This window comes from Mya arenaria, chromosome 5 (assembly GCF_026914265.1).
Source record: "Mya arenaria isolate MELC-2E11 chromosome 5, ASM2691426v1".
NCBI lineage: Eukaryota > Metazoa > Mollusca > Bivalvia > Myida > Myidae > Mya > Mya arenaria.
In genome coordinates this window covers 59,549,096-59,621,184 of record NC_069126.1, presented here as the reverse complement: position 1 = coordinate 59,621,184, position 72,089 = coordinate 59,549,096, and the positions used below count along the sequence as shown (strand labels likewise).

The 72,089-nt window shown below is 34.7% G+C and overlaps 3 protein-coding genes across 7 annotated transcripts in view; 1 reads left to right on the top strand and 2 right to left on the bottom strand.

Annotated features, from left to right (window-relative positions):
• Positions 1-19,267, bottom strand: part of LOC128235835 (coadhesin-like) — a 20,078-nt gene extending 811 nt beyond the window's left edge. The window contains exons 1-12 of the mRNA XM_052950629.1: positions 19,204-19,267; positions 16,816-17,040; positions 14,273-14,470; positions 8,118-8,294; positions 7,465-7,641; positions 6,812-6,988; positions 5,203-5,382; positions 4,241-4,420; positions 3,442-3,621; positions 2,472-2,677; positions 1,758-1,911; positions 1-116 (exon numbers count right to left, since the gene is read on the bottom strand). The exon at positions 1-116 is cut by the window's left edge and continues 811 nt beyond it. Of these exons, the coding sequence (XP_052806589.1) occupies positions 52-116; positions 1,758-1,911; positions 2,472-2,677; positions 3,442-3,621; positions 4,241-4,420; positions 5,203-5,382; positions 6,812-6,988; positions 7,465-7,641; positions 8,118-8,294; positions 14,273-14,470; positions 16,816-17,040; positions 19,204-19,267 (1,983 nt within the window). The 3' untranslated portion in view covers positions 1-51. The remainder of the gene's footprint in view (positions 117-1,757; positions 1,912-2,471; positions 2,678-3,441; positions 3,622-4,240; positions 4,421-5,202; positions 5,383-6,811; positions 6,989-7,464; positions 7,642-8,117; positions 8,295-14,272; positions 14,471-16,815; positions 17,041-19,203) is intronic.
• Positions 19,268-26,254: 6,987 nt separating this feature from the next.
• Positions 26,255-54,758, bottom strand: LOC128236012 (uncharacterized). 5 transcript variants are annotated; one of them, XM_052950798.1, is made up of 8 exons: positions 54,620-54,758; positions 49,362-49,829; positions 48,383-48,796; positions 47,704-47,748; positions 46,076-46,192; positions 41,242-41,263; positions 39,158-39,212; positions 26,255-32,015 (listed from the first exon to the last, which is right to left on the bottom strand). In XM_052950798.1, exons 1-8 carry the CDS (start codon positions 54,681-54,683, stop codon positions 31,794-31,796), a joined length of 1,407 nt encoding a protein of 468 aa, XP_052806758.1. In that variant the 5' UTR covers positions 54,684-54,758; the 3' UTR covers positions 26,255-31,793. The 5 variants fall into 5 exon arrangements, with proteins under 5 accessions (XP_052806758.1, XP_052806757.1, XP_052806761.1 ...); XM_052950797.1 differs by lacking the exon at positions 46,076-46,192 and adding an exon at positions 45,598-45,729; XM_052950800.1 differs by lacking the exon at positions 26,255-32,015 and adding an exon at positions 32,451-36,150.
• A 9,390-nt stretch (positions 54,759-64,148) lies between these two features.
• On the top strand, positions 64,149-71,405 carry LOC128233545 (uncharacterized). The gene is made up of 3 exons (XM_052947265.1): positions 64,149-64,344; positions 65,309-65,776; positions 70,963-71,405. The coding sequence occupies exons 1-3, from the start codon at positions 64,272-64,274 to the stop codon at positions 71,070-71,072; spliced, it is 651 nt and encodes a 216-aa protein (XP_052803225.1). The 5' UTR covers positions 64,149-64,271; the 3' UTR covers positions 71,073-71,405.
• Positions 71,406-72,089: the final 684 nt, after the last annotated feature.

Genomic DNA, 72,089 nt, shown 5'->3' with positions numbered 1-72,089 from the left:
CCCATACATCTCAAACATGTTCCAATCGGGTCATCTGAAAGCATCTTGTCCTCATATCCAACGCACCACCAGGATCACAAGTGTCAGGACTGCCACATGTACGGAGCTTGCAAAACCTATACAATCAAAAATATTATTACTAACACGAATAACGTTTAATTTGGTTCCTACCTAGTCTTAAAACAGTTTAAGCAAAGTTTTCTTTAAACTCGAGTCATCATTTTTTACAGACTTATAAAGAATATACACTAATAGAATTATTGAAATAAAAACGAATTAATTTATTGTTAACGTATCAACATGTTTCTTATTAGCAAGCTATCATCATAAAAACAGGGTTATAATGAACGTTTCTGGTCGAACAATTAAAAGACACAATATTACAGATAAACAAAACCCCATCATCGCCACTGGGGACTGCAAAATACCGTCAAGTTGAAATTTTGGTAAAAGGATTGCATCTTTAAAATACAAGCACATAAAATAGTTTGCACGTGAAGATGCAGATAACAGCATGATCTTTTAAAGGCTACGAAATATTTTCATACCTTTATTAAAAACTAAACGTTATTTACTTGTATGTTTACATCGGTTTTGACCCATGGGGAGGTATGTGAGAACCCCGTTGAAGTCACGTGATTCACCCTGTCACCCTGACTCAACTCTTTTAAAAATAGGAGGTACTGTGGTTCAACCGAAAAAAAGGTCCGGTCGATATCAGTAAAATACCGATTTCCTCGCACATTTCATAGATAGGTCTTTTGCCAGTATCCCGATAAGGCCCAAACAAAAAATGGTTTGATAAGGGTTACATCCTTTAAAAAAAAACAGGAAGGGTTTTTACTCTCTTTTCATATTAGGCTTTATATTAGAACGTTATATTAATCAGTCGGGAATGGTGTTTAAGTAATCTTCTGTATAAAGCTTTAAAGGTTTAAACTTCATATTATAAAAAATATAGTAATAATTGTTTTTCGTGTTTTGTGTTGTTGTTTTTTTACAAAAGACTATAAAAACGTTTGGGACGGCGCCTATTTCGTAGGTAACCCGAACCAAATATCTATATTTTTAAGCCTAATGACCGATAAAAGGCGGTTAACTTTTCTTAGCCTTTTACCAATCTAGATAATAATTATGTATTTATTCTATTTAAATTTCTTTCATTTATAAGCGAAGAAATCAACATCAATGATGATTGCTCACTATTATTGAATAGGGAACAAAACTAACTCTATTTTCTCTCTGAAGCGATCGTTATCGCAGATAAGTACCAGTTTTACTCGCCCGGAACTGTTTCGATGGGACAATTTTACCAGGCATTTAGATAATAAGAATGTATTTATTGTATTTAAATTTCTTTAATAAGAAGGTTGTCCGGTAAGCGCAGTGGTTAGCGCCATCGCTTCTCACCAAGGCGACCCGGGTTCGATTCCCGGCCTTGGCGCATGTGAGTTTGGTTAGTAGTCACCAAGCCGGACAAGTGGGTTTTTCTCCGGGTACTCCGGTTTCCCCTACATCACAAGACCACGCTCTCGCGCAACATCGTGCCAACGAGAGTAACTTAGTGTAAGTTATCAAAGCTTTCTTCACAATCGTTGTAAAATGTATAACGTTTAAACTAAATTTCTTTCATTTATAAGCTAAGAAATTAACTTCAATGACTATTGCTCACTATTATATGAAATAGAAGACAAAACTGGCAGGTAGACACATATCGTCTCCCTATCATATATCTAACTATTATAAATATTGAGAACCTGGAGCCGAGTTCCTACATGCCGTCCGACAGAGAGCCCACAAACCGTCTTCGTCACTTCCGTCCCAGCAATCCTCATCACAGTCACACCGGAAGCTCTCCTCGATACACGAGATTCCACCAGCCTGACACGTGAAAAATCCAGTTGGACAGGTCTGAAAGAAAATGACACAACATAATTTGATCATAATATGTAACATTCTTTAGTAGTAGTGGTAATAGAAGTAGTAGTAGTAGAAGTGGTAGTGGTAGTGGTAGTGGTAGTGGTGGTAGTGGTAGTGGTAGTGGTAGTAGTAGTAGTTGTAGAAGTAGTAGTTGTAGTAGTGGTAGTAGTGGTAGTGGTAGAAGTAGTAGTAGTAGTAGTAGTAGTAGTAGTAGTAGTAGTAGTAGTGGTAGTGGTAGTAGTAGTAGTAGTAGTAGTAGTAGTAGTAGTAGTAGTAGAAGTAGTAGGTAGTAGTAGTAGTAGTAGTAGTAGTAGTAGTAGTAGTAGTAGTAGTAGTAGGTAGTAGTAGTAGTAGTAGTAGTAGTAGTAGTAGTAGTAGTAGTAGTAGTAGTAGTAGCAGCGGCAGCAGCAGTAGATCAGAACGAAAAACATGTAAAAAGGCTGCGTCTGCATGCTATTCAAATATCCACGCAATAATCACATTTATGACTACTGACATTTTTGTATAATATTTAAACGCAATCCGAATTAACAGAAGCAATTTTAGCATACATTCATTGTGAAGCCGTTTATGAGTGAATCAACGTCGTAGCATGAGTCCTCGTTACATTGGTCAGTTATCATGGCGTCGCCAAAGCATTTGCTGCCTCCACTTTGAGGTGCGGGGCTGTCACAGTACCGCACACGGTAGTTGGTGCCACCACCGCATGTAACAGGGCAGTCGGACCAAGCTTGCCATTCACCCCAGTTTCCGTCAACTTAAATACAAGATAAATGTTTTCGTCATAATTCCATTTCCCTGAGGCGTTATTAAAAATTAGTCTTAATTGAATTTAAGGACGATGTAGCTAATCGGAGTACGTTGCATAAATCATTGCAATATACAGTTTATGAAGTCAATGATGTATGACTTTAAGATGGACTTAGATTGCATATTGAAAAACACCCTGACTAACCGTCGTTTAGATGGGATTCTACGAAAACACGACCACTAAACGACAGCTCCACCACTTATCGTTGTAGCAAAACGAAACGAGCTGTCGACACTTCCATGGTGCAGCTGTGGCTTCTGTTTACTTTCTACACACTTGAGTATGACCTATATTTTACACAGTACCACATTCTCCGATTTTCGAAATATGTCCATTTAATAAAAATATCAAATAAAATATGGCGCTGGCGTTTAGTGGATAACAGCCATGGTATTACTGGGATCTGTCCGCAAAATGTTTATTTCAGTTCATCAATACCATTCGCTGACATGAGAAAAAGGACGATAATCACCAAATATTACAATTATATCAAAGAAACTTCGATTGGCCGTTTGCGTTTAGGTTCAATGCTATACCCAACTCATTCAAAGTCCAGAATGGATAGTGCAAAGTGTAAATTTCAGATTAAAGAAAATAAACCATATGTCAGCTATAAAAACAGAAGGGATCAGCGCAAGACAACTGCAATTTCATATGAAACTAGCAGGGGTTGTGATTGTCTTAAATGAGCCCTCGATTTATATTATTACCTATACAAGATGCGTTGGCGGAACACGTCGTCGTATCAGAACTGCTTCCTATGACGTCACAGTTGGCGCCGTTGTACTGCGGACTTGGATTGGTGCAATCGCGGGTCCTGGTGACGGTTCCTTCACCACATGTCACTGCGCACGTGCTCCATTGAGCCCATGAGGTGTAACCGCCCGCGACTTAATTTTAAAAAAAGCATGCCACGGCAATTATATAAAAGCTTGTCAGTATGCCAGAAAGTCAGCGCAAACACCCAAACAGGGCCTTCAGGAACTACTGTTTTCAAATAATAAACACATTCGTCATATATGCATAGAAGAAAATTAGAAAGTTATAGAAAACAGTGTGTATGCCACGTGATAAATTGCATCATAAATGCTATGTCGGAAGGCAATATTTTTCTTCGGAAAAATACTTCAAACAAAGATAACTTCACTATTTCTTCACCATTTTAAATGAAACATAGCGCAGTCTACGCTGCTTACGCACTTTCAAAACATTATTTTGGAAACAGATTTGTCGAAGTGTTTGATGAAACTAATCACCTTTTCAAACTTCGTTAATAAAAAGAAGGCGGGGCTCTTTAAGCGCATAGACTGCCCTTTGTTTCATTCAAAATGGTGTAGTTAAAGAAAAGTCGCCTTTGATTTGAGTCTTTATTTTAAGCAAATTGTTGCCTTCCGACGTAGCATATATGTGAAGTAATTTATCACGTGGTATACACACACTGGAAAATATGCTTCCTGGATAATAAAAATAACGCGTTTAATCTTAATAATTTGGTTGTCGTTCTCTTACTCGGGCACATTGTGTCGACGGTGCATGATTCTGTCTGGGACCCAGCACCAAGACCCGAGCAGTCGGCGCCATTATACTGCGGTTCCGGGTTGGTGCAGGTGCGTAGTCGTGTCCTACTTCCGGTCTCACACGTCACGGAACACTCTGCCCATTCCGCCCAGGTACTGTAGCCACCGTCGACTGTAATATTTGAATAATGTTAACTATATAAAGAAACATAACCAATCGCAGTGTCCACTAGGTCGATACTAACATCATCGTATTGGTATTGCATTACTTTATAATTTGTTTGTAAAATTGAAAATTAGTCGCTTACATGTAAATGATTATCAAAATCTAATCATACCAAATATCTGTCATCAACCTGTATTTTTTGCATAAATTTAACTTACGGTTAATCAATTTCGTAGGCACAATGTTGTACGAAAGTATTGTCTTTGATCATGTGCTTTGTGGGAAACCGGAGTACCCGGTGAAAACCCACTTGTCTGGCTTCGTGACAACCAACCAAAGTCACATTCGGAACACCTCGGCCATTTTCCATCGAAAACAACCTCGGATGTATACGGACGGTTTACAATGACAGAAATCTTTGCATTTAACTACACTGCAAGTAAATTCAATTCAGAAGTAAAACTTAATGGCTTTGGGAATCTTAATTGTTAATGCAATAATTTACTTCACATGCAATTAATTTAAACCTTGTAATACAAACGACACGGCAAATCAATTCAACTAATTACCAATACTATTATTTCAAAATTAACGAACTACTTCTACTGATGTACCGACATCCATCCGTGTGTTTTTTCGATGGAAAATGGCCGAGGTGTTCCGAATGCCAAACTCATATACACAAGACCTGGATTCAAACTCGGCCAGCTTGATGAGAAGTTAACTTCAAAAGCACTTTGTACGCCGGGTAACAATTCTGTATCTAAAAGAAATCATGTACAACTAACTTGGACACATTGTATCCACCGTGCAGGACGTTGTCGCCGTGCTATTCCCTAACTGGCTGCAGTCATTTCCGCCATGTTGCGGTTCTGGTGAGTCACAGGCGCGCGTCCTTGTCTTAGTTCCGGCCTCACATGTGACACTACAGCCACCCCAATTCGCCCAGTTACCAAAAGCACCGTCGACTGTTAACATTCAGAAGAAAGTATTTTCATTAGTGACAATAATGCCAACTGGTATAATGTTTGTATCCAACACAAGAATGGTCACTGAATTCAACTTTATCGAATGTCTAAATGAAATTATACAAACTTCCCCTACAGAAGTGTTTCTCTCTTAACAGTACTGTTATCACTGCCACCATGTAAATCGCGTGATCATAGTAACTTAAAATATCACATCGGTAAAGATTGTAAAGATTTAATTTTAATATTTTATTTTTAATTTGTAACCTAAATGTACATCTAATAATTGTAATTTGCTAGCAGCTATCTAAAATGGGAGAAGAAAAATCTTTCTTTTGATAGCTGAAATCCAGCTATTCTTGCTCAATGAAACAGGAGATCTATTCTGCTTGTTAGAGGGAATCAAAATCTTTTTTTACTTGCACAGTGACTTCAATAGCGATATTGTTGAAACATGAACATGATTATACAACTGGTTCAAGTATATCGCTAAACTAAAAACGTCATAAATAAACTCAAATTTGTACCAAAATTTTTGTCTTAAAATCGCTGATTTTTTTTGCATTATATCGGTTGCAAATAATGTTAAATACCATGTTCTTACAATTGTTTTCAGTTACGATCTTAAAGAGACTTGCTCATGTTTTGGCACCAACAATTATTTTCCCGGTAATATATCTGAAATCACTAACAAAGTGATTAATTTACTCTTTAATACCGAAATTGCAGGATACATTACAATTAAATTATAAACAACCTGTTTGTAGTGGGGAGCGAATCCACGCTGGTAAAGTCAGGCAAAAATTAGAAAAACGATACTTTATCCACTCGCCCACAGGGACTTATACTAATATGATGGATATTTAAACCTTTATTTAAAACATTGGTAGCACCACGTATAATTCTTAATCAACCAATCACGCAACAGCCTTTTGTTGGATGGCATGCATTTGTAACGCATTTTAAAATTGTGGACTTCAAAGAAAATATTTTAGCATAAATCAATATGTATTGAAGGGTTCCAGCCGCCAGTATCTTAGTTTTATCATTCCTAATCCTTTGCCACACTTTCTTTTGTAATTAAAGGGGCATTTTACAAACCAAAAACGAGTCCCTTTAAACTGCTAAGTCATCTTATATGCTAAATATGGACAATTGCCAAGCACTTTTTTCGTTGTCAATTGTTTAAAAGCAAAGCCTTGTTGATTCCAGTCTGTTGCTAGTATTTTAATCTGTTACGTTGGACTAGTAATACCATTCATGGCTAAGCTTTTTTAAATGTCGGAACAGTTGACCCCGTCCGTGTTTTCGAAATAAGATGACTGCCTTGAAATGATAATCAATAAATGCGCAATATGGAACAAACAATATAACAATCCACGAACATTATGGAATCGTAACATACACGGATGTCAAATGAAAAACGTACTTGGGCAAGCCTGAGTATTACAATCCGCCGTTTCGGACGCAGCTCCTAAGGCCGAACAGTCAGCGCCACCGTTCTCAGGCTGCGGATTGGTACAAGTTCTCGTGCGTGTCTTTGTGCCGCCTCCACAGTCCTCCGTGCAGACCGAATATGAACCCCAGTCACTGTAGCCGCCATCGACTTTGGTCAAGATTATAGTTTAATATAGCAGTGGGTTCATAATCCCTCGGGTAGATATAAGACCACTTACTTATTTTTAATGTAACCACGATCGACTAGAATGTTGTTGCTTAAGAAAACAAACAAATGTTAGCATTAGTAAGAGGCTTTCGTTTCCGACAAGTAAGATGTTAGGTTGTCATAAATAAGGATTGAATGTTTAAGTATTGGTCGCAATTTTACAAGTATTATGTTAATTGTTTACATTTAATACTTTCATTTTTACACATTTTCTAGAGGTATAATTGTTGGATTAGTAATACCATGCATGGCTAAGCTTTTTTAAATGTCGAAACAGTTGACCCCGTCCGTGTTTTCGAAATAGGAGGACTGCCTTGAAATGATAATCAATAAATGCGCAATATGGAACAAACAATATAACAATCCACGAACATTATGAAATCGTAACAAATACGGATGTCAAATGAAAAACGTACTTGGGCAAGCCTGAGTATTACAATCCGCCGTTTCGGACGCAGCTCCTAAGGCCGAACAGTCAGCGCCACCGTTCTCAGGCTGCGGATTGGTACAAGTTCTCGTGCGTGTCTTTGTGCCGCCTCCACAGTCCTCCGTGCAGACCGAATATGAACCCCAGTCACTGTAGCCGCCATCGACTTTGGTCAAGATTATAGTTTAATATAGCATTGGGTTCATAATCCCTCGGGTAGATATAAGACCACTTACTTATTTTTAATGTAACCACGATCGACTAGAATGTTGTTGCTTAAGAAAACAAACAAATATTAGCATTAGTAAGAGGCTTTCGTTTCCGACAAGTAAGATGTTAGGTTGTCATAAATACGGATTGAATGTTTAAGTATTGGTCGCAATTTTACAAGTATTATGTTCATTGTTTACATTTAATACTTTCATTTTTACACATTTTCTAGAGGTATAATTGTTGGACTAGTAATACCATGCATGGCTAAGCTTTTTTAGATGTCGAAATAGTTGACCCCGTCCGTGTTTTCGAAATAAGATGACTGCCTTGAAATGATAATCAATAAATGCGCAATATGGAACAAACAATATAACAATCCACGAACATTATAGAATCGTAACATACACGGATGTCAAATGAAAAACGTACTTGGGCAAGCCTGAGTATTACAATCCGCCGTTTCGGACGCAGCTCCTAAGGCTGAGCAGTCAGCGCCACCGTTCTCAGGCTGCGGATTGGTACAAGTTCTCGTGCGTGTCTTTGTGCCGCCTCCACAGTCCTCCGTGCAGACCGAATATGAACCCCAGTCACTGTAGCCGCCATCGACTTTGGTCAAGATTATAGTTTAATATAGAAGTGGGTTCATAATCCCTCGGGTAGATATAAGACCACTTACTTATTTTTAATGTAACCACGATCGACTAGAATGTTGTTGCTTAAGAAAACAAACAAATGTAAGCATTAGTACAAGGCTTTCGTTTCCGACAAGTGAGATGTTCGGTTGTCATAAATAAGGATTGGATGTTTAAGTATTGGTCGCAATTTTACAAGTATTATGTTCATTGTTTACATTTAATACTTTCTTTTTTACACATTTTCTAGAGGTATAATTGTTCATCTAAATTTGCAATAGAAGTTTACTAGCTTAAATCTCATCCAACAACCTGAATATTCTTATTCCAAGTGTAGCCTGTCTGTGTTTGTACCTGGTGTGTCTCTAAATTCTATGTAAGGCTTAAGCCCTCGGCCTTAAAGCACGGTGTACACGTTAATAATTTGGCAAATTGTATTTTCCCTAAAATTTCCATAGGCCACACCAAATTGATATTTCTTTCCTCGGATTTACCGCTCCTATTTTTTTGAAAATGTAAAAAAAAAAAAAAAAATTTTTTGTGCGCCCGCACCTCCATTTTGATCGCCAAACATATTTTTTCAAGTAATAATTTATTAAAAGGCTAAATCTAATCAAGTATAATTTTTCTACGCTAGTTTTCGTGTTTTTTTAAGGGAAGTTACCGATGCGTAGTGTTTTTATACTGTATCTCGATCGGTTTAGCATGGGTTTCAATAAATTCAATCAAAATGGCGGCTTCCGGTATAAACAATGTGGCTAGAAGTTTGGAAATTAAATCTTATTTTTGACAATAAATATGTTTTGAGCATGCTTTAAGTCATTGTTGATCGTCTCATGCACTAAAGGATCATTATTTAAAGCAATCATTATGCAATAAAGCATGTGTATCTGAGTCAGGTAGCGATTATATTGCGTAATTAGTGACTCGTTTTGAATGGAAATCGGAATGATCAACTTAGTACTATTTTATTCAAGTCATAATACAAGGGACCAAAATTTTACCTCGTTACGAAGATGCTGAAGATGAAGCTCATTTTTGATCAAATTCTGACAAAACAACAGTTTTGAACAAATATCTTTTCACAAATAGCGATATAAACACTGGTCTGGATATACCTCAACATAAGTAAGCCTAAGTTTAGCACCTTATATTTTGTTTTTATTTGCAGCATAATCCGGGATTGTAATGCACTTGTCAATTGTAACCACTGCCCCGCCCACCCCTCGCCCTTGCTCCAGGGGTATACCGGGGACAGCAGAGGCAATGGGTTGTGTTTTTACCTTTCAGATGGCCCCGCAGTGAATGTGGTTTTGTCTTCATATTGAAAATAGTCGGGAATGGGCCTTACCTAGGTATTCGGGGTTGCGGGGCCATTTGGCAGGGTTTACCAGCAGTGTGTCCCTGCAGGTCGGGTATTTTACCCGGGTTTTGAGAGACCGGAAGTCAAAGTCCCCGCTATTCCGGACTTAGGGGGAGGGCATATACAATTGGCTGGTGCATAAAAACATCTAAATAACCAAAAAATGTACTCTGAAAAATACCCTTGTTCTTTTTGGTTTTAATAAGCACATGTCATTGCATTTCCTGTGATAATAAGAACAAAATTTAGTCTATGTTATATGGAGTCTGATGTTTGATGATGCCTGTGTAAGTGATTATTTTTTACAAATCCAAAATCAATCCTAAGTTATGTCTAAATACAGTTGCATATGATGTTAAACTGATTCAGGTAGATTTATTTAAGTCGTTTCAAAAAATTTACGAAAAGCAGGGTTATTTATTATTATGAATGATCGTAATATTAAAGTACGTTTTAATTATATAAGAAATTAGATTTATCCATATAATGTTTGTACTAAACACGGATGAATAAATAGTATGTATTCCGATATTTTCCCAATTTCCATTAGAGGTTCAGTTCAAGATGGCATTAAAATGGGTTTAAAGGCAATTATTTTGAACAATATTTCTTATTTATATTGAATATAAGGAAAAATATATTTTTTATGAAAACTGACAATATTTTTTTTTTTTTCGCTCGCTCGCTCCATTTTTTTTTGGCAAAAATCCGAGGAACTAAACATTAATTTGGTGTGGCCATAGTATTGTTTGAAATAATCAAATGATTAATCTCAGAGTACTTTGGTACTTTGGCTTATATTTCATTACTAATTTAGTGGAGCCAACGTGAGCGTTTATCCGACAAGGCGTTGAAGTTTTCATCCAAGGCCTTAATAGTTACTGTATAAAACGTCTCTTATATATATATATATATATATATATATATATATATATATATATATATATATATATATATATATATATATATATAATCTGCGCTTATGTTAAAGAATGATGTTAATCAATGTACCATAATCTTTGATTGAAGCACATAGATTATTGTGAAACAATCCGTGGTGAAGACCAATTATCTGTAAGTAAAAAAGTATTTTCTGTATATATTTGTATTGGTATATTCGATAGGAGGATCTGTTTTTATACACATGTTTATATCTATGATGAGATGTTTTAAATTCATGTATTTGTAATGGCATGATTCAAATATTTATGTCTGTGGTTTGATGGTTCAAACCATTGTGTTTGTTCTTTGATGATTCAAAATCATGTTTCTGTGATTTGATGATTTAAATAATTGAATCTGTGATTGGATGATTTAAATAAGTATTGTATCTGTGATTGGATTATTTAAACAAGTATTGTATGTGTGATTGGATGATTTAAACTAGTATTGTATCTGTAATTAGATGATTCAAATTAGTATTGTATCTGTGATTGGATGATTTAATAAGTAGTGTATCTGTGCTTGGATTATTTAAATATTTAAATAAGTATTGTATCAGTGATTGGATCATTAAAATTCACGGATCTATGATTGAATGATTCAAAATGATGTATTTGTTATGAGATTATTCAAATTCACGTATCTGTGATTGTATGACTCAAATTCATATTTCTGTGAGTTTAATCTTTAAATCGTTGTGTTTGTGATTGAATGGTTAAAGCTATCGTTTTTTGGGATTTGATGATTCATATTTACGGATCTTTGATTGATTGGATGATTCAAATTTATGTATCTGTGATTGGATGTTTTAAATTTGTGTATCTTTGATTGGATGATTCAATTTTAAACATAGTAAACTAACAGGAATGAATGTTAATGTTTTATTTACACTGCCCTGTGTTGTGTCGGTCTTTTCCCGTAGTGTCCGTTGCCCTCTACTTTCCCTTACGTTATGTTTCAACCATGATGAATAACGCCATGGCTCGCAGGTGAGTGTCCAACGATGCCTTACCAGATGTTAGAGTGTTTTCTATTTTCATATATTCTATATATATCATTGTCTAAATAGCATTTATGAATGTTGATTAACTTTGGTATATAGGTGAATATCTCTCGGTACGCAAATTATTTACCTTACTTTACAATTCAAAATGTGTCCATGTGTAACATGTTCTCATTCAAGGCTTTATTCGGCCAATATAGATTAATTGCTAGATTCTCATTCAATTTATTTTATAGTTCGGGGCGGGGGTTGACATTTCATTGATTTATTTTCAATAGATGACTGTTTAACCGTTAAATATGTGTTCATACTATTTTTAATTGCATTGGGAACCATATACATGTGTTTCTAGACGAACCACAAACACGATCGAAACATTTCTCCTTTTCACATGTGAATAATTACAACATTGAGCAGGTGCGGGTAAATGCTTAAATCCTATTGGATAAGACAACCCACGTGACATTCATTCATTTCTCCATGAAGCATTCGTGTATGCATATCAGCTTATTAATACTCATAACCGGGCTACTTTCTATTTACAACCTATGACGTCACGTCATAGTAGGAAGTTGTTTACATGTGTATTTCTTTCTTTAAAAATATTTGGGGTTAAAATAAAGCAACAATGAACAATAAACCTTTTAAAAATATTGATCTTGTATTATTTTTTATTATAAATGACAATAAATTGATTGCGGAGAACTGGAAGTTGAAAGTTAGTCTGCATAGGAAACATGGCAGATGATCTGTCAGATCTCGACTTGTTTAAAGATTTTTTTGGCATTTTTGAGTTGTTTGTGCCGGAATTGAGTGAGGAAACTGCTGCTGCTTCTGTGATTTCTTCAGAAATTGAAGAACTGATGAACATTTCATTTGATGATTTGCCTGAAGTTACAAATAAAGATGAAAGTGAAAATGAATGTTAAGATCCAGGTCAACAGCTTAATGAAAGTAATGACATGTCGACAATTCATGAATATAAACAACAGGGCAGTAGGTTTAATGGTAAAAATATTGTCTTAGGCAAGAATAATGGAAGATACATTTCAGAGTTTAAACAAGTCGCCTTTAAGTAAATATCTTACCTGAAAAGTGATGTTAATCCGCTTCGAAATGGGAAAAAATGAGGAGTCGGCAGCCATTACTGGTCTCATTGTTACTAAACTTAGCTCCACGTGTCTCTAAGACGATGATGTATTCATACGCCTGGGAAGGCTACAAACTACTTGGAATTATCGCGTGATGAATTGCGGTTCTTGGATAATAGCAAAATAAAAATGATCTTTTATTTTTTATAGTTGTAATTATAAGTATTGAACATTTTTTTTCTGCGTTTCATTGATGTATGATGTGTCGGGAAAATTACACCTAATTTGCATTAATACACGTGTGTAAATATTATACATCGACACCATAGGCATGAATAAACGCGGTTCCGGGACAGTTCCGGACCGATACACAAATACAGACCCTAGTTTTATTTATTTTATTTAAGTCAATAAAATTTTAGGGTCGGCGTAAAAAAGAGGGGTCGGGCTAGTTTGAAAATCTAGCAATTAATTTGTATTCACCTTAATATACTTAAACGTCGCTAATGCTGAGTTCGTCCGTTGAACGGTAGGCTCCAGTAATATTGAATATAATAAGGTGGAAAAAAAGCTGATGTTTGTTCAACTTCTTCTTATGAAGGATACCGTGTTGAATTTATGAGAAAGGTGCATCAAACACAGTATTTCTAACCCACGAGACCACAATTTATCACTGTTAATCTTTTAGCATTTACCAGTCATGAAATATTTGTTTATTTTCAGCTATTAAATACACGGATACAATTTTGTTATCAGTAATTACTATTTTCCATCAATGCATTATTTTGTAAGTAATTAAAGGTTTATTACTCAAAATTTATGTTTGTCATAAATGTGTATGCATTGATTTTAAATACGAGTGACACTTTCATGTTTTGATTTTATAAAAATGGGATATACTTTAACTTTCCATACAAGGCTATTGCATTACATGTAAAACTAGTAGTTTAACAGCAATTGCACGGACATATTAAAAGCTACAATAACTAGGGGTTTTTCCCGCAATATGCAAAAGTATATCATAACAGTGTGTGTATACCACGTGATAAATTACGTCATAAATGCAACGTCGGAAGGCACTATTTTGCTTAAAATGAAGAATTAAATCAAAGATAAATTTTCTTTTACTGCACCATTTTAAATAAAACAAAGGACAGTTTACGCTGTTTAAGAAGTCCCGTCTTCGTTTTATTCCCGAAGTTTGATAAGGTGATTAGTTTCATCAAACACTTCGACAAACCTGTTTCCATAATAATGTTTTGACAGTGCTCCATCAGACGGCCGTATTGTGAAAAGGTTTGTCGAAGTGTTTTAAGAAACTAAACTATTTTCAAACTGTGGTAAAATACCGAAGGCGAGGCTTCGAAAGCGGCGTAGACTGCGCTATGTTTCATTCAAAATGGTGAAGAAATGGTGAAGTTATCTTTGTTTAAAGTCTTCATTTGAAGCAAAATATTGCCTTTCGACGTCGCATTTATGAAGCAATTTATCACGTGGTATACACACACTGCATATTATGGGGACAATATAATATAATAAAACTATATAATCACCATAAGGGTTCACTTCTACTTCGCACAAATGGAACATCTCCGAAATCCCAATCAGCTGCAGTTGCAAGTAGCGTCCTACCATTGGCGGGTCAACGGTGAATGTGTGAGTGCTCCCAAAACCGCCATCTAGATATCCCGCCTCGTTCATAGACTGCATGGTTCTACCGATTGTTAGTCTAATATTCCTTGCCCGGCTAGCTACAAATATAATAGATAAGTTCGTAAAACAAACTATAAGACGCCGGGTAATCATTGGAGCAATAACATTTGGTTATGTGTTTAAAATACTCCAACGCGTCTTCCGTTATAGTGCCAATAAGTGGAATATGGATGTAAACAGTGAGTATGGTTTCTTATTTTTCATTTTTAGAGGTTTATACGAGTACATTAAAAAAAAATGGAGAACGTAGTTCCACATAGGAATAGCCATGAGTTGTTCTAAACGTAAAAGTTCTGAATAAAATTTAATATCTGATCGTCTAGAACTCGAATAACTTGCTAGACGTTAGTGTTGACAACGTAAAAATCTGGATTTTCATGAGAATTGTTCTCGTACCTTAGGTTTAAGCATTTTCTTTACATGTGTGTGGCTATTTATTGACAAAAGGTTGCCGCGTTACAAATCTTAGAACTTTATTTGTTACTCTTGCTGCACTACGCTCGATTTTCTGAACGCTGTGGTGCCAGTGAATAGGTTGTGGTGTTCATGAATAGTAACTTAGTAGGAAACGAATTTTGAAAAAAACTGTAGCAATTTCATTACATGAAAATTAACAATTAACTGATTTTTTTGATTTTTTTTAAACTTACTCGTATAAACCTCTAAAAAGGAAAAATAAGAAACCATACTCACTGTTAACATCCATATTTCACTCATTGGCACTATAACGGAAGACGCGTTGGAGTATTTTAAACACATAACCAAATGTTATGGCTCACATGATTACCCGGCGTGTATAATGTCGAGCCAGTAATTGTAAAACAGTTGTGTGAGGGGTTTCTTTGACATTGAATGTTATTCTTTGTACGTTGATGGCTTTATTTCACAGCGAAGTCAAGTCAAAGCTAACCAATATCTGACCTATGAGCGTGGCCTTGACATTAGACCTACAGACATACGTGTGAAACGCTATCTTCTTATTTTGACCATCACAACAAAGGTATTTTAACCCCTCAAATAGTTGGCCTAGTAACAGTTCCAATAAATCAAAATGATAGTAATTGTGCCAGTGACCCTTGGGTGTGGCCTTGACCTTTGCCCTACAAACATGGGTGATGCACGTAGCACACCGTAGTCTGATGTTGAACAGTTGTATAGATTATTTTGAAATCCCAAATACATGTCCAAGATACAGCCCAGACAAGATAAAAAGCAAATGAATTTTAACCACCGAACCTTAGTTTAAACACATGGAAATTAGGAAGAAGTACAATTGTCAAAATAAATTAAATACAAATACGAATTTGATCGGACCTTTAAGTGTGACTACACCAATCCCAGGATATAAGTTTGTCTTGTCTCAATAATATTCCTGTAATTAATATACAAATACGTATACACATATCATAGCATGTCATATGTATTCATATATCACGCCTCCAACATAAATAATGCAACGCCATTGGTCCTGGACTGGTCACGCGGTGACCTCATATTTCTCAATATTCGGTCACCAATTTTATATCGTACCAAAATAGCGTCTATTTTCCGATTCCGATGAATATTTCGATGAATAAATAAAACATTTAAACATGTTTACAGGTTGTCGAAGTGCTATATACGTTGCGGTGTAGTAGGTGACCCGATATGGGATATACGGAACGCAGGAAACCATATTCGTGTTGGAGCTATGGTTTCCTTTGCCCTGTATATCCCCATATCGGGTCACCCACTAACCCCGTAACTTATAGTATTCATGTACCATGGCTGGAGAGTGTTTCCTTAGTGATCGTCTACAAAATCACTCCCATGTAGTAACGATACCATGGAGACAAATTCTAACAGTTCAAAAAGGCAGCGTTGGGGTAAGTTTACGGAGCCATTCTCTTATACACACCCGAGTTATGCACGGAACATACAAAAAATACATCGATACCAAACCTCATGATTAAAATTCTACAACTGGCGCATTGCTGCTCTCTTATTGCAATAACTCGAATAGTAAGTACATGGCTGGTATTCAATATTCAACTTAAGTTAAATTATGGTCATACATGATTCACTTTATTCATAATAACAAGTAATCCGACTAGCTACATCGTTCTAAGATCCATTTAAAATCAATATTGAAAACAAGCCGATAACTATTACATTTAATATTTTCTCAATGGCTGCGCTCTTAGTAGGTGACTATGGCTAATTTCTCTAAACAAATTATTGATACAAGGGGTTTAAATTTGTTTAACATTGTAAATGAACAATTATTTGAACCCCTTTTAACAAAACAAATTTAGGTTGTTAAAATGATGTTTTAGTAGTTAAAATCACAACCCGAAACACTCTAATGCCATTATAAAAGTTATACTGGTCCCAAATTACTCACTACAGCAATCCAGCCTGTTATACAAAACAACAGTGTTGATGGTAAAGTCTGCCTGAAGGTCCACCCTCCACCACGGTTGGTAGTTCTTTAAGGTGTGAAAACACGTATCCGATCTAATTGATTGTGTCCCGGCAGTCCCATCAACTCCAACTGGAGCGAACCATTTGTCTTTCTCATAGTTGCTGCTTTGAGAGGCAGGTTTGCCGATAGCAATGTGTGATGCACCTGCGGACAAAAGAAACGGTTTTTTACTTACATTATGTACCTGCTTTTTGCTCAAAAATAGGCACGCAGCATTAAATGTGAAATTAGACATACATAACCGTCTCTGAAGCCCAGTGTCGTCCGCCCAATGAGCTAGAGTTTCGAGTCTCATACTGGGTGTTTTCTAACATGGCCGATTGCTGACCCAGCAGCTAGTTAAATAAATGGGTACCGATTGCCTGACAGCTTTGCGCCCGGCAAATAGGAGTGGAATCGAAAGTAAAACAAACATAAAGTCGTCTCATAATTCCAGGGGTGATGTGATTTCAACGCATTTACCTACGGGGGTAAATTTCGTCTCGGGTGCAAATTTGCCCAACATCTAGAGGTTGGGTATATTTGCCCTAGGTCTAGGGGTTTGGTAATTTTGCCCCAGGTCTGGAGATTTGGTATATTTGCCCCAGGTCTAGAGGTTGGGTACGGTATATTTGCTCCAGGTCTGAAGGTTTGGTTTTACTGCCCCAGGTGTGGAGGTCGAGTTAATTTGCCCCATGTGTGGAGGTCGAGTTAATTTGCCCCAGGTCTGGAGGTTTGGTGTATTTGCCCCAGGTCTGGAGGTTTGGTATATTTGCCCCAGGTCTACAGCTTTGTTATATTTGCCAAAGGTCTGGAGGTTGGGTATAGTTGCCCCAGGTCTGGAGGTTTGGTATATTTGCCCAAGGTCTGGAAGTTGCTTATATTTGCCCCAGGTCGGGAAGTTTTGTATATTTGCCCTAGGTCTGGAAGTTGGTCATATTTGCCCCGGGTGTGGAGGTCTGGTATACTAGTATTTGCCCCCGGTCTGGAGGTTTGGTATATTTGCCCCAGGTCTAGAGGTTGGGTAAATTTGCTCCAGGACTAGAGTTTGGGTAAACATTGCCCCGGTCTGGAGGTTTGGTATATTTGCCCCAGGTCTGGAGGTTGGTTATATTTGCCCTAGATCTGGATGTTTGATATATTTTCCCCAGGTATAGAAGTTCGGTAAATTTTCCCCAATTCTGGAGGTTCTGTATATTTTCCCCAGGACTGGAGGTTCGGTATATTTGCCCAAAGTCTGGAGGTTTGGTTACATTTTCCCCAGGTTTGGAATATTTGTCTCATGTATGGAGGTTGGTTATCTTTACCCCAGGTCAGAAGGTTGATTATATTTGCCCCAGGTCTGGAGGTTTGGTATAGTTGCCCAAAGTCTAGAGGTTGGATATATTTGCCTCAGGTCTGGAGGTTTGGTATATTTGCCTCAGGTCTGGAGGTTGGTTATATTTGCCCAAGATCTGGAGGTTGGGTATATTTGCCCCAGGTCTGGAGGTTGGTTATATTTGCCTCAGGTCTGGAGGTTGGGTATATTTGCCCCAGGTCTGGAGGTTGGTTATATTTGCCCAAGATCTGGAGGTTGGGTATATTTGCCCCAGGTCTGGAGGTTGGTTATATTTGCCCAAGATCTGGAGGTTGGGTATATTTGCCCCAGGTCTGGAGGTTGGTTATATTTGCCCCAGGTCTTGAGGTTGGATATATTTGCCTCAGGTCTGGAGGTTTGGTATATTTGCCCCAGGTCTGGAGGTTGGTTATATTTGCCCAAGATCTGGAGGTTGGGTATATTTGCCCCAGATCTGGAGGTTGGGTATATTTGCCCCAGATCTGGAGGTTTGGTTAATTTGCCCCAGGTCTGGAGGTTTGGTATATTTGCCCATGGTGTGAAGGTTTAGTATATTTGCCCCAGGTCTGGAAATTGGTTATATTTACCCCAGGTCTGGAGGTTTGGTATATTTGCCCAATGACTGGAGGTTGGGTATATTTGCCCCAGGCCTGGAGGTTGGGTATATTTGCTCCGGGTCTGGAGGTTGTGTATATTTGCCCCGGGTCTGGAGGTTGTGTATATTTGCCCCAGGTCTGAAGGTTGAGTATATTTTCCCCAGACCTGCTAATAATGATTTTCTAAATGATGGCAAATTTTGATACCGAAACTGTTCACATTTATTTACAAATGATAACTTAGTAGCCTTATGAAGTTCGTAAACAATTCAAGAAATCTCAATTGGTATTTACACATCTGGGGCCGGTTGCTCAAAACCTCAGCTAAATTTAACTTTTAGTATAGGTTTGTTATAAAAAATAATATCGTAACTACATACACACAAGAAACCCAACCTTTTACTGCAGGACTTAGAAGAGCTGCCAGCACGGCGACAAGAACGGTAACTGCTGTCCGCATCCTTGGTTACTTGGATGGCGACAACCTGTTCAAAACATGACGGTTATTAACGTTTGGATTATGATAAGATTGCTATGCCACAAACAATGTGATGTTTTGTTCGTTGTAATTTGGTAGATTTTTTTAACCGATTGGATTTTTTTTTAATTCAGTTCCGTTTAAAACAGGAGCGGGCGAATTTGAAACTGTTGATTTTTTTACGTAATGATTTGATTGTTTTAAAAGCATTTTCTCCATAAAATAGGTGCGGTCAATCTGACAAACAACATATAATCGCTGATGAATGAAACACGAGAACAAAAACCGCTATAAATATGTGAATTAGTCAACTTTTACCAAATATAAAACGGCCAATATGAACCTGTATACTAGGACAAACTATGGAAGCAAGTAATTGCCAAAAAGTTTTAAACAAGTCATTTGGTTACTTAGACAAAAAGCGGTTGCTATGGAAAATAGTAGTAGCTAAGAAATATGATGGTTCATGGGACAGCAATCCATTGTCGAGGTAATTATTGGTTTCTAAAAAAGATTATGGTTTCTAATGAAGCTGATGGTTGCTAAGGAGCTCCATAGTTGTTCAGGGAAGAAAGTTAGGGTAAAAAAGGCATAGGTCACTTAGAAAAAAGGAGGTTGCAGTATGCAGTTGCTATGTATGTCGATTGTTGCTAAGGAAAGTCATGGTTGATATGTAAATAATTATAAGGTAATTTGATGAAAGTCATTGTCCTTATGTAGTCTATGTTCATAGTATCTCCCAGGGCAGAGCCATCATCGACCATAGGATTATGATTTTAACAGATTTAAAAGAGAACCACTTTGCATGCTACATGCCAAATAATTCAACTTTAATCCTTGCAGTTTTGAGGAAAACTATTTTTAAATAACTATCTTATTAAAATCTACATAAACTAGCCCCGCCTCATGGCAGCCATGTTATTAACAAGGGAAATTGAAGGAATTTGGTAAAGTGTCGCACAAGGATTTTTTCTGTGTTTTTTTAGTATCATGTCCGCGGTGTCTGATTATAAGTTTTCCATTTCCATATTTGCTCTCTTTTGACTTATTCACAATTGATTCTAAGGTAAGCGATATAAAACGATCGTCTTCAAATTGTCTTCGTTAAATATACCGTCTAATGCCACATTGAATATTTGATTCATTCACCGGATTGACCGCACCTATCTTATTAAGAAAATATTATTTTTAAAGGTTTCGCTATTTTTAATCCATCGCTTATATTTTCTTTCAAAAATTGAAACATATTTAAACATCGCATTTTTGTCAACTTATGTTAAATTAAATTAAATTAAAATATATCATTAGTTTGTTTTGTCAGATGGACGACGACGGAGAGTGATCCATGACAATAGCTCACCCTTCAGCACGAAGTGCTTAGGTGAGCTAAAAAAGGACAAAATTGGAAATTGATGTCCACATGCTGTGGACATCGGCAACCGATCAAAAATATACCTAATTTTTAGATATGCATTATTTATAAAAAAAATCGTATTATACAGTACATTTAAAAAGAAAAAACGGCAACAAATACATATGAACAAAGAAATTGTATTCATAATCTTATTGAAATCGTTTTAGTAACACAATGATAAAATAGCGAAAAAAAATTGTCGAAAACTGACATAAACTTGGCATCAATGTGTACAATGCATTGAAACTTACTAACTGAAGTACCACAGTTTTTTACAATTTATTTAAGTTTAGCAGTTTTTTCGTATTTGTCCATAAATAAAAGATTACTGGGTAAGTCTACCAGGTAGAATTCATTCCTTATGCGTGATTGGCTAGTCGGTGTTATCACGTGATATTACCGAGGTAGGTGTATAGCTTAATTATGTCACCCAATTAGAGTAAGCCGTCGTAGCTCAGTGGATACGACGCTGGACTGCAATTTTGGCGACACGGGTTCGAACCCAGTCTCCGACACATTTTTTGTTTACATTTTGGTACCTTTTTTTACAATTATGATATCAAAGCGTAACACATTCTATTAGATAATTGTCCTGAGATTCGTTACCAAAAAAAAAACTTTTTTTGATGCCAATCTGGTGTACAGTCCCTTTAACCACCATCCAAACATACAAGAACACATTAATTTCATCTGCCATTTGAATTGTGTTAATTTCTAAGTTTCAAAATATGAAAATTTATAACGAAAACGAGATATTTAACACAATATTGATGTAACTGTAGTATGACTCAAAGAATTGCTTTGATTATTGTTTTGGTGCTGGCATTTGTTTTTAAATTGAACGTTGAATGAATAAATAAAGAAATAAAACAAATACTAATAAAAGAAATGAATACATGAAGAAATAAATCAAGCAAAACTGAATAAAAAATAAAAAAATATGAATAAATAAATAATAAATAGATAGATAAATAAATAAATAAATAAATAAATAAATAAATAAATATAAATGAATGAATGAATTAATGAAAGAACGAACGAACGAACGAACGAACGAACGGACGGACGGACAGACGAATGCTTGAATGAATAAATGAATGAATGAATGAATGAATGAATGAATGAATGAATGAATGAATGAATGAATGAATGAATGAATGAATGAATGAATGAATGAATGAATGAATTAATTAATTAATGAATGAATGAATGAATAGATGGATGGATGGATGGATGGATGGATGGATGGATGGATGGATGGATGGATGGATGAATGAATGAATGAATGAATGAATGAATGAAAATAAAAAATACATGGAAAATTGGTCGAAAATATTCACCTACCTTACTCCCTTTCTAAATCAAAATTAATGGCTTACCCTGTCTTACATACAAAAGCAGGTTTTGAATTCTCGTTGGCGCATAACCAGGTTTTCTTATGTAAGATTGTTAAATTAGTTCATAGTTCATAATACTTAAAGATTAAAGCTTACTATTATTTATACATAATTACTAATAATACCGCCTTTGTCGTTGACCTTATTAGAACAATTAAAATACATGGTTCACACCTTGGGTGGACGTTCATTTGATCCAGTGAGAGTAGCTGCCCTGAGGGTAGCTAAGGCTAACTAAAGCCGTTTGAGGGTTACGTTTGCGTATTTGTTTCCGCTGGCAGTGCATACGCAGCGATGGAACAGGGATATAGCACACAAAGGGTTAGCTAATGAGAGATTGAAAGCGTTTACTCTCGACAGATTGATAGGCAAAGTGCACAGACAGAATGTTACCATGGTAAGAGCTAACCTAGTTCTTCAACGTGCGCCATATTATTTGACTGCAAATACAATCACCAAGTGTAAAGACTGATTCTATTAAAGAATAACTCTGCTGTGATACTGCCATAGTCCATTGTTCATATGTAAGCTAGATTTTCATTGTTTTGGCTGTTATGCGGTTTTGGTGTTTGCATTTTTGTGTGGGCCAAATACAATCGAAGACTTTTCAAATGTTGTGTTTATTAGTTATACGTAGATCGCTATTGACGAATACACCAACATAAAGTTCCAGTCAGTCTATTTTTTCACCAAGGCGTTCTTGTTAAACTAATGTCAGTAGTAAACGGTAGCATATACTTTGTGTTTACGTTTTGTGGGAGCAAATGACCGTCGGGGCTGTTTCAATTTTCCTTTTCGTTACTTTTGTCTGCACATATTTGTGGGCCAATGACACTCGAAGATTTACAATATTTTTTGTAGCTCCATATCATGTAAAGCAGTTCTGACGGTGAATACAATTTTCTTTCGTAAAGAGTATTTTCTTGTTCATGATTTGGTACAGACGTATATCACGCATCCAACATAAATGACGCAACGCCATTGGTCTAGAGCTGGTCACGCGGTGACACAATATTTTTCGGGTCACTAATCTTTAAATCGTACCAAAATGGCGTTTTTTTTCCTATTCCGGTGAAAAAAATGAAAAAAACCCATAATTGTACTAGAACGTGGTAGTTTAAAAAGGAAATGTAATCTTTACAACGATCATGTTTTATAAATTTACTTTGCTGTGACCTATTTTGAGATTTGACGTCTCTTGTTTAATGTTAACATCCTCTTGTCGTCGGCAGTTAGAGTGCCATTAACATTATTTGGTTAGTAGAAAATATTGTGATAGTATTGGCTTCTTGATCAATGTAAACAGGTTGTCGACGTGATATATTCGTTACGGGCTTAGTAGGTGACCCGATATGGGATGTACAGAGCGCAGGAAACCATATTCGGGTCCGAACTTCCCTCTCACCCGATATGCGTTCCTTTGCCCCGTATATCCCATATCGAGTCACCTACCAACCCCGTTACTTATATTTGTTTTCCATAGTTCACTGTTCCCTCTTCGCATGCGCGAGGTAACTATGATTGACAAGAAAGGGAGCCGATGTCTGAAGGAAGTTGAAGCTTACGTCATGAAACGTATGAAATCAGCTATCGGATCGTATTGACCACTACTAAGTACACATTTAAATTGTTCATCTACCTGACACTATTCAAATAAAATTTAATTATTTACGTTAGATTTTCCACTTCTTTTATTATTTTCTTTCTAAAATGCAACCAAGAAATCCATCACACGACACCATATATAACGCCTGGGCGATTTAACGTTCACGCTAAAATTTCACGTGACTACATGCACATAGAGGGTGGAGCTAGTGAGCATATATGCGTATAGCGATTCTGAGGAATGCACCATCAAAAAAACCCAAATAAGTTAGTGTCCAATTTTAACGATCTACTTATACATAAAAGTTCATTTTTGCGATCTACAAAAAAAAGAGGCGAACGCAGCGTGGCCTTAGGCCATTGAGGATAACATTCAATATAAACACATACATGTATTTATGATACGGAGAAGTCACAATATGTTTGTTAAAAATTGCTCATAAAAGAAATAGTAAGTTGTGATACATTAGAAATACATGATATTTCAATCGAATTCATTGCAAGTCTAAGCGAGCGATTTCATAATAAAATAATATATCATGCCGTCTAGCTTCGGTTGATTACATGCTTAGAATTAGAGACGTGATAGTCGTGTAAGTGCCTTGTAAAACACATACGTATCCGTCGAACGTATGAAGAATAATCTCGGTGCTTTCTTATTTCCTAATATAAATTATTTGTGCGTACTAAGTCACTCCTTGTTAGCGTTATAATATAATACATAGTTTAAGCTAAACGTCTGACCTAAACTAATTAGGTTAATCGGTAACACAAATCGAATTATATAGCATTAGCTTAGTCTAATTTTATTATCTAATTCGTTTATTTGTATATATTTTAACACGGAGGATTATGACGCTTAATTTGCTTTCACGAGCTTAACCCGTTCAAGTAAAATAAAACAAAAACTTATCAATGACAAAGAAAAAATGCTGTCGTTAAGTGTAAACATTGATTAAAAAAATGTATCTAAACGTTGGTATGTGATATGTTAATGGGGCGCACAATTTTCATGAAAAATACAACTGTTTCCTTCTTTCAGAGTTTTTTTGTGTATTTATTTATTGTAAATACAATTTAAAGCTATTCTTTCTCAATCGGCGTTTGATGTGCCTAAAAAAATAAGATAATGAAAGTGTTTTTATCCCTGAACTAATACTGGATTATAAGCCTTGGTGGTTGTCGGCATGCATGTTTTGCATAGGCCATAACTCAAAAACATTTCAAGATATTAAGACTTTTTTCATGTTTCTAAAGACAAAACGTAAATGTATAGCTAACACAAGTCTCTCTCCAATAACGTATCCTTATCCAAGGTGTATGGAAATCTTAGACAATCTTAAACACAACAACTAACAGTCTCCACTTAAAAGCGTTTGGAATTAATTTTGTTTCAACAAAATCCCTTACATACTTATATCTATAGAGAAGTCGGTCAAACCCCTTGAACTCAATCAAGTTCAAATAATGCCCCTGGCGTCAAAACTGGCCCCGCCTAGGGGTTACAATTTTCCTACAGACTTATAAAAGAATCATTTTGAAAACCTTCTTGTCTGAAACCGCTAGACCAAGACCCTCGATATTTTGTATGTATCATCATACAGTGGCTCTCCACCAGGCTTGTTCATTTTTTTCCACTGGGAACAAAACTTGTCAAACCCTTGGGTTCACAATATTCCTATGGATTTCTTTTCTGAGATGGCTAGGTCCTCTATCAAGTTTGTTCAAGTCGTGCCCCTGTGGTCAAAACTTGGCCCAATCCCGGGGCCGCAATTTTTTCTAAAGACTTATATAAGAACATCTTTAAAAATATTTTTGTCTGAAACCGCTAGGCCAAAACCCGTGAATTTGTATGTAGCATCATACAATGTTTGTCCGCCAAATGTGTCTAATAACAGCTACAAAATTGACAACGCGCTGGTGTTCACAAGTTTCCTTTATACTTATATAGGGAGATCTTTGAAAATCTTTGTCCGAGTCCGCTAGGCACAGACCCTTGGTTCTATGTATGTAGCAACATATAGTAGTCCTCTATCAAGTTTGTTTAATTCTTGCCCCTTGGGTCAAACCTGGCCCCGCCAGGGATCACATGTTTTCTACAGACGTTTATAAGAAATCTTCACGCCTGAAACCGCTAGGCCAAGCCCGTGAAATTTTGTATGTAGCATCATACTGTAGTCCTACACCAAGTTTGGTCAAATTATGCCCATGGCGACGTCCTGTGGACCACAAGTTTCCTATAAACTTATAAAGTGAATATCTTCTTTTCTTAAATCACATGGCGCAGACCTTTGATATGTGTTATGCATCACTTTTCTTTTAGTCAATTCTTACCGAACGCAAACCTACATTTAAAAAGGTCAGTTTTTAAGGAACGCAAACTCCAGTTAAAAAGTATGTTGTTGACCTCTGAATAATTCTATGAAATCTACTATGAGCGGATGTTTTCCATTAAAAAAGTTGTTGGATCAATTATGGAAAACAATGATATGATTCAGAAATCACAAGTCTCAATTTTGAAAAAAAAAAACCGGATATAAACACAAGTCATAGTGTCTAAAATAGATTTATTGTTGCTATATACAGTCATTGACAATGTGTAGATATTTTGATCTAGAAACTTTAATAACACAAATATGGGAATATATGGACATGGCCACACCAAATTGATGTTTCGTTTTACGGATTTATCGCACATACTTTCCTGAAAATGCAAAAACAGTATGCATACCCCTGCGTTTAAACAAGATGGGTTTTTGTTTTGTTTTTTATGACTGGCTCGAATTTTTCTGGGCCAAATCCATAGAACAAATGCAAAACAATGCTGTGGCCTAGATATGAAAAACAATGTAGCTGATATGCAATGTTCATTAAGTTTGTATATAAGTTTATGCCATTTGAATAGAATCATCACTTCCAAACATTTGAAATACATAAAAGTTCATTATCTGACAATCCTTAGAATTGGATAAACAATTGAAACAAAGCTTGAGCACTGGCACCAGTTACTGAAAATATACACAGTGTGAAAATATATGTTTATATGTGAATATAAAGGTCATATAGAGACATTTACATGTTGCATGTCAATAATACATAATTATGTTACAAAAGAAATATGGCTATGATAAGACATTAACGAATATGTGTATATACATGGGCGGAAAAAATACTATGGCAATGATTATTCTGTTTCTTAAATAGAATGGGCTGATTGTTCAGAACTTTGTTAAAACTAACATTTTCGACGTCATCGTTGTTACCTTTCAAATTATTTCTTTTTGGATTTTTCACAGATATAATTATGATTTACAGTAATTCTAACAAGATTTGAGACAACTGTTTCAGCTGAACTTCTTTTATCTTATAGATGTACTAGCACAGCATTAAAAACATCCCCATTGAAAGTTAACAACAATGTTCTCAACCATGTTGTTAACTTTAACAAAGTTCTGAGCAAATAGACCAATTATGTAATATTTCTCTCGTAATTTACAAGTTCTCCATTTATCAATATAAAACATTTTAATAGAAGACTACCTATCATCTTTTTATTTGAATTTTTAAAAATGCATGTATCTTTTCAGTGTCACATCTAATATAAAACCTATATCAACTAATTCTGAATATACAAGATATTGCTATTATCTCTAATCAATTGTCTACAGAACTACTTTTATCACAAAAGGTAGATAATAAAACTATATAAACCAAAACACCAATTAACATTAATCTGTCCTCTAAAACAGGCAGATTCAAATTTCTAGCACTTGAAATAAGCTTCAACAACAATTATCCCCCCAATGAGATTTAGTGTTAAGTCTAATGCCTGTTCCATTGGGATTGCTGGACAGATTCACATTTAATAACTTAGATTAGCTTTGGCAACCCAATATACATTAAGCAGATAACAGTTGCGACATTTCCATACAGTATCGAAAACTGCCATATTTACCATTTAGTCTATCAAGTCCGCTATTTTGAAGCACAATATAAACATGTGCACTACCTAATATAAAGGGTTTCACAAAGGATTTCCTGCCGAACACTAAGAAAGTAAGCGTTTATTTTGGGGCTTCTAAACGGTAAGATGGCGATGAACTTTGCAAACCAAGCCAACAGACTTAATCGCTTAGAAGATCAAAATGAAAAGCTTACTATACCTTAGTTTCATATGAGATTGTTCCCAATTTATGAATGTTTTATAAAACAAAACCAGACTGTTGCAAAATATCCCAGGTTATGTATCTTTGCAAGCATGGCGTAGTAATCATAGTGGTAATGTCCAAATTGATCAGTATCGGTATGTTTTGAATATCAACAGGTTTAAATCCCATATATTTCCTTTAAGAACAATGTCTCATACCTGTGCATTCAAATTGTTGCAAGATAAAAGACCAAAAAAAAGATAAAAAAGATTTTAAAAAATCAAACCCATATGGGTTTCAAACCATTGAAATGCCAAACTACAGATCTTACAAATACAAACAGTACTCCACTCTTCTGAGGATAACTAGTACTGCGTATTTTTGCAATAATATCATTTCGGAATATACAATATTTTGTATATAAACTTAAAAAAGTGCCCATATGAGACTTAATTACATTGGGGAATAATAGAACCATATATATATATATATACATACTATTACTTTAAAGACAAACATAAATTCATCCCAAGGCTAAGAGTGACACTGACAATCTTGTATCAACACTTCAGATACTGATATTAACCATGTCATTGTTGTAGATTAATAAAGGTCTGCCCATGTACTATTTGCTTTTTAGTCTTTGCTTTCAGACTTGTCTACATAATGGATTTCTATAGTGTTTTCTAGATCAAATTTGTACAATAAATATCTGAATGATAACAAATGCAAATATGACTTGAACCTATTCAAAGATGGACAATTATTCAATATGAAAACAAAACTCTAAACACAGTTTTTTCCCTTTGCCAGGCTTGCATTGCACATTTTGTACGCGAAGGCCTAAATAAAATACATTTGGTTCAGGTTATTCCCCTACAAAATAGGTGCCAACCCTTTTGCTTTTATAGTCAGTTATAAGAAAAATATATGCAGAATGTTTTAATATGTAGTTTAAAACCTTTAAAGCTGCACTCTCACAGATATACCATTTTTACAACTTTATTTTTTGTCTTGGAAAGAGCAAATTTTTGCGTTAATATCTGTAAACCAATGATATATGATTGCTGACAAAAAAACAGATCATAGATTTTCATATTTCCGTTTGAAAACTCATGTTTTATGGCTTAAACTGTTCAAACGTTCAATCGGTGAGAGTGCAGCTTTAAAGCTTCATACAGAAGACTGATTTAATTCCATTCTCCAAAGCTGTCAATAACATTCTAATATAAGGCCTAATAAAAACACACACCAAAAAAACACCTTCTTAACCCTACCTGTTTTTGAAATGGATGTTACCCTAACCAAACAAGTTTATGGGCCTAAGTAAATATTTTGATCACACAAATCTGTTTGAACAAACGATTATGAACAATAAAACCTTCAACATAACTGAACAATGTATTGGATAATTTTGCTCTAAGGTCACAAGTGAAAGTATCTCTTTAAATATTTAGACATTGGATTTGTTATATGGATACATTTATTGACTTAAGTGCACACTGCTTGATTACAAAACAAACACAATAATTTAGTGTAAACATAAAGATGACAAACATACAAACTGTTGAACAGTAAAATGAATTGTTTTTCTTTTTTTCCTTTTAGTGAAAAGTGCTCAGAGCCTTCATATAATAGTGTTATTTATAGATCCCAGTCAAGTCTTTTTCATTGTGTCAACAGATTAAGTATAGTTGTTGAAAACTGAGTCATGACATTTTATACACTCAACAAGAGAATAGCATGACTTGAGTAGCTGAAATCTTTCTGCTTTATTCCAAGAGTACTTGAAATAGCTGAGATGGACTATTTATGGCAAGTTGTATAAGCAACTGCAAACAGATGATCCTATAAATTGCATCTTTAAGCTGCACTCTCATAGATATACTGTTTTTACAACTTTTTTTTTTGTCTTGGAAAAAGCAACTCTTTTTGTAAATATCTGCAAACCAATGATAAAAGATTGCTGACGAAAGATCAGATCGCAGATTTCATATTTCCGATTGAAAATAAATGTTTTATGGGTTAAAACATTAGTAAAGGTTTAAGAAAAATGCATAAAACATCAATTTTTGAACTTAAATATAAAAATATGCCATTTATTTTTTGTCAGCAGTCTAGCAGTCTTGTAATACTGCATTTTCAAATAAAAAAGTTGTCAAAACATTCAATCTGTGAGAGTGCAGCTTTAAGTCAAAGATGAAGATAAAAAGCTTATTTCCAAACAACAAAATATCACTGTTATTAGCTTATATCTGCTGGATTGAAATTAATTGTATAATTAACAATAAACAGTAACAGAACTTCACTCAAATATGAACAAATCAAAAACTACTAATTTTAAAAAACATCGTATACAGGTACAGATCATCAACAAAGATATAAAATTAATGTGGAAAGCAGTATAAAAAGTGGTAAAATACATAAAAGAGCTGCTATATACAGATAAAACACATTTCACAACCTTTGAAATACAGGCCCTTAATTGCAACAGATAGAGACAGGCGCTATAATACTATCTTGTACCATGTGCAAGTGTTTTCTTTCTTTTCCATACACATTAAAGGGACTTAGACACCAGATGATACAATTGCAAGAAAAAAAATCAAATTGTCAAAACCTTACATTTAATTGATATCATAGTGAACAATGCATTGAATCTTAGCAATAAACTGGGAAACCATTATGTGCTATTTTAAAACAGGTAAACTCATCCATTACAGCGACAAAATATTCTTTTAATCATGTAAAGTGATACTAGCTCGAATTGAAAATCCTGGGCTTAATTTGAGGAAATACTGTATTTGCCGATTTTGGGACCATCTGGTGTCTAGTCCCTTTAACGCCCATATTGAAACGGTAACAAGTAGAAAAGGTGTAACTGTTACATAATTTCCCCTTCAGAAAAATTACAAAGCTTTTCACTTATACTGTTGGGCTACTAATTCAACATTTTCCTTGACAACATAGTACAAAACAGTAACATGACCCACAGTCCTCGTATTTGGTTGTTAGTGCTGTGACAATTATGTGACAATTATGTAATCATTTATGGATTTTCTTAGCTTATAAGATTTGATTTTATTACACTGGTCAATGTCTTCGTTAGCAACCAGTTAAAGTGTCCCTTTTCTACGCCAAAGAGTACATGTCATTTGCAGGGCTCAACCTGAGCACTTCTTAAACAGGTGGACATTATACCACCTGAACCATAACGTAAACTCTAAGTTATCTTAATAAGCCCTAAACTGTTGTATTACAGAAAAAGGAACTACTTCTTACAGATCTTATGTTCAAAATTCTCGTTAACATTACCGTAATATCTCACAGACAATGTCGCAAACGTCAAGAAACCTGAACTTCAAATTAAAAAACCTCTATCACAGGGACTCTTTCCATGGCCTTACAGGCTAAACACAGTCTATCAACAATAATTATATACATCGGCATGTTTTATATTGAAGCACATTATATACCATAGTTTACACAAATGATTTTCATTGTACCTGAAAAATGATCAACTGATATGTTTTTGTGTCACAACTTATATACTTTTCAAAACGCACACTCTGTGTCAAAAAGCTGCAAAACTACAGACTTGACATTTTCTTTTCATCAGTTAAGTCATCCTTAAAATTGTATAATTGTGGATCTAAACATTTAACTAAAGAAGTATAACACTCAAATCAAACAGTCTTTCCTTAACACAAACCTGGAGTCCCTAACATTTCCCTGAACATTAAAACATGCTAAGTCAGCATTTCAACACAGCATGATAAAGATAGATATGTATAAGACACAACGCAATGTTCGAATCTTGGAATGTGAAATGTGCATAACATTAGATGTGTCATTTTTTCAGTCAATGCTATAGGTGACAAAAGTTCAGGTGGAAAAGGGGTGGTAACCAAGAGAGGGTGTATGTCCTCAAGTTCCCCATCCCCTTACACACCAGTGCCTATTGAACCATGAACTGGGTCAATGCCCATATGGTTGGAATGACCAAAAGACGGGGAACCATCTCGGCTGTGGTAATCGTCGTCATCGTCACGGTCCATCGCATGGTTCTTTCTCCCGTTCCTTTCATACCCGTCGTTTGCGTTGTCATAGCGGTGGTGGTGGCGACTAGACTCGTGCGGCTCGTCCAGACCTCTGTTTTCATGGCCCTGCAGATACAAAGGGACACAATTTATTTACAATGTTAACTGAAAAAATGTTCCTTTTAGTATTTCAATACATGTTTTATAAGAATTAAATTGTAACTATCATTGATCCTGCCAGTCCTTGTATCAATTAACTTAATGTCTAAGTATGAATTTCTTGAATAATTAAATATCTTTGTACCAGTCAGCAAAGGAATGCCTCCAATTTTAATTAAACATTTAAGGAAGAAAATGATGGATCATAGTCTTCAACATATAAGACACAGTAAACTTACACTTTTGCAATTGATGATGATGATGTTACACTGACAAAACTTATATTGTTCACTGTCAAAAAACTTATAATCATTGTGTAAGTTATCTCCACAGTGTCAAAGCAAACAAATTTAGAGTACATTTGTGTACATAATAATGTATGTACCTATGAAAAGAGTAATATATATTTCATATTTATTCAAAAATAAAATACTTCATAGAAAAAACTGTAACGAATCAAGTATAATAATTTGTTATGAATTGGAATGATAATATATTTTTACAAGTGATAACAAGGATAATGGCAATCTTGATTACAAATAGTTATAATGATGCATTCAACAGTAAAAAATAAAAATTGTACACAGAAAAAATATCAAATGAATACAACAAGCAAAAAAGCTGTATTACAATTCCTGAATTGATATTTCACTTTTGAAATGAAATTTCTTGTTCTTTTTATCAAAAATCTTAAAGGATTGTGCAATAAAAAATCTTAAGACATATTTCATACAATCTCTATCAATTCTTATACAACAATTCTTATACAAAAAGACATCACATCACTGTTAAATGGAAGACCTAATTTTCTGTCAATGACAGAATATTCTGACATTTTACAGAAGTCATGCAAAAGTTTGTTAAGTATCAAGTAATCTAAGAAATATTTACATATAATATATGTGAAGTGTATATATATCACATTAAATGGCATGCTATGAGATTAATAAATTCCTGAATATAAAGTTTTGCTCCACTGTTTTCATCTTGTGATTTCAACAATAGCTTCATTCCCCGTTAGATTTAGTATAAAGTAAAAAATTCTCGTTTTCAATATCAAATTTAAAATTGTTCAAACTGAAATGAAGCACTGTAAACTACAAGGTGCAGCATAATTGGTCCAGTTATATCAAAAATTCTAAGAACTTGTTGCCCAAAGAGACTTATTCATTATATAGTTTCCTGTGATTTATAGAGATTTATCAATGAGGGTATTCCTGGACCAGTAAAACATAACCCACGGAGGAAGGCAATTATTTAAATAGTATATAGGTGGGTGTCTTTTTTTTGCTTATTTGGACCCTACAAGGGTAAATTTGCTTCTGTAGGGGGGTGGCATAATTTAAAAGTGCCTAATCCCCCCGGGGGTTATATGTTTAAATGGAAATAGCCCTGAAATAAAAATGATATTTCAACAGTGAAATGACAATTTGATATTTTTCGGCTTTAAAATTTAAGCCAGTGAAATACATATTTCAAATCAAACATCAGCTCGCATAGGGCTTGCAGGACTCAAATTCATCAATGTCATTTCATAAATGATGTTAAATTAAAATCTATAGTCAGTTTGGCACGCTTTTCTAAAAAACTATCATCTTATTTCTCTTTTATTTATTTTTAAGGCATATGATAAAAAGAAAAATCTATATTTGTTTCAGTGTAATATCCCAAGATATTTCACCTTGTTACACCACTCGTGAAATAAAGCTTTTGGGGCTCAACCAGTGAAATATATATCACAGTATAACACTGAAACAAACAAGTATTCCCTATATTACACATTTCATCATAATTCTCATACAAATGAACACGTGCAAAGTAAAGTAGCTCGTGATCTTCTGACAGAATCAAATGGCTGTTGATTGAGCATATGGTTTGACAGACAATATATGGAAAGCACATGGTGCATGGAATACAACCACTTCAATCTCATTCCATGAAACCCACTTGACAAATAATTGTTAACTGGGGGTACAACAACTTGAATATTGCATTGTATCATTACATTTGAACAGATATAAACTTTACAATTTTTAAGTGATCCTGTGATATTTATTGTGTGAGTATCATTTTAAATTTTCAACGCAAGTGGATAATAAGGCACATTTTTGCGTTATTAGTGATATATCTCACAAAATTTGAAATAAGGCCCCCCCCCCCAAGTTCTTTGCTTCCACTTACATATATAGGGTCGGTTGGTAGGCATAACTATTTTTTCCTTTTTGAGGACCGGGGTTCCGCACTGAACCAACATATTATATAAGGGTACAAAGCTAAGTACTGTGGAAAGTTTTAAAAATATAAAATGGTCAATTTCAACATTTTCACTTAAAATTAACTTACTTTTTTGATATTACGAAAAAGAATCCACACTACCTCAAAAAGAGTGTAGGGTTGCAGGAGGAAAAAAATATGGTCGGTCATGTTAGTGGAAACAACCTTACTCTTTATGCCCAAGTGTTTGTTCTTGTAACACACTTCTAAGATAATGCTCTTAAAGACATGCGGATTCCCTGACTTTTTTTCCACAGTTCCTAGAGATTTAATAATGCTTGTCTTACTCAAAACAACTAAACATTTGGGACTGAAAATTTGTCAGGCATTTTGTTGACTATAAACCTTAAACCAAGTTACGGTTACATACAACCATTTTTTTAAACTAAAAATATTACTCTTAGGTTACACACCACCCAATGTTTGTATCTAAATTATTGAACGCCAGGGTCAAGTTTTGACAATTTTTGATATGAATTTTAAGAGAATAATAATTATATAATCATTCTCAATTTCCCTTGTGACCACTGATAACTGAAGGAATGGATCAATATGATCACATGCTGCAATGACACTCGTTGATAAGATAAGGCCCCTCAGATGAAATGTTTGAATTGAATAAATAGAGCTATCTGTGAAAACATAATAACTGCTTAGTTACATTGACCAAATTGGTTTACAAATAGTGCATTTCCACATAGTATTTTGCTGTCTAAAAAGGTATAATGACTTATAAATATCAAAAATAGAAAATTTATACATGCGCCATATAATAAATAAATGTTTTTAAACTTCGGGTAATGATGATACAGTCAGCGCATGACTCCTTCAAAAACACACCTTAAAATAAGGATATAAAATATGATGGTATAAATACAAACGTATTTCAAAATAGATTTCAAATGAAACAGCCATAAAATTACTCATTTAGTGATTTAAGCCTGTATTCTAATTATTTAAGGATGAATTAAGAAATAAATATTCAGAAGATTTTGTAACCAATTTAAGTGAGTCATAAATTGATTTTTTGAATAATAATTCAAAATGACATCAAACACAGGAAAATAAGAAAATTAAAGCAATATACAAATATAACAAAATTAATACATTTTAAACAAGGTAACAAAATTTTCGGAAACAAATCTTGTAAGTTAATTTCTCTCTCAGGAATGTACAATATAAAGCAAATAATGTCACTTGTCTATGAATGGAATGTTTAAATTTACAACTATGTTAAACTTTCAAAAATGAAGTCTGGAATGATATAACACCTGAATGTGTTCATAAATACAAGTTGACAAACATTTCTGAAAGAAAGATATCGATGATAAACATTTAAACTTAAATGGATTACATATATATTATCGATAAATCTTTCTCAAGAGAATAAAAGTATTCAGTGAAACTAATCACTTGTAACAAGAATAATCAAAAATAACATTTCTTTTTTTGTTTATCTAAAAATTATGTTTAAAACGCAAATTCTTATTAAACGCACATTCTTATTACAACAGACATCAGATTTAAAACACTTATGTTCATATGTTTTCCAAGCCTGACAACCATCCAGTGTGATATAATGGAACTTATTGCAGATTATCACAAGCTCACAAATATATTGTTACATCTATCAGAACTCCACTTCTGCATATTCGACTCTATCATTTCTATTTTGCCGAGTCTGTTTGCGAAGCCCAGTATTCAAGTCCAATTCTGCGTAGTGTAACTCGGAACCGTTTTTAGGGCCTCCTCGAGGTTGCCGGGGGGCAGGCTTCGGAGCATGATGACCGTCTTCACTATCGTTCGATTCTTCATACGTATCACGAGGCTTTAAGGAAAATGAAAAATATGTCAGCAGCAGTTACAACTTGTAGCCATACCGAAGAAAACACAGCAGACTAATAACAATGCTGATATGCTTGTGTTTTTTTTTCATGCAATGCAAATCCAAATGCCATGCCAGTCTATGATATATCTTTCATGCAAGATTCCTTTCATAAAGTTTAAGCCTTTTAAGTAATGTTCATTATTTTTTTTATATCTTGCACAATAACAAGTTTCAATATAGACTTTTGTTAGCGATTGTTAAGCAAGGAGATCCTATATTCTAGATCTGTCTGCAACTGCTGCTTCAAATTTCATTTTCCTTTCTCAACATAACCATAGTTTTTACTATAAGATGGTTATTTGCAATATTAGGAGATACAAAAACATCAAATTACCAAAAAACCAAGATTCCTGTCCCTTCTATATATAAAATGTGTTTGTGCAATGTGCTTTTTAACCAGTGGTTGAAATTAACACAAGCCCGCAAGCCCTGCACTATTGAAATGTGATATGGGCTTGCTTAAATTCTGAACTTTATATAGCAGGGCTTGTTAAAAAAACATGATACCAAGCATAGTATAAGAATGCAGGCTTATTCATTGAAAAGTCGATAAATAACTGCTTTTAACTACTGCCTTCTTATAAATAAATTGCATTTTTTAAAAACTTTTTATGAGAACATTAAAATATTAATACATGTAATGAAAGAAAAATGTAAATAAACAAACTCAATTTTAAAGAAGGAAGTCAAGTAACATCTCACCATAATCATATTTCAATTCATTTTTTAAAAGGGTATAGAATTAGTCTTAAACCGAATAATTAGCCACTATGGGATTTTGTACAGTAAACAGAAAGGAAACCAGTGATGCGACACTGAATGTGATAATTTATCACAGGCTTTGTCAGCTGGCTACAAACTACAAGTTATGGAAGTTAAAGATTACATGAACGCTATTTTGTAGCTACCCATGACCTAGATGGAAGACTTAACCTAGCTATCAGGCAAATGTCACATTTTATCTTGTTATTTGTGAAATGCTCGTCTTTAATAAAGATAAACATTAAGATGGTCTCGTCTTCATTTGAAATTGAGCTATCACGTAAATATGATTTATATTACGATTAAGATGAAGATTGAACTTGTTGTAAATATATTCAAAATTTTCAGTCCTTGAATACTAAATGAAGAAGTATAAACAAGGTGTTAACTGTGGTTGATATGAATAGAGGGCATAGTCTCTAGGGAAAACCCTGGCCCTTATTTCTCGAAACTTCTTTTAGCTTAACAGGCCTTTATTTAAAGTAGCTATTTTCAAGTAGCCTTTATACATACTTCAATTTGATTTTGATCAAAAAAAATTGGTGTATTGTGATTATCATACAGAGTATTGCCATTTAAAGTCTAAAATATCTTAAAGGGACTAGACACCAGATGAAACAATTGCAAAGAAAAAAAGAAAATTGTCATAAACTTGCATAAAATTGATATTGATGTGTACAATACATTGAATCTTACTTTCTTATGTATCACATCACTAACGACACGTGTCTTTCGCAGCTTTTGCTTGAAATTTACAGTGTTAATGTCTACCACGTAAATACAAGTAAATTTAAAAATAGATTTGGTATATATATATATATATATATATATATATATATATATATATATATATATATATATATATATATATATATATCTTTACTTATCACATAAATTTTACATGCTAGATTCATGTACACACATATAAACGGGAAAACAATAATATGCGCTATTTAAAACGGGTAAACTCACATCAGCAAAATATTCTTTAAATCATGTAAATTATATTTGCCAATTTTTGGATTATCTGGTGTCTAGTCCCTTTAAAGAAGAAATAATTATGTAAATTATTGAAACAAAAAATAGTAAGCTTAGCTTTATCCTTTTATAAAGGACTTATAAAGTTTGAAAATTGAGGCCAGAATATCTCTATGGTCTATGACTTCAGGATATGTTTAGGAGAGATATTGCTTGACATAGCAGTGTAGCAGGACATCTCTAGAATACATAAAGGGAACATGCATTAGGGAAAGGCTTTGAAATAACAATACATAATTATAACTAATGTACAACATTGACAACAAAAGGTAAGTTTACTGTAAATTAAATATGAAACACTTAACAGCAAAGTATATTGTGACAACAAGAGGTGCCCAGAGCAAACATCAACACTTTTCTTTTCATTTTTGTTTAAGTAAAAAACACATTATTCAATATCCCTTTAAAGTCAGAGTTATGGGTACAAAGTTTCTTTCAATAATGAAAGCCTATATTTGACTATTAAACACAAAAAATAGGAATGTAGAAGAATAAGATATGGTTACGTGCACAAAGACTTAGCTTGTCTTTTCATCCAGCCAATGGTAATAATTCTCTATAATTGAAAGCCTGCTGACACATGTATTTTTGTACTAATTCTTATTGAAAAGGTATTGCATGTTTTAGCTGACAGGCTATGGAAGGATTATAAACTGAACCCTGTCATTTTTCAGTAGCACCCTTTTGCCCTCAGACGTAGAATATTGGCAACCTTCTGCCTTCAAAGAATTATATGCTCAAGACTCTTAAATATTTTTGTATTGTCAAAAACTTATAATTATATTATAAATACATACATACTTTACATATCTGGCTGTTGAAATCTAATATTACTTGAACAATAAACACTACAGTATTTTTTTCATATCCTGCCAAATGCATAATGTTAAAGTTCTTCATTGCCCGATTCAATGTGCCCATTTCCCACTTAGCACCCTTTCCTTTTTCTGCAGAAGCCGGTCCTTTTTAAATCCTGGCTAAAACCCTAAACAAGCCGATATGTTTAATCAAATTAGTGCTCATAATTATAATATTGCTTTTGTTGGGTGCTGAGAAAAGTATGATCAATAAAAAAACACCAACACCACAGCAGCAACAAATTGTGACAATCAATAGGTAAGATTATATACATTGTACTTGTACTAACCTTCTTATCTGGAACAGAATATAAAGCATTTGGTGCTAGGTTAGGGTTGCTTGCCCTGAAAAACATAGAAAAGTTTAATTTTAGATAAATAAGCAAACCAAGGGCCAGTCGTTCAGAACTTTGTTAACAATAACAACATTGTTATGCACCAGTCAATTGTAACCACGGCCCACCCAGGTCCGGGGTATAGCCGGGACTTTGACTTTCGGTCCAGCCAACCCCGGGTAAAATCCCCGCCCTGCGGGGACAAACAGATGGTAAACCCCGGCGAAATGCCCCCGCACCCCAGGGACTCTATATAAGGCCCAATCTCAGCTTAATTTGGCGCTTATGATGACAAAACCACATCGGTCACCCGGCCCTGCGGGGCCATCTGGAAAGTGAAAACACAGCCCTTTTCCCCGGACCTGGTTCGGCCGTGGTTACAATTGACTGGTGCATTAACATTGATAAAATCATCCTTGTTAACTTTCAAATCAGCAAGGCTCTAGTCCAGAGCCTCTGGACATTTAGGATAAACTTAATGATCTGGGCCGGTATTCAAAAAAACATCTCACATCATTCCTTAATCTAATTAATAAATGGCTTGATTTGTTTTATGAATAACGGCCCAGTATTTAAGCTGTTTTTGTTTATATTTAAATGTATGAGCAGTCATCATCCTATATTTCACGTTTAAAATTCAACACCCATGTCATCATGCAAGAACGTTGTAAACTTTAACAAAGTTCTGAACAATCAGGTCAACATTTCGCAACACATGTTTTATGGCTTAGACTGTTACTCAGACGGTTTAAGAAAATGCATAAAACATCAATTTTGGAGTGGAAATATAAAAAACTGTGATCTGATCTTTTGTCATCAGTCTTTTATCACTGGTTTGCAGATATTCACACAAAAACTTCCTCGTTCCAAGACAAAAAATAATTGTCAAAACGTTCAATCAATGAGAGTGCAGCTTTAAAGATGCCTTATATGTGCTGTTTTATAAACGAGGCGACCAAATCATATATGTAATGTGATTTTTTTGAAATCCTTGCAATTACATCCGTGATGATGCTTGTGAGATGGTCACGGCAAAATTGACCAATTACAAAATAACGGAATTTGATTTTCTTCCAACACGGAAGAAAGTCAATAACTAATAAGTCCTTATACATTATTATTATCAATGTCATTTCCCATTTATAAGGACATTTTGTTAAAAATCCCGATATGAATCATAATTTTTTGATGCAGCCGCCTCAGATAAAGCCTGCCACTTGAAACACTTAGGCTTTGAAGAGCAAGACTGACATTATTCTTTCTAATTTTGTTTGGTGTTTGCTTTTTTGTGTGTGACTCAATGACAAACAAGGATTTATCTAATGTTCTCACTGTTCATTAATTTTAAGTAGATCAATCTGACCAATGCACAAACAAACACTAAATAAGTAAGCGTCCAATTTTGCCTGCTGACTACTGGTACGCCTGCTCTACTTTCTATAGATATATTCATATACATATGGTTATAGATCACCAAAATTGACCTCTTCAAAATATACACGTTGTAATGTCCTATCTTGTACTGTGCTGTCAATTATACTAGGCTTAAATTGAAATGGAGACTTATACTCAAAAGGTGATTCTGTTGCTGATTGATTCAGCAAAAGTCCTCATAACAGTTGGAGTTGGGAGTGCATTTTATCTTAAAACCCATAAAACTTCCTAGTTTATATCCAGTAAATTGAAGCTGAGGAGTGTATTGTTATGGATGAATTATAAAATATCCTGGTTCATATCAAGTGTATGATTGTAGTAAATGACTGTTACAAGTATTGCGGATATAAAATTATTACTGATCAGTCCGTTATTTCTCCAATTACATCATCATCATAGCTAGGTTTCAAATTCTTTGCCATTAAACAATTTAGCAGTTTATAAATAACATTGTAAACCAAATGAGATTTGACTGTAAACAAACTGTTATCATTATGTCAATAGAGAGATACACAATGACTGCACTATAATGCAAACTCTATACTATGGACAGAGTATAAGGCTTATTGAATTGCTTCAAGGACAAAGGACATTGAATGGCTTACCCTTGCTCTTCTTTGGTTGTATCTGAAAAAGTAAAGAAACTTATTGAAAAACATGTCTTTAAACGCAACCACATGATTTTAAACCTGATTATTTCATATCTATATATAGAATTAAGATAATCTACAAAACAGCATGAAAAGGGACTTGTATAATGTTATCATGATCATGATTCATAATATTGCTATTTAAAGTCATTAGCAGTTATTTTTTACTCTTATATATGTGTGTCTACATTATAATACATGTTTGATGTTTAACCATAAATCAGGTATTTAAAGTATAAAGCATCTCATTATAATATCATCAATGATGAACACACGTGTACACATATATATAATTATACTATTAGTAAACACAAACACATCATGTCAATATAAGTGGCTATTATAAAATTCAAACTTTTATAAGCTCATAGAAAGTAACATATTTGCAATTTAATATAATATTTATGATAAAAGCATTTCAGAGCTACAGATAATATTGGGGAGGGTCGTAATAATGGCTTGAATACGCTTTACAATGTGTCTTATTACAATATAAAACCAAACATGCCTGTTCACATCAGTATGAATACAAATTGTTTAACAGCGTTTCAGATTATGACATTTAATTAAGACTGCTTCATAAACATGACCATTTTTCGACCAAATCAAAGATTTACTGGTGTGACATCACTTTTAGGATGAGATTTCCTGACGATCATGTGCTTTAATGCAGAAGATATTAACTGCTGTCTGGTGTTTTTAACTGAGTTCTGCATTTTAAGGATTACAATTTGAGAGGTGAAAGCCAGGTTCTATCTTCTTCTCTATTTAATGTCACTTAGAACCTTTTCGCATTCATCCCACGATTACTTTATTATTTTAACACTAAGTAAAAAGGTTATCTGTAACTCTGATCAAATAGTACTTGATTAAATATCAAGCAATTATATGCTAACATACACAAGCTTTATATTATTGCTTTATATCATTTAACAATATTGTCCTCTAAGATAATAAGAAAGTCAACCCAAGATATTGCTTAGATAACATTGTTTAAAACATAAATTAGCATGTATAAATATAATAGCATCATCTGAGTAAATGATAATGGATTACATGCTCATACTGCAGTGCATGAACTACTTACAATTACATCTACTCCAAACTATACTATGAAACTTAGCACAGAATGTAGCATATATGTTCTAATAAACCCATGCACATTAAATATGAACCAAAAAGCTTTTGTTTAAGATATTAGAATAGCGCTATGATATGCTGCTGAAACCAAGATTTTTGAAATAATGATAGTTCTACAGTGCCAACATTTTGTGAACAAGAAAGACAGCCCTTTTTAGAGCCTACCAACTGGTTTTATTTGTATTAGTTGTCAAGGAAACGGCACAGGTTATAATATACACATGAGAAAAAACCTTTGCCCTTGTTTATATCAAAGAGCATGTGCATCAATGTTCACATTGATATTATTTGGTTACAATAACGGTTTGTATTAAATGTTATACATATATATATGTATGTTATTTATGATTGTATGAATGAACATTTGGGCAATAAAAACAGAAACCAGGATAAGGACATATATGGTATTACAGACTGGATATGAAGACTGCACAGATCCACATTCCTGACATTTCATCAGTAAACATAAACCATCCTCTCCATCAATAATGCATTGTGTGAATAATTCACTTGATAAACAATGGCAAACATGGATCATGATGGCTTTGTCTTCTAGTGGAGGCTAACATTCTTTCTATGACACTCTAAACAGTCAGGACAGATTTTAAGTGTAGAACTGTACAATGGTTAATTAGAAGGGTTAAAACCCTGAGTCAACAAATAGTTAACAAATAGTACTCCTTTGTTTGAAAGTCACAGGTAATCAATTCCTGCATTGTGTCTGTTTACTTCTGCATATGACCAAGGACATGCATGCATGTAAAGTTAAGATTAAATTTTTTTGCAAATAGTCTTTGATTTTGTATATATATTATTTTGACTTTTACTTGGTATTCAATAATGTCAGATACAGTTTGAACACAAATAGTTTTAGACTTGTATCTTATGTCAAAATGTTGGCTGCAACACCACACATTTTATAAACAGACAAAATTGTTCGAGATGAATGCATAGACACTGTTTCGATGACCCCCAAAGACTTTGTGACATAAAACATCAACATGAGTGTGACTATCACGGAGTGAGCCCAAACATTGGTCTGTTGTTTTCATTCAAATATTAGTGACACAACTAAATAATTGTTAAAGAAAAGGTTTTCCTGTAAACATGCCTTATGATTGTTTTTGGCAACATGTGTACCATTTAGTTCAATTTGATCAGATTACCATGAATGGTAAAACAGGACGGGACAGGAAAAACATAACGGCTTAGAATCACAATGCCTTGCCTTTTCTTCTCCATAAAATAGAAAAGCTAACAACGGCAATTATGTGCTTACGAAAATATCACTGAGGTCAAAAGTGCGAAGACCTTTGCTTATTTTTCACATAATCATGAAACTTAACCATTATGTTATCATGTGACCTTTAAGATAATTTTATCAAATAGGGAAAGTAGTAATTTCCTGCTTTAAAGTAATGTTCATACTATTAAAGAGTGCCCAAAATGATTTGTTTTATATTAAAAAGATAATTAATAAAGTTTACTTCTATTTCTATTCTGAAATTCAATGTATATTATCTACATTTGTTTAATCATTATTGGTTACAGTCACACAATGAGGGTATAAATGCCACCAAAATGGAATAACAGACATTTTCCTGACTTTTCTCCTGACCAAATCATGATTTTATTGACAAATACCACACCTTTTTTTTATCAGTCTCAAATTTTAACACCTCAAAGTATACATACATTATAATATAACATTATTTTTTTATCATACAGAAGTTTACATTTGATTTAAACATCTGCAACCATTAGCTACTGTTACTATTACTACAAAACAACATTTAGAAAAGACTTATTAATACAGCTCAAAGACTTCCATAGCTCGGGATATGGAATTTTTATCCCCTTACTTTTCTGAAATTTCATTATTACTGACCAAGTTTCACTGCAAATCACTGACCAAAACAAAAAATCACCAAATTTCCTGATTTTAAAAGCCGAATAAAGGCAAATAATTTAAATGTAATTGCAGATAGCAAGAAGATTCAGCATTTTTATTCACCTCTTTAATGTGAATGAAGCCAGCGCACTTAAAAGAATTGTAAAAATTAAAATAAGCAGCATAAATAGCAAAAATATTTCAAACAAAGCATGCCGCCCTTTCAGAACCTGGGTTTTAAGACTATAAGAGAGAGAATAAGACTGCATTTAAATGTATCTATACTACTTGACTTGTTTAGAGAGGAGAAAATGATCTTTAAGAATTAAAATTCTGAGGCTCCAATTTTGGAGAAAAAAAGAATACTTTAAAGACTGTTCGGTTGAAAAAACAACACACTTAAAACAGTTAATTAAGTAAAAAAAAAAAATGAAATAAGAAGTCATATATTGTAAAAGAGACATTCCTTGGTTACAAATAAGAAAAATCTCAAATTAGTTAAAACAGACAAGGGAATGAAATGACACAAGAAAACCAGTGCAACCATTCACACCACAGAGACACACTACCAAATACCAGCAAGGTTAAACTACATTTATTAGGTCAAGGTCATTTTAAGGATTTAAACAAGAGTGCCATTTAGTGTATGCCAAATACTCATCTGTTATTTCTTTGACAAAACAGGGGTAGAAGTCAACAATTATCAAAGAATTATAATAAATGTGTTATATGGGATTCTTCTTATCGCTATAACTGAAAGATTTGCCAAATAAAAAATCTGTCAACATACAATTATTTGGACTAACAAAGACCCTAAGGCTATAACAATACCAGAACTTTTTTCTTCCAAAACAGATGAGTTAAAAAATGCAAAAGATTCCAAGGGCTTGCCTCCAGGCTGGCTTGCACATCTGATTTTGTCCATAGCTATGGGCCCCTGTTATAGAAACTAATCTAAAACTAATAAATCATTTAATGGACAGTTTATTTTCATGCTTATGCATGTTTGCAGAAGTAGAAGGTCATGAAATCAACACGCCAAGAAACACATACTTATTTTAGGTAAAACATGTAAACACTCCTCTTCTTGAGATTTCCAAGAAAAGAATTTATCCTATAATTGGAGGAAAGAGCAGATCAATTGTAGCCAGTAAAACAGGTTATTGAATTTGGAATAAGGGTATTTGTTGTCATAATCATCAAACAGCGAGACTAAAACACACGAACATGACCTTGACCTCTCACATTTGCCTAGCCAACCTTGCCGATATCAGACTTACACTCATCCCCTCCTGAACACATGTTGAGCCTGTCTCGTCCATACAACAGGATCCAGATTAAGGCACATATAATAATGATGGCCACCAGACCACCTATGACACCCCCAATTATAGCTCCAATGTTTGACGTTCCTGAAAACATGCAAGTATACAAACGTGCAAAAGATGTAAAAAAAAATCCTTAACCTTGGGTATTAAAGATCTTTAGGTCTGGTGAGAAAACATCCAAGAAATCTATATCATATTTCATACATAATTGTAAAGGATGAGGCTTCTTTTAAACAATTGCAATAATTGATTATTTAATGGCGTTACACAAAATGTTCTGTAAAACGTTGTGGATGATCTTTTTGAATAAAAAAAAATACCAAACTATGAAACCCTTGTATAAATTTCTCTTATTTTCACACCAGACCTTTAAGTGTTATATATATATGTGAGTTCAACCGTTTTGCGGCAACCCCTGTCCATCACTTACAATCGTCACCCGCTGATCGGCGCCTATACCACAGGAAGTAGACGAGCAGAACTATGATCACTATGGCAACAAGTGCCCCGATAACAGCACCTGCTATCACGCCGGCTGAACCTGAGCCTATAATACAACAAGTCTCAACACATGTCACAACATGTATAACCGATGTTCATACTATGGAATCTACATATATTATATATATTTATACTGTGAAATCGTTTATATTCGTTGGCATGAAATTTCGTGGTTTGCCAAAATATTATATTTTTGTGGGTACTTGAATTCGTGGTTTTTCATTTTTGAATTTTTTTTATAAAAAATGCGATTGTTCTAAATCGACTGCATTATTTCCACGCGCTGGCCCCGTGATTTCCGTCGTCTACGTCACTCGGTTTATGACACTCGCTTAAGTGGTACGACATGCCAATTAGAGCATATATCCATGTCAATTATAGATTTAATTGGAAATTAAGGTCATAAAAGATGTACCCTGATCCTAAATACAGATAGGTGAAGCCATTGAAAGCCAATTAAGAATTATGCAAACTGTGAAAACACCGAGAAGGTCCGTATATTTGAGTAAACAATCCCTAAAGATAGCTGATGTTTTCAAATTCAATTACTTTTGAATATCATCTCTTTTCAATATTTGTTAACACGTTTTTGTTTAATATTAGTATATTGAACGCGTTGTTTTGTACATTGTCACATTCGGTGCTCAGTAACCTCCAATGTAATCAATTAATTATTTTATCATTGACCTATGTGGTTTATAGGTCCATGATTTTATTAAAGAAAAAAAATCGAGAACCGACACTCATCACTCACATCTTGTAAACATAGAGATTTTCATGAACAGCAAATGTTTAGGCACGTGCTTCTGTCATTTGTCATTAAAACACATTAAAATGATTTGGTTTATTACTAGTAATTGTTAAAGGCAGATATAATATATTAACAAAACAATGATAGTAAGATATACAGTTAGGCGGATATTTACAATGTATAAACGAATAAACTAGAGTATGTACATAAAATGGGATTTGAAAAAGCGAATCAAGGGTCAATATTTCGTGGGATCTTGAATTCGTGGATCACCCAATCCACGAAAATCACGAACATTAATACCCCACGAACATTAATGATTTCACAGTATTAATTATTTCAGCAAGAGTTCCACATTAGCTCAACTCCTTTACACCAGAATGTTGAAAAGGAATTACTTGAATATTAATTCCGCCGGAGTTGTGGCCCCTAATAGATTCAGCCATATTGGTATTTCAGATAACAAAATTATGTTATAAACTGTAAGTAATGTTTGAAAGGAAATTCAAAGCTTTTTTCACAATTTCTTCACTTATGACACCTATTACAACATCAAATGATTGTTTCTTTGTAAAGCAGTCATAAACTATAACGCTAAATAATAACTGACCAAGTTGTAAGATCTCTGGTAGTCATTATGCAACAACACAGCCTTGACCAAAAGTTTTAAACTAAGCTGCATCTAAAAGTGTGTTTAATTTGAGACCCTTTTAGACCTCGGGTGATGTCTTCATCCAAGCCAAAGCAAAAAACATTAATTTGCCCATTAAATCATGGTTTACTACTAAGGTTTACACCTGACCTACCTGCAGTTGCTGGCCCTGTATTAGGTTGACTATCAGCATCTGAATCTGCAAATACCCAAGACATTCAATAAATGAATTTATTATGTCAAAGATTTAGAAGTTAAATAAGGAGCTTTGATTATCGACATATATATGTCCATATGGGATGACACATCAAAGCAAAGATGATCATTTATCAGGCTTCATGCAAGACAAATTCCAGACAAAACTTCGACTTTTGCCAGGTTTGTTTTCAGAAAGAAGATGTTACATGTATCAAAAAGCAAGTGATTCAGAATACATGCAAGATAGGTTGTATTATGTCATGCGATTTTCAAAGATATTTTAGTAAAATAATTATCAAGTGATTTTCTTCGATATTAACCATTGCCTGCGCCTTCAAACTTTGTTAAAAACAGTCATACTCAGTCAGGGAAAAATACAAAATAATGCCCTCAGAGAAATGATATAAGGCAAACTTTAATACATACATGTTCTGGAAACTCTTATGATGTATGTACAATATAATGTATAAAAGCTGGTCATGTGAAGACTTTGCTTGTTTTTTAGGAATAACTTTATTCTTATATTTCTTCACATAAACAACTTTCACGTACATTGGGTTAAAAATTCGGTAAATTGTAACTTAAAAAATCACTGCATACTAAAAAAGTAGTCAAATTAAGTCAATTACACTTACAGACAATGAATTTGAAATTCCCTCGATCGTCTTCAGGTGATTCCCAGTTCATGCTAGGAATGTACACGTAGCACTGAAAATGAAGTCTGTTCTCGGCTGTTCTTCCAGCATCCTGTGCCGTCATATTGTAAGTCACAGAGTCCATCTGTTGATACACACAGTTGACCGTTGACTGGGGATCACCAAGGACAGCATCAGGACTAAAGTAAGGAGCCAGGGGGCTGCCAGGAACAATGTTGCTCTTTAACCAGCGGATCTGGGCGGTACCGTTGTAGGAGCCAATGTTTGCCAAGCACTCCATCTTGACAGTTTGACCAACGTAAAAGGGTTCAATGGTGTCAAACAGAGAAACTTGGAGCGAGCCACTCAAGCTACTCATGTTGTAGACATTCCTTGTGATGGTAGTAGGTAAAACTGAAGGACAAGGATGCTGTGATTATAAAACAGTGTAAAAGGAAAGTTATGGCATTGAAAAGAAAGAAGGAGTATTGTTCATGCCAAGTTCTGAAATGAAATGCTTCAGACTTTCAAGCATCGTTTATACTCAAGCACAATCTGACATTAGTGCTGTTGTAAGAAGGCCTTGAGGCTGATCAGCTGACAGAAAGCATTCCAGAACATGATCTCCTATGGGTGAACCTTAGAATAAACAGCAAAGCACTTATTAAGTATTTTTAGTCCCTTTGAAAGTAGACTTGAGATTTTGTCAGGCAAGACTGAATAATTTAAATGCTTAAAGTGGTAACTATCATTTACTATAGATTCTATACATGAATGCTCTTCAGGTTATAAATGTTGGTATTTATGTCTAATACTACCAGGCCTCAATATTTGCAAAACTTATAATCTAAATGTGTTTTTTTAAGAGGCTTTTTTTCTTTCTGCTTCCCAAAATGTGAATATTGTCAGTCCAAAGCTGAGTGAGGCCATAAAGTATCATACTAATGAGAAATTGTTGATACAATTAAAATGAACTTACCTTGGACATCAAGCTCTTTTGATTTCATGCCAGTGGCTGAATTATAATCAGGCCCAGGCATTGTGTAGGACAAATTGCATCTGTACTCCACAGCATTACTACAGGTTATAGAAGACACAGGACGAGACACGCCTAATGTACTATCCCTTCCGTTACTGCTTGTTGTATCAAAACTTCCCTCTACAGTCCAGCCTGAACCTGCACCAGATGCTAACACAGGTGTTCTGTATGTGTCTACATTAATGCCATCAACATTCTGCAGTAAGGCTAGGTCCGTAAAGTCTTGGGCATTTGCACTTGTCTTATATTGAACCTTCAATGTAGTGATTTTAAACAACTGGTTCACATTGTTCACCCTACACATAACCTGGAATGTATCAGTACTTGAACTGTCAACCTGAATTTTATCAATTGCTTGACTTCCGCCAGCCTCCAATATCCTCTGGAAGTCAATCTGCGGGCCATTGTCTGAAATTTAGATGAAGAAAATGCTTTAGTATGTTCAATAATATGATTATGATCAGGCCTTTCTCTATAAAGTTTCCAGCTTTATAGTTGACTATCAAACCCATTCCCCTAGCAAAATATATAATATTTTTCCCAATCAGGAGATATGTTCCCATTAAAAAAAATGTTTTTCAATACAATGATTGATCATAGAAAAACTGCCAAGCTTCAAAGTCAGTGAAAATCAGTGGTACTTGTATTGTTAAGGCCCCTGGATTATCATAGGTTTGAAACCTTAACTGACATTCACTCAGGGCCCACTATTCCACCAAGGTTTACATTTACTAAACTTGCATCAGGAAAGTGTGGATTTAAGCCTTAAAGTGAATGGGACAAGGGCATTCAAGTGCCCCGACAACATGTCATATTGTAAATTAAATCACCTCAGTCATATGAGTTCAGCAGGGTTTTAGCAAAGGATTTACACACCCTGTCCTTTTTAGAAGCACCCTTCAGCCCTCAAAAAGACCAGAATGCACACCTAGCTTTTACTCTAATAAAATTAAATGCTTTACGACTGTCAAATATTTCTATTTTTTATTAAAACTAACTAGAGCTGTCACAGGAGTGACGAATACCCCCAAATGCCGCCTGGACACAGGAATGGCAAACCATTCCTTTGAAAAGAGGCCATAACTCCAAGGTTACTGCACACTGCATCTTCTTTGATCATGCATGTATTGTTTGTCAACCTTTACTCCACTGGCCCCATTTTCAATCACAAGCATTGTCTTCACAGAGGCTGCCTATACAGCAAGTTTCATCACAATATCTCATGCCCAATTAAAGTTATGAAGCAGAAACCATTTTTTTATTTTTAGTAACAGTGACCTTGACCTTGGCACCACCAGCCCCAATATCGAACTTGACCTGTATCTTCTGAAATGTACACCTGTGTACCAAAAAATGTTCAAATCTGTCAAGCCTTTCATGAGTTATCGTCCGGAAACCATTTTTCTATTTTTAGTAACAGTGACCTTGACCCCACCAGCCCCAATATCGTACTTGATCTGTATCTTCTGATGTTACACATGTGTACCAAAAATTGTTCAAATCCGTTAAGCCTTTCATGAGTTATCGTCCAGAAACCGTTTTTCTATTTTTAGTAACAGTGACCTTGACCTTGGCCCCACCAGCCCCAATATCGTACTTGACCTGTATCTTCTGATGTTACACCTGTGTACCCAAAAATTTTCAAATCTGTCAAGCCTTTCATGAGTTATCGTCCGGAAACCATTTTTCTATTTTTAGTAACAGTGACCTTGACCCCACCAGCCCCAATATCATACTTGGTCTGTATCTTCTGATGTTACACATGTGTACCAAAAATTATTCAAATCCGTTAAGCCTTTCATGAGTTATTGTCCAGAAACCGTTTTCTATTTTTAGTAACAGTGACCTTGACCTTGGCCCCACCAGCCCCAATATCGAACTTGACCTGTATCTTCTGATGTTACACCTGTGTACCAAATTTTTTTCAAATCTGTCAAGCCTTTCATGAGTTATCGTCCGGAAACCGTTTTTCTATTTTTAGTAACAGTGACCTTGACCTTGGCCCCACCAGCCCCAATATCGAACTTGACCTGTATCTTCTGATGTTACACCTGTGTACCAAAAATATATAAATATAAACAAACTTTACATATTTGGCAGTTGAAACCTACTTCAATTAAACACAATTCCAACCATTTTCTGTCATGTTCATGATGTTGAAAATCTACAGTACAATACTGACTGCAGTCATGCCCTTTTTCTCCCTTAAAGAACTCAGTCCCTCTTTTGGCAGCACCCTGTCCGTTTTAAAACCCGCACCCAAACCCTAGTCTACCTAAATGGCCGTCAACAACAGTCTTATAATGACAATTTTATAACTTATATAATTATATAATGGCAGACTCAAGACAGGGAAATACATAAGGAATGTTGAAATAATAAAGAGTATCCCTGAAAGCTCAAAAAAAATCTGTGGTGCAGCTTTGCCCTTGGTGTTTTTTGGTTCACATGTGAGTATGACTTATATTTCATCTTATATTTGTATTAAATGGACATATTTCGAAAATTCAAGAATGTGGTACCATGTAAGAAACTTTTACTACAGGTTTGCTTAAGATTTGTTTTATTATTGTGGGAAATGTGGTGCCAGGAGATTTTCTCCTGATTTAGACTTGAACATATTTTGAGACTTGCCAGCATTTCAATTACATGTTGGTGCATTTAATTTATACGACACCCCATAAGAACATTTTAGCGCAAGCAAATATAACTGTTATGTTACAATAGTTCTTAAGCTGGTACACAACAAAACTTACAAACTCTTTTTATAAAGGAAAAATACATATATTTATAAAATAGGTAGCCCTGTTATTCTACTGATGGCCCTTTGGAGTTACCGGGTAGTGGTGGTGCTGTTCAGTGATATGCGTTGTAAGTTTTTTTTAAAGCCTTTGTAAGAAAATACAATAAGGTGCAACTTTCACCATGAATTTTTATAATGCTTGTTTTGACTTTCTGTTGCTAAAACAATAGGTCTTGCAAAAAAGTGAAACCAATTCCGAAAACAATAGGGTGTGTGCTGGTATAATTTTTTAATACACCATAAAACTGCTTCTTTCATACACCACAGAAGTTTCGACAGCACATTTTCTATGCACCACTGATAAGTAGTGGAGCTACTAAGCTAGTAAGCGTGCCAATGAACACATCCTTGATAAATTTTAAATAATAATTAGAACATGTCTTTGTGAAAATGGTTTAAATTAAGATTAGAAAGCCCAAAAGCTCGTGAAAATCAGTTTGGAATTCCACATACTGTACTGTACATGATAAAATTAACATCAATAACGTGTTTTAAGAGAACCTTTTTTATTTGGATATTCATTATGTTCTCATGATAGTCCAAGTAACTGTATTTTTGTGACGGATTTTTTTTACGATTTTTGATATGGCAAATCCTTCACGTACAAATTTTTTTGTACCAAAAGTGGGTAGTTTTTTCCGATCGGGATTCAGGGTTAAAGCATATTGCGTCCAAAAAACATCATAAAAACAAGTAATTTTACTAGATAATGTTATTTTATATTAGTTCCGTACACAAAAAATAAATATCCAACGAATTATTATGAGTTTGATGGGGTTTTCTTCATTTCATTCTGTCAAAACATAACGCAAGGCTGCAGTTTACAGTTTTACAACAATCGGAGCATTTCGGTCATGGCCGAGTTGTTACAATTGTATTTACGAGGTCTATCACAAAGCTTGTCGGAGGTGGCCAAGTTGTTAACGATTGGGTGGAATTGTTCCGCTCTTCACAATTGTTGTCTGTGTCAGTCAAGTTTCGTTATATTGGAAAGGTAGATCATGTGTTTAATGCTTGTTTTGTGCAAAATAGCTTTGTACTTACATGGTAAAATATGAATATAAACCTTTATTATCCATTTCAAACATAAAACACAATTTCAATATTTTTCAAACCCACCAAGTTTTTGCACAAACCCGTTTAGACGTTAGGGATTGGAATAGCTACAATAATGAGCGATCAGGGATACTTTTTTTTATTATTTTGACATTTCTTATGTATCCCTGTAACGCTACAACTCTCTACCATTTAACAACGGGCGAAATGATATACTGTAATAATATGCATTGATGTTAAATAATAATGACAAAGTTGTTCAATTTTTATCCGACAGTGATCTGAACTGGATTTAATTTGTCATTAGAGTTGTTATTTTCACATTAATATATTATGGGTCACGAATACCGTTATACATGTACACAACCAGTCAGATTTGTCCCAGATTTACTGATATCGGGATACTCGATAAACAATCGACACTTGTAAGTGTTTTATGATAACTTAACATGTTTTTTGGGCATACTGACATAACTTAATACGTGTTTAATAGTAGGCAATAATATTTTCGTAGAAATTTGCATTTATAACGGAGATAATTTCAAAATTGTGGCCACAACGATTCTCTGCGCAAGGACCACTTGCTACTTTTTGCTGGGATGGTGGACGTCACGAGTCTGCCATATTAAAAAAATCGTCAAAAGACTCGTTGACGGCCATTTAGGTGGACTAGGGATTGGAAGAATCCCGTATAGCACTTCTATTATTTTAGACTATTTCTCATTAGTGCTACTGCCCCACCGTCAAAACAAATATCGTCAAAGACTCAAAAGAAGACGTAAATTATATATATATGGACTTATAAGAAATTTAAAATGTAATAAAATATGAACAACGTAGATCTATAAACAACAGACGTTTAACAATATCAGTGTTTGAAGAAATTCATTTTCAGTTTCACAACCCCAAAAGTGAAATTCTAAAGATATTAATGTCAAAATTGTTATGAGAATATTTTTGTTTATTATTGGATTGTTGACTCCACCTGCTGTCTTTGGCCTACTTCTGGGGTGCGTTTCAATAAAGATTTTTATCGTAAGTTGAAATTATCTTAGTGTCATAGTTTCATTATTTTAATACATATTTGAGTGAACTGAACTCGAGTCAGCATTGAAAATGAACGCCAAATTGAGTAAATAAAAATAATTGATGTGCATGTATTGTTAATCTTTATACAGGTTTAAGAGAATTGGAGTTACGACTAAAATCCTTTATTGAAACGGCCCCCAGGTACTTAACAAATTTGAATTCGTTTACCTGTCGCCAAACATTGAAATATAAACGCCTCGTTTCAGTATAAATTATAACTTTTTAAACATTATAAACTGTAAAAACATACCTTGACTATTCGCATAAGAGATTGCAATCCACAGTATGCACGAAAATAATAAAGTTCTCTCCATTTTTAGTCTCTTCCTGTAATTTTGTCACATTTGAAAACAAGTATGGCGGTCAGCTATATGGGACAACAACCTTGACCTTACATTGTATCCGTCCGCCAGGTAGACAAGAAATAGTGCATTACAAAACCACTCGTTTGGGATCAATTAAAATGCTCTTTCTCCTCGATTTACTTAAAAACATGCAATTAGTTTGTCATCAGTGAAATTCAATACAAAAGTAATGTTTTTACTCATTTAAAATGATAAATTATAGTAGGACTACTTTATGTTATCAATACACATTCCTAAAATAGCTCAAGCGACTCACCGCATGAGACAATCGCTCAGGTATGAAATCATGACGGTTATATTTTGTTTACGTGACTCAGGGGGATAGTCGATTCGAAAATAATTTACTTAACATTTATTTGGTGAATAATTATAGCATTTGACTGGTTGATATTTCCATGTCAAATATTAAATTGCAACAAATAGTTTAATATAAATGTACAACTTATTCCTGCCCGAGTATTATATTATTTAAATACATTTTTCTGAATTATCAGACACATAATGAAATCGTTCATGCAAACTGAATTAATAAACAATACACCCGCAAATGAAATTAGTAAAGGTATACTGCAACTAGTTTCCATCCTAGGACACTTACTGTTCAATTATTTTATGGATGCAGGGGCGTAGCCAGCGTTACGCATTTACGCATGTGCGAAACATCAATTTGAAAAACGAAAAAAAAAATATGGCGAAAAATGGCATCAAAGTCGAGGGCTAAGCTAAAATATGATATCAGAATAGAAGGAAGATCCGAGCTAAAGTAAAATTGCTTCTCTGTGCTAGATAGCTTATAATGAACCTAAATCAATCACTTGATAACTATAAAATGCGGCGGCCTCTAACCTATATATCCCTCCAAATACACTTCAGAGCTCAACATGATAGTTCCATTTTCCATTGTTTCGCTGGGGAGGCCCCCCCGAACCCCCAACCGGTCTACAGGGATATTCTCCCTCCCACACCCACCCCCTTTCGTGCGTAACATTCAGTAAAGCCTGGCTACGCCCCTGAGATGACATAATAAATGCATTTCATCATTGAGATGGTATTACATTATTACATTAATTGTCCTTCGAAACACATTACTTTGAAGAATTTATTACATGCTTGCCATATAAAGACCATTAGCGGATCCTGTGGGCGCAACCCCAAATTTTCGTGGGGAAGTATCACCCCCCCCCCCCCCACCCCTCCTGCCAACATTTTGGTAATTTGGGTTCTAACGGATAGGCGAATATCAAAAAGGCAAGGTGCCCCTAATTAACGCTCCATCTAACGTCAATTCCTGTATCCGCCCAGAAGGCAGTATTTTATTGGATCATGGATTCCATTGCAATAGGATGCAAACAAACCGCGATAAATTCCAAACTATTGCAGTAGGTAATTATACTTTCACTAGAAACCCAACAATCCACATTAGAAACAGCAATATCACGTGATGAAAATGTGAAACTATTTAATTTTGACCACCATAATACAGAACCGATACAAAACACAGACGTTTCCCACGATTTAAAAAAAAAAAAAAAAAAAAAAAAAAAAAATCGTGAGAAACCGCTGTGATTTAAAAGAAGCTTTACGGAAATAAACGTTCTGAAAATGTAACTCACTTGACTAAATTCGTAAATATACATATATATGTGAATTCGATCTGTCAATTTTCTGCACATTTAACGTGGCAATTTTGATCTGAAGCCTATGTAACAAAAATGGAGAAAAAACACCTTCAGAAAGTAGCCCTAAGATTTGTTTCCAACAATTACAAGGTACCATTCGGGATAAATGGCCACTAAACGCCAGCTCCATACAACACTTAACGGTGGTACAAAGAAAATGTGCTGTCGACACTTCCGTGGTGCAGCTGTGCCCTATGTTTACGTCTACACGCGTGAGTATGAATTATATTTCATTTGATAATTTTATTAAACGGACATATTTTGAAAATCAACGAATGTGGTACCGTGTAAGAAGACTTTTACTGCAGGTTGGCTACGGTTTCGTTCGAATATTGTGCGAGCTGTGGTGCCAGGAGCTTTTCTCCCGAATTGGACTTGTGCATATTTTGAGATCAGCTAGCATTTCAACTATGTAGTTTGTTGCTTACACACACCGTGAGAAAATTATGGCGCATGCAAATATATCTGTTATGTTTAGTTCTTACACCGGAACACAACACCACTAATAAGCACTTTTTAAAGGAAATATGCACATAATAATAAAAGTGGTGACGCTGTTGCTATAGTGGTGTCGCTAACATAATGATTTTAACACTTATATTTTGTTAAAATAGAGTTTATTGGAGCTGTATGACTTTGTAAAAGCAAAGCACCGTTAAATGCCCGTAGCATTTGTGGCATGCCTCGAAATTTATTTAATTAACTATACTATTTTCGTCGAAAATAATAATATGCTTAGTATATACACAAATTTTGCAAATTTTGATTTTCGCCATTTGTGATATTAAGAAAAGAGATCATATAAATGATAGCATGGTACTCGCTCACTCGCTCTCACGCTTGCCTGTCCACACACCAAACCTGCCGACACACCTGCTCGCCACTCACTCACTTACTACTCAAAACCCACTCACAAAACTACCCACCCACCATATTGATTCGGTATAATCCAGCAGCAGAGTATATCATAGCAAAAGATGGTATTCAGATTCAACTAAACTTGCATACTAGTGTGTTACTCTATTATGCCTATCAACTTCATGGTACTCGCTCACTCGCTCTCACGCTTGCCTGTCCACACACCAAACCTGCCGACACACCTGCTCGCCACTCACTCACTTACTACTCAAAACCCACTCACAAAACTACCCACCCACCATATTGATTCGGTATAATCCAGCAGCAGAGTATATCATAGCAAAAGATGGTATTCAGATTCAACTAAACTTGCATACTAGTGTGTTACTCTATTATGCCTATCAACTTCAATTTTAAGTGAATGTGAGCATAGTTGTAGCATTAAAACGTACTTCCGACGATTGCTTAAACAACGAGAGTATACCAAATTGTTTACACATGTACATACTTAGACCAATTATCCGTAACAGTACTATATGGAAATAAGAATCATTACAATGTTCACAAACATATGACTTACATACGCAGGGGTGGATATTTTGAATATGCACACAATTACACAGCAATACAGAGAAAATAACCCAGCTTACTAAGACGTTGGAGTATGGACGCCAATACATGTTTGCAATATCTGAGGTATATATTAAAACTGCACTCTCTCAGATTTACCGTTTTTCCAACATTTTTATTTTTTGTCTTGGAATTAGCAAATGTTTGCGTAAATATCTGCCAACCAGTGATGAAAGACTGTTGAAAAAAGGTCAGATCGCCAATTTTCATGTTTCCATTCCAAATTTAATGTTTTATGGAAAAAATGCATAAAACATCAATTTTGGAGCGGAAATATGACAATCTGCGATTAGATCTTTTGTCATCAGTCACTGGTTTTCAGATATGTACGCAAAAAACTGCTCGTTCCAAAACAAAAAAAATAAAAATAGTTGTCAAAACATTCAATTTGTGAGAGTGCAGATTTAATTGATTATGGTAAAGGATATATGATATTATGTTCTTCCAACTAACATACATAGTTACTGGGTATATTATGACCATTCAACTAATTTCACTGCTAGAATTGTGTAGGCAGATGGGAGAACACTGCATTGATATACTTATGTATAGAATATCTAAATCCCCTCCCCTGAAGTATATATTTATATAATTATTATGCAATATATAGTTCCAATGAGGTCAAACACAGAACTGCAAGAAGTTTTCCAGTTTATAGGAGTTTTCCCTTTCATATCCGTGTTTTATACGTGTGTTTTACTGCTAATATACTCAAAATTTTACATACTCCTACATGAACTTATTTTGTAAATAAACAGTATTCCAGGTATTCCAGGTTTGTTGCACAGACTGATTTATATGCAATCTGGTACTTTCGAGTATGATGTTGAACGCCACATGTACTGAGATGAATTTTTGTGGTCTATAACTAAAGTCTATTTACACTTTTCTTTTTATCTATTATTATCATGGAAACTGTCTTTTACAATGTATATATACACTGGTTGTTATTGCTGACAGAAACTGGTTTTATAAGAGATACTTAGTAATGATTAAATACGCTTTTAAGTTGTTTTTTTGTAAACTTTCCCCTTACTGGGCCTGTCATTGTTTATATCTACCGCTTCACCTGATTAAATTTTGTAAATACTGCCTTCTCACTGGACAAAATATCATGTTGACCACTAATTTTTTTGGACCGCAAAACGACCACAATTTTCCATTTTCATCGTATAAATAATTATTATCGGGTATTTGATACTGTTCGTTGCCAATAATCGAAATTGTTTTATGGTTACAACGTGAATTTCTCATTCATTCCTTTTGTAGAAAATAATCAAAACTTAGTTATGTTTGTGCATAAATGTTCGGTAAAAATGAGTAAACTCATTTAGAACGATGTAATTTAAATCGAATAATAGTCAATAAATTGCGATGGCACTTCATAAAGTATGCAATAAAAAGGTTACCATATTCTTCGAAAAAAGCGGGTCATGAATTAGTCATCCTCGGCACCCCAGCGTATCATAACCTATATCATACTCGGGTGCCAAGGATGGTCATACGTGCAAATCTTGAAATGTTGCTACGTACGATGTACCTAAGAGAGAAGCGTTCACATTTTACAGCGTCCGACATAGATATGAAATGTCAGGAACATGTTTGATACAGTGTTCAAACATATCTTAAAGTTTAAAAAAATGACAGAAATTCTCAAGATGTTGATGTTGATAATAGCTACTCGACTATTTCCAGTCGGTTATTCGCGAATATCCTTGTTAGTTGGGGATTCAGATTGTTGTATCCTTATTTCATGGTTAAAAGGTACACATGTACAATACAAACAAGTATGTTCATACATCTACACATATGTTTCTTCTTGACAAAAAACACTGGTTTAATTCACCTGTATTCCTACATTCACCAAACTGATATTCGACCATTTCCAGTCGATTATTCGCGAATATTCAACTACCAACAAGTTGGTAGTTGGGGATTCAGACTTTTTATGGTTAAAAGTACACATGTAAAGAAATCAAACAGATTTTTGGTGTTTTATTTACGTATACATATGTATCTTAGCAACAAACACAGTTTTAAATCACTTTTATTCGTATATTTGCCAGTCGGATATTCGACCATTTCCAACTAGTCGATTATTCGCGAACATTCGCTGTAAGAAAGGGCAGTTACTTTTGTAAACGGATACACTCAGCTGAGACAGCTTTTGATCATTTAAAATGGAGTATTATCGGCATCATACTAGCTCGTTTTGACAATTCTAAGGTTTGATTTGTGGAAATAATGTATTTGCTGATTTTTGGACCATGGTGTCTAGCCCCTTTAATAGTGGCAAACCCCGTATGTATATGCCTTTGTTTTCCTTGGGACGGGTGTAAGATATACAAAGACACAAACATTCGATTACATGTATACTTTTTGATGGTCGATTAACACTTGCTATTAACGTGTACAACGGCATTATATAATAAACAATGCATGTAATAGAGTCAATGATTAAAGGGAAGTAATGCAATCCAACCCATTATTTATTTTAATGTTGTCTTGTGTAGTGGCCCTTCATACAAAGATACAGCCTCGATCGCTGTTATTTTAACTGCGTACTGTATTAAGACCAGGGATTGAAAATAGGACCCAAGTCACAATCGGTCATCGAAAATAATCGGACAAGCCATTTCGATCAGTCATCGATTATATAATAGAAACCGAGCAAGTGAATGAAATGCAAAATGTATCCCTGGACATACATATTTTCACTGTTGTTATTTCACTGATAAAACTCCATATTTCATCGAAAAGCATGAGCGAAATAAGTTTTATTTGCTCTTTGTGTTATGTATGTTTAATTATATTTGATAAACCATGAAGTCTTTATAAATATGTCACTTACTTCAGAATACTTTTAGAATACTAACTAGTACATCCCTAAGCTCAATACAGCGGTTACTTCCCTTTGCTGTACATAGCGACACTCGATCATGAATTTATATATTCTTGTGGTCGGTACTTATGAAAGGTCAGTGTGCTGGAATAGAACTTGCATATTATGTACCAACTGCCAGTGGTAATGTAGCAAAGTACAAGAAGAAACATGGACTCTTTAGTTTCATAAGGTAGAAATAACGACATTTATTTATAATTTTTGGAATATAAAAATAATATTATTAATAGTGGTAACTCTCTTTTGGGAGTAAAAGTGTATCTTTAAATAATCGACTTTCGTCTATACTCGATCATCGTTTAATTCATAATTAAGGATACTCGTGTTGCGTGAAATCTGGTCGAAAGAGAACAAAAGGCAAATTTGTATTAAAAACTTAGTATTTTTTGTCTGGTCGAGTAATATCCGCCATACTTATTTGCGATCAAAACCATGTCATGAAAACAAAACAACAATAAATTATGTTGGGGAAAAAGTCGAAAGGTGACAACCAGGAGACAAACTACAAAATGTAAACAAACTGTTTTTATCATTATAGTCAAAACAAATGTATGTTTAAAAGTATTATCAGGTTAAGGGCCTTCCACATTGCAAAAACTGTGTTTAAAGGTAAACAATTATGATTTACAAGTCATTTTTTATATAGTTTTGAGGTTCAATATTTACCAACCATATATCATACAACCATGCAACATGTGTTGTTGTAATTTGGAATTAAGCGCATTTACGAAAGAAGATTTTATCAGATTTACAATTAAAAAGCATTTGCATTTTATGGAAATGTCTTTAAACAAAATGAATACGTTTTTGTGTCAAAATAGTCATTACTTTCCTTTAAGCAATTTCTTATGGCAATCAAGTGAATGCAGCTATTTATAAAAACATATTTGCATTTTAGTAACCAGGAAATGAAATTTAATCCACTATTATTTATAAGTTTATTGAATTTTTTTCTTAATATTTGAAAACATATCATCATGAACCCACGAGACATTATTAATTCAATAGTCTGGGGCGTTTTGTTATATAAGCATTATATTTTGTCGATATTTTGTCAACAACAAAATGCAAAAGCTTTCTGAATCAAAATCTGATCAAATATTATTTCGTAAAATTTGGTCATATCCTTATTACCTCACAACAGGTCGCAAAGGATATATGTTTTATGCAAAAATAAAATTGTTCATCAAAACTGAATAAATCATAAACTTTTGAAATGATTTCATTTTTGACTTTTCCTCTTTTGGATTGTGGAGGGCGCTTAACGCACATACAAAGCATATATTTATTGCAGAATATCTCGGTTTGATTCTGTATAACTCGGCCCCAAGTGTCTGTGTTTTAATTGCACACAACAATGAAGTAAATTCATTTAGCCTCAATGCAGAGTTGGAAAAATATAATCCAAGAACCTTATATCTCTTATAATAGCTGTAGCACCAATTGGCAAACTTTTTAAGTTTGAAGTAAGCGGGATGAAAACCTTCTTTTTGCTCAAAATACATAAATGATGATTAATTAATAAGATCTAAGAATCAAACCAAATGTGTCGAACATCAGGAATACGAGCATTTTTGTAAGAAATGACCCTATAGGAGTTGAAAAAGGGGTATTTTCTTTCCATAATTTCACTGACACTGTGTCATTTAGCAGTGTAAAACAGTGTATTACATATAACTGTTGCTTTCACTTTTCGGTAAGGGTTTAAATTGTCCAATAGATATATACGTACATATATAATTATGTAACATTAAACAAGTCATTGAAATTTATATTGAAATACGTTTGAAGAACTACTTTACCTCGAGGGACCCTTCTTTGGATCACCAGCTCATTAGGATAGGGTCACATGTACCATCACCCATCGAGGACATGAACGTAAGACTAAACTTTGCCCCGGGGCTCTCCATATATTTGACGTATACGATAATTCAACAGCGCATGTGAAGACAATTTGTATACTGATGTAAAACATATATAATACATAAATTCGTTTTTTTACAGCGGAAGAAAATAGTAATATTATTTTGCCTCTGGTTTTAATCTAAAAATATATTGCTATATTATTGCTGTAAAATAACAAAAGGATGTATTCGGAACAATGAGGGAGGGCCAGGTCCTTCTTTAATCTACAGTTTCCCAATGCAGCTATCGTGGGTAGTCTGTATTCCGCATGTAAACTGGATATAAATCTTCTTATAAAGGCATTTTGATGTGATTTGCATTTTTTTTCTTTTTACCCGGTTTTGGAAATAACAATTTGAAACAATATAGCGTTGCGTTAAAAATGATAAAATTTCATTATCAGGATGTTTAGAAGGTAGGGAAAATGAGATTTGATGGTCAATAGTTCCTTTTATCAAATTTATCTTGTTTATTTCAGTATGTGAGCACAGCTAGGGGCGATCAAGCCTAGGAACAGTTTCTTAAGAATCTGCGCTTGAATGACCCTTGCCATTTGGTATAAATTATTTACCTTTCTCAGCAGAATGAGTTTTCAACAATACTTTATTTAATGTTGTACATTACGAATATACGCAAGGTGACATGCAACTGATATTTATATTAAAATTCAACTGAATGATGCATCATAAAAGACCACTTAAATCTGTTTAGGATCGAAACGAGTCTTGGAAAACGCTATCTGCCAATGCCTGTTTTCGGTTCAACTAGAAAATAAGCAAATAATTAAATCTTTAAGATATTGGTTTTATATGGGAATAACTGACGTGTCGTTACATAAAGAGGTAACATGTTGTCTGCTACGTTTTTTAACAACAAGGGGTCGAGCTGTTGAACATGTGGATCAAATTGTGTGTGTTTTTTTGTGATCATTTAACGTGGAATAAAACAAAATCTTCACTTTTCACAATGTTTTTGCTGTGTTTAAACAATTCGCCATTTAACTTTGTCAAAAAAGATGTACGATTCATTAAACTATGTTTTTTATTTATAATTCGGCATTACTGATGCAGTGCCAAAAAGGCGTTTCATAAGAACGTCTCTGTACGAGGCGCCTATTAAATGAGAGACTTTTCGCATGTAGATTTTTTATTGGATTGCAAAAAAGGCTTATAAAGTACTTTTAGACATCTGCCCTAATGGTGCATTTTATTGCCCTTGAACATTTTATATACAAGAAATTATTTGACACAACGTTCTAAAAATATTTAAAAAAAATCTCATTCTTCAGCTCAAATCTTATCAAATATTTTTTCAAAGATAAATACAATCATAAGTAAACATATATTAACCAGAAGGTACGTTTTTAGCAAGAACTATTTACCACTTTGATATGAATTCGAACTTAAAATCATTTATTCGAAATCAAGTATGCAGTTCTAATAATAGCTCGTATGTGCGATGAATCATACACAAGCAGGAAATAAACAAACAAGAGCTGCTGAAACAAACTATAATAGAAACCTTCTGGAAGTTAATCTTAACTTGTATAATTAATACTTACCAATGAAGATGAGACAAACTGTATTATTACACAGTGTAATTATAATGATTTGTTTGGACTGGATAAATACTGCAGGTAAAACGGTTTTAAACAGGGAACATAAAATAAAATTTGCTTGATAATGAATACGAAAGTAAATGAATTGAAAGTCTAGATACTTCATCAACAGCGATGTGTAGCCAGCATCCGGTTTACTCATTGTATAATTGTTTCACTGAGATATAAGCGACTGATATATTCATGTACGCTGAAAACCAATGTTTTTTAACAACTGAATCAATGTAAATTGTTTTCGGTGTATCTTGTACGATTATATGCATTGTAATGCATTTTATTTGTTATCATAAATACATGGTTTGCTTTTGCATTAGTACTGTCTATCAATGTAAGGTTCTAAGACTAGGTAGATGAACAAAATAAACGTCTTAACTTGAATGCATTTAACTTTTATCTCATATAACTCAAAAGCATAGTATTTGTGTACTGATAAAAATGTTGGCAATATTTTGACGATTTTTTTTAACTGTGGTCGCGTTGCTATAAATAAAAAAAGCAAATTATTAATGCTAAATAGTTTTTTTCTGTACATATTCTCATGCTTGTTTGTTTCGATCATTAAAGCTGCCCTATCACAGATTGACAGTTTTGACTTTTCTTTACGTTTCTGTCTCAGAAACAGCTGAATTTGGTATCAATACCTTCAAATCAGTCATTAAGGCTGGTCACAACAGAACAGATCCCGATTGTTTGGACAACTTAAAGCGTTAGAAATTAAGGCCTTTAGCAATAAAACATTAATTTTCGAACGTAAATAAGAAAAACTGCGGTCTGATCTTTTGTGAGAAAGTCTTATATCACTGATTTTCAGACATTTACACACAAATTGGCTCACTCCAAGGCAAAAAATAAAGAAGTTGTCAAAACGGTCAATCTGTGAGAGCGCAGTTTAAAATTTAAATGATATCTGATTCGTTTTCGTAATCGTTTTCATTACAATTCAATATTTTCTGTCAGTATAATGAATTAATCTTCCATTCAGGCAACGGACCAGTTATTGAGTTCTGGAGAGCGCCAGTCCACAATGAAGATCAAGGCGTATTAACAAACGGACTTGTAATGGACTTGACAAGTACCGATTTGTTCACCATCCTTTGCAAAATCAAACATGTCAAGACTTTAAACAAGGTCACAGTTTTGAGATTACAATGGAGGAAGACGATTTACGAAAACTACACTGACTTGGCAATGCTTCAATGTGTAGACAAAAATAATAAGGTTTCATATGAAAAGCCATTTCTTGTCAAAGGAGAAAGTGGATGGCGAGCTACGGGAGTGTTTGACTCGAATCACTTCCCCCCGGTAGGGACACAGCTTGGTATAGTAAGGCAAGTTTCAACGGTGTCTACTGAAGAATCCGGAGAATACAGATGCCATTTAGCGTACACCGAGGGTCCTCCAGCCTATTCTAGTGCAAAAGCTTCGGTTTCCAAGACTTTGACCTTAACAGGTAAAGCTTAAACGTTTCTGTAGGATCCTTGTTAAAGAGCACAAAAATGGTTTGGCTGCTGGGAACCTCGTTTTGGATCACAGTAAGGTTGTTGACAGCAGAGATCCTTGTGTCGAACCGCGTAAGGTGTTTGGCTGGTGGGATCCTAGTGTGGGATCACGGTAAGTGATTGGCTACAAGGATCCTTGTGTATGATCGAGGTAAGTTTTGCTGTTTGGCTCCTTGTGTAAGATCACTGTTATGGTTTGGCTGCTCAGATTGTGGTGTAGGATCATGGTAAAAGTTTGGCTGCTCGGATTGTTGCTCGGGGTCAAGGTAAGAGATTTACTAGTCGGATCCTTGTGTAGGATCACTGTTAATGTTTGGCTGATCGGATCCTTGTGTAGGATCACGGTAAGAGTTTGACTGCTCGGATCCTTGTGTGGGATCACGGTTATGGTTTTGCTGGTCGGATCCTTGCGTAGGATCACCGCAAGAGTTTGGCTGCTCGGATCCTGGTGTTGCATCGTGATAATAGTTTGGCTGCTCCGATCCTTGTGTGGAGTCGTGGCTAGAGTTTGGTGCCTAGGCCCCTTTTGTGCGATGGCCGTAAGTGTTTGGCTGGTTAGATCCTTGTGTCGGATCGCAGTCGGTGTTTGGCTGGTCGGATCATTGTGCCGGATCGCGTTAAGCGTTTAGCTGCTCGGATCCTTGTGTTGTATAACGGTAAGAGTTTGGCTGCTCGGACCCTTGTATGGTATCACGGTAAGTGTTTTAGCTGCTTGGATCCTTGTATAGTATCACGGTAAGAGGTTTGCTGGTAGGCTCCTTGTGTGGGATCAGGGTAAGAGTTTGGCTGCTCGGATTCTTGAGTAGGATCGCGGTAAGAGTTTGGCTTCTGGGCTAGGTAAACGTTTGGCTTCTCGGATGCTTGTGTGGAATCACGGTAAGTGTTTGACTGCTCGGATTGTTGTGTTAGTTTTAGTGTTGGCTTCATGGCTCCTTGTTTAGGATAACGGTAGTTTCTTTAGCAGCATGGATACTTGCGTCGGATAATGGTACGTATTGTGCTGCTGGGAACCTTGTGGGAGATTATAGTAAGAGTTCGGTTGCTTGGGTCCTTGTGTTTGATCATGAAAAATATTGGTCTGCTGGGCTGCATGTGTAAGACCACTGTAAGTGTCTAGCAGCCAGCATCCTTGTCTGGGACCATAGTGTTTGGCTGCTGCTATCCTAACTTGAGATCAAAGTCAGAGTTGCTAGGATCCTGGTGTTATATCATGGTAAATGTGGGACTGCTGTGATCCTTGTGTGACATCAAAGCCAGTGTTTGGGAACATGGAACCTCAGTGGGACCAAAGTTAGTGTTTGGCTGGTGTGATTTTTGACGGGGGCCATCGTTAGTGTTTGGCTGCTGGACTTTTTAACTGGGACCATAGTTAGTGTTTGGCTGCTGGGCTTGTTGACTTGGACCATAGTTAGTGTTTGGCTGCTGGACTTCTTGACTGGGACCATAGTTAGTGTTTGGCTGCTGGACTTCTTGACTGGGACCATAGTTAGTGTTTGGCTGCTGGACTTCTTGACTGGGACCATAGTTAGTGTTTGGCTGCTGGACTTCTTGACTGGGACCATAGTTAGTGTTTGGCTGCTGGACTTCTTGACTGGGACAATAGTTAGTGTTTGGCTGCTGGACTTCTTGACTGGGACCACAGTTAGTGTTTGGCTGCTGGACTTCTTGACTGGGACCATAGTTAGTGTTTGGCTGCTGGACTTCTTGACTGGGACCATAGTTAGTGTTTGGCTGCTGGACTTCTTCACTGGGACCATAGTTAGTGCTTGGCTGCTGGACTTCTTCACTGGGACCATAGTTAGTGTTTGGCTGCTGGACTTCTTGACTGGGACCACAGTTAGTGTTTGGCTGCTGGACTTCTTGACTGGGACCACAGTTAGTGTTTGGCTGCTGGACTTCTTCACTGGGACCATAGTTAGTGTTTGGCTGCTGGACTTTTTGACTGGGACCACAGTTAGTGTTTGGCTGCTGGACCTTTTGACTTGGACCACAGTCAGTGTTTGGCTGCTGGACTTCTTGACTGGGACCACAGTTAAGATTTGGCTGCTGGACTTCTTGACCGTGAGCATAGTTAGTGTTTGCCTGCTGTACTTCTTGACTGTGAGCATAGTTAGTGTTTGGCTGCTTGACCTCTTGACTGGGACCATAGTTAGTGTTTGGCTGCTTCGATCATGGTGTTGGATCATGATTAATGTTTACTGTTATCCTTGTGTGACATCATAGCCAGTGTTTGCTGCGTGGAAACTTTACACAATATCAAAATATCATAGTGTTTGTTTTTGCTGGTTGGTTTAATAATATATATTTAATTGCGGTACATCAATACAAGTAAAATAATCTAAGCGATAAATGGCAAAACAAAATAGTTTTTGGTTTGTCTGTATGAAAATGTGTACTTCCTTGCTTATCCCTCTATTTTATAAAAGCATATACTCCCTCGTAATATAAAATACATAAATAAATAAAATCATCAAAAACTATAAAGATTAACTCAGTAACCGAAACGTCAGCGTTGATCCCGTAAAGGGCGCACGGTAATCAGGAAAACAGACATTATACAAGAAATAATTCATAAAAAATGTCCCTTATGATCTATCTTATACTTATGTATATGTTATGGTCTTCATGGAACTCCATATCTTTATATGTTGTATCCGTCATGATGTACGTTTTACCTAATTATAATGTCCCACCCGATATAAGTCACAAAGTTTACATCTTATATCCGATGTCTCTCATGATACATGTACTAAATCTTTGCCTATATAATGGGCCTCATAATATTTGTTTTATATATTTTATCGTATGATATACCTTGTTTCCGGTTTAACTCCACATGTTTGCAAACAAATTAATTGACAAAATCAATTGATTAACAAAACACATCAAAATCGATTCAAAAATATAGATTGATAATATTAAATGCTCGATATAATATATCTTGGACATGAATTCATATCACTGTTAAATAATAGACTAATTACATTTTTGGATAAAAATCTATACTAGAAGAAAATCAAGCTGGTTTTAAAACAACATATGCAACGACTGATCATATTTTTGTTTTGTTTAAACTTATAGATCACTACAGTAAAAAAAGAAAGAAGAAAAAATATACTGCTGTTATGTCGATTTTTCCTCTGCATTTGACAATATTAACAGAGTTTATTTGTGGCGAAAACAACTCCAGTATGGCATATCAGGCAAATTCATACATTTTGTACAGCGATATTAAATCCTGTGTTTCCGGTGAGAATTACATAATATCACCAGTCTTTGCAATTAAAAAGGGGGTCCGGCATGGAGAAAAGTTGTCACCGGTAATGTTCGCAATTTTTCTGAATGATTTGGCATCCTTCCTTCTTAATTTGAACAATACAGGAGTCGAAATAAGTGTACGCAACGAACAAAACTTGGTCACCTATCTAAAAATACTTGCCCTATTTTACGCTGACGATACAGCGCTACTTAGCGAAATTGAAACAGATTTGCAAAATTTGATGATTTTGATAATTATTGCAATACATTTAACGGTCAATATCGATAAAACAAAGAAGTTGTTTTGGGTACTAATAGGCCTACTCGCTATAATTTCGAAATAGGAGAAAATAAAATAGAAACGGTTACTAAATATAAATATTTAGGAGTTTTCCTTTCAAGCTCTGGAGGTTTTCTGAACGCAAAAAAACAACAACTTACTATATAAACGTATTTACAATCTAGATTTACCGACAGGCTTACAATTACAATTTTTTGACCATACAACATACTCTGTCGAAATATGGGGCTATGAAAACCTAAAAAAATAATCAACAAGTTCATTTTAGTTTTCTAAGAAAAATAACAAAAACTGAAAGGAGCACGTCTGCCTATATGCTGTATGGTGAAACCGGACAATACCAATTAGAAATAACCATAAAACGTAAAATGATAAAATTCTGGACATCTTTTCTTCGAGCTAAACAAATTAAATTTTCACATATATATTTGCTACAAGTCTATACAATTTGATATTTCAAGATCTTTTAAATGGACATATCACATCAAATCAATTTTAGATAATACGGGGTTTTCAAATGTATGGTTAGAACAATCCTCAAATATAAACACAGATACTTTCATGTTTTTAGGTTAGACCTTGGTTAATACCACTACTCACTAGTTTGCCCATCCTTTTTAAATGTCGGAAGAAAATACACACCAACCTATACTTTCAATAGGCCAAACACAATTAAATACAAGATACTGTTAACTTGCACAAATAAATGTTACACTAATGACAAGAGTACCTTTTTTGTGAAACATTTAATACGCAATGTATATCAACCAGCGTAATTTCTCCCGTTATTGTTAAAGTAATTATATTGAGTTACCTAATACAGTTTGCAACTTATTTATACGATATGCTTGTACAAGGCACAGCCTCAAAATCTGGAACGACATTGTTTATCCCTTTCATCCCTCTTATTTTGTAAGGATATTTAATATAACTGTCTCCTCTTTTCCATGATAAAGACATGTTTCATACATGTACGACCATAAAAAATACACAACCATTTTATTTCCGCCACTCGAGACAAAGTAATCCTTTCAAGTATAAGTATTATTAAGCCCTTATTGTCAATGCTGACTAACCTTATTTGTCCTCATGTTGTCATGTATGTATGACTTGAGTGCAATAGAGATTTGGTTGACATAAGAAATATACCTAAGGTCTCTGACTGGCTGGTCCTTATAATGTCATAATTATGGCATTCGGTGGTGGAAAATAGAAATTATCTGTATAAACTATAGAAACCACTTCGGGTCGTATGGTATTATAAGGACCGACCAGTCATCAACCAAAGGTGAATGGACCATATACACTTTAGATGGCTGACTGGCCGGTAATAATGTTATATGACCCTCCTTGATGTGTACTATGTTTTAAATATTCAATGTCCCTCATAAAATCATTCTGTTTTTTAACTTCATATGAAATATCCCTCTTGAAATATCATTGTGCTTGTTTCTTTATATGCAATGTCCCTTATGAAAAATCATTGTGACTTTATATGCGATGTACCCACTGAAAATCAATTGTGTTCTATATTTTATTTGTTATGCTCATGTTGACATTTTTTAAATTTAATTTCAGGATCATCACCGTCTTCTTCCAGTGTAACATTCCTGCCTCATGTGTTTGGACATGTTTTGTGTAATCTGTGTTGTATATTGCTATTCAAATGGTGCTCTTCTCCGTATTGAAATAATTAAGTTGGACGTGAAACAACAATACTCTAAGTATTGCTATTATATGTAGGAAATAAAATTATTAACTTTTTAAACGATGTTAATCAAGGACTTTTATACACTTTGAACATATTTTGGGAAACGCGCGTTCCATGTGTTATGACGAAGACAAGTGCAACGCTTTCAACGTTCCTCCACCACTCCAACCTCGCCCCAGGGACCTACATAAGTGGATCTTGAATCGGAAAATAGATACTTTATGTGTATCACATACGGTAGAACCTCATTGTATAGGAGAGACATTTTCAAAGCTAATAATGAATTTCAAATATACATGTTGTTACTATCGCATTGTGTTAAAGATAACTTTTAGTGAACATAAGCATACTACGGAATCCTATTAGGGTCATCGCGATACCGACCTCTCTGTTTGAAAATGTTCATGAAAACAGAACGCGACATTTGAGAAAATTAATAGCGCGTTTTATTTCCTTCGCATAAATGTCAAATTCGCATTTTTATCAATTTTCAAACTACTTTATAAAGTAAAACCTCCAGAAGATGCACCACAATGTTAAATCTCGCATCTTTTTTATCAAATTTCACACAATATACGAGTACAAATGTATCTCAAGTTGTCACGTAACCGTCGTTACGTATCAACTTTAAAGTGTTACGTAACATAAAAGTTACGTATGAAACACTTTAAAGTAATTACCAAAAATCAATAATAGAATTCAAAATTTATTTGTATCAAAAAGTAAATACTCCATATTTGTATCAAAAAGCAAATACTCCATCATGGGATCAAATGTAGATACACTTAGATGCTGACAGTTCGTGATAGCCGCTGGCTATTAGACCAATTAGCGTGACAGTTCATGACTATAGAATACATCCCTTCGTCTGTAATAAGATATTAGATATGCATACCTGTCACAAACTGGACGAGATCAGCAGTATATATGAACGCATGTTACTCATGTTAGTTAGATTAGATTTTGGGCGTGGACTGGACATATGGCCCGTATG

Bases quoted from the DNA above. Each gene is read 5' to 3' on its own strand.
- LOC128236012 (XM_052950797.1), bottom strand. From the start codon at position 54,683: ATGGAGAGAACTTTATTATTTTCGTGCATACTGTGGATTGCAATCTCT. The intron at 47,749-48,382 runs GTAAGTGTAATT...GGGTATTTGCAG, and splicing joins GAATTTCAAATTCATTGTCT to ATTCAGATGCTGATAGTCAA. The intron at 39,213-41,241 runs GTAAGCCATTCA...TATGTTTTTCAG, and splicing joins ACAACCAAAGAAGAGCAAGG to GGCAAGCAACCCTAACCTAG.
- LOC128233545 (XM_052947265.1), top strand. From the start codon at position 64,272: ATGAAGATGAGACAAACTGTATTATTACACAGTGTAATTATAATGATT. The intron at 64,345-65,308 runs GTAAAACGGTTT...TCTTCCATTCAG, and splicing joins GGACTGGATAAATACTGCAG to GCAACGGACCAGTTATTGAG. The intron at 65,777-70,962 runs GTAAAGCTTAAA...ATTTAATTTCAG, and splicing joins CAAGACTTTGACCTTAACAG to GATCATCACCGTCTTCTTCC.